Source organism: Microtus oregoni, unplaced genomic scaffold, assembly GCF_018167655.1.
Source record: "Microtus oregoni isolate MIOR12 unplaced genomic scaffold, Mior012 000030F_ref0000283, whole genome shotgun sequence".
Lineage (NCBI taxonomy): Eukaryota > Metazoa > Chordata > Mammalia > Rodentia > Cricetidae > Microtus > Microtus oregoni.
The window spans coordinates 17,668,479-17,740,567 of NW_024543089.1; the positions used below are offsets into that span (position 1 = coordinate 17,668,479).

General features: G+C 35.6%; 1 protein-coding gene and 1 non-coding gene across 2 annotated transcripts; both read right to left on the reverse strand.

The window, feature by feature from the left end:
* Nucleotides 1-33,572: 33,572 nt before the first annotated feature.
* Nucleotides 33,573-33,679, reverse strand: LOC121465437. The gene has a single exon (XR_005976659.1). It is a non-coding gene; the product is annotated as a U6 spliceosomal RNA (small nuclear RNA).
* A 4,522-nt stretch (nt 33,680-38,201) lies between these two features.
* Nucleotides 38,202-38,594, reverse strand: LOC121465421 (60S ribosomal protein L30-like). Its single transcript, XM_041678666.1, has one exon. The coding sequence runs from the start codon at nt 38,575-38,577 to the stop codon at nt 38,230-38,232; it is 348 nt and encodes a 115-aa protein (XP_041534600.1). The 5' UTR covers nt 38,578-38,594; the 3' UTR covers nt 38,202-38,229.
* Between the last annotated feature and the right edge of the window lie 33,495 nt (nt 38,595-72,089).

Below are 72,089 nucleotides of genomic sequence, written 5' to 3' on the forward strand. Positions count from 1 at the left end.
CCGGGCAGTGGTGGCGCACACTTTTGCTACCAGCACTTGGGAGGCAAGGGCAGGCGGATCTCTGTGAGTTTGAGGCCGGCCAGGCAGTGGTAGCACACGCCTTTAATCCCAGCACTTGGGAAGCAGAGGCAGGCGGATCTCTGTGAGTTTGAGGCCTGCCAGGCAGTGGTGGTGCACGCCTTTAATCCCAGCACTCGGGAGGCAGAGACAGGCGGATCTCTGTGAGTTCGAGGCCAGCCTGGTCTACAAGAGCTAGTTCTAGGACAGGCTCCAAAAACACAGAGACCACCACTGACAGGAACCGATCATTGCAGGTAAAAAAATTTTCTTTTATAAATAAAATGTCTGAACACATTACTGTTCAAGAATTTAACAATTTTTTTAATTGTACCATGTGGGAGATTTTACAAGAGGTGTCTATCACCCCACATCTATGGATCCTTCTGGGATTCGTAGTTTTCATTGGCACCAAATGGTTTGATAATAGAAATATGATAAAGTCTTTACGAGACGAATCCAGGATTCTTAAGGTAGAGATTGAACGCTTAAAAACAATTGAGAATGACAACAATCTTCTCAAGAATCAGTTTGAAGTTCTCCAGGCTGATAACAATCTTCTCAAGAATCAGTTTGAAGTTCTCCAGACTGATAACAATCTTTTCGAGAATCAGTTTGAAGTTCTCCAGGCTGATAACAATCTTCTCAAGAATCAGTTTGAAGTTCTCCAGGCTGATGTTAAGGAGAAATTCATTACTATGGAAGAGGGAACAGCTGATCTGGACCATAAGATTCAGTCCCTTTCTGTAGGAAATGAAACATTAACTGAGAGAATCAAAACTGCTGAATGTGACAATCGGATTTTGTCTAAAGCTTATGACAGATTGACGGAAAGATTGTCAATACAAGAAGGCACGGTTTATGCCATAAAAATTATGTCCAAAGATGAGATGTTATCTCTAACGGACAAACTTCATACTTTAGAATCCTCAATGAAGGCTTTGGAACATAATTCTGGACAGGAGATTCAGACATTGCAGAAGGCAATGGTGAATAGATTTGAAAAGATTGAGGAATTTCTAAATTCTGATGAAGAAGAGCAAAGGGTAGAAAGGCAAATTTTAACTACATCTGTGGGTAAGTCTCTCCAGGACAATTTCCACAAAGCTCTACCTACAGCTCTACCTGCCTTTCCAGTAATAACAACAGAGAAGGTGATTGGTTCCAAAAACCCTAGGGTCATCAAGGAGGATACATGGGAGCCTGTCCGTATGAATGATCTCAAGGAAATTAAACAGGCTGTTATGACTTTTGGGATGCAGGCCTCTTTTGTTAAAGAGATGCTAAGATCTTGGGCCATGACAAGCAGAGCAACCCCCTCGGACTGGCTCCAGCTGAGCTCTGCGGTACTCGAGAGTGGACTGCAATTGAAATGGAAATGCTTATTCAGGCAAGAGGCTAGACTCTTAGAACAGCAGGAAAAAGCGAAGGGACAATTAGGAAGCCCCATGCCTACTGTTACAAGCAATAATGATCAGAAAGATAAGTTACGTGTGTTTTGGCAAACTTCTATAAATGATCAAAGACCTAAACTGAGAGTGTGTGTAAATGGCATTTTTATTACTGGCCTGCTGGACACAGGTGCTGATGTAAGTATCATTACCCCAGAATCTTGGCATCCGTATTGGCCTCTTCAGAATGTAAATGTTCAGCTCCTGGGAATTGGAACCCTATCTCGAGTAAGGCAGAGCACAAGATGGGTTGAATGTATAGGGCCAGAGGGACAAATAGGAAAATTAAAGCCATATGTAGCCAATATCGCAATGAATTTATGGGGTCGTGACCTATTACAACAATGGAATACCGAAATTAACATTCCTGCTAAATCTAGAGCCTATATTTCTGAGAATAATATTAAAAGATATTACAAACGGAGAAAACCGGCCATTCGGGCTGTACAAGAACAAGCAATTGATGTCCCTTCAGAGATACCAACAGCCTTGCCTCTAAAATGGTTGACTGAGAAACCAATATGGACAAAGCAATGGCCTTTAGCTGAGGAAAAGTTACAGGCTTTAGAACAGCTGGTACAAGAACAATTAGATGCTGGACATATAGAAGAATCTAGCAGCCCTTGGAATTCTCCTGTATTTGTGGTTAAGAAAAAATCAGGTAAATGCTGAATGGTGACAGATCTCAGGGCCATCAACAAGGTTATTCAACCTATGGGCCCTCTGCAATCTGGAATTCCTTTGCCCTCTTTATTACCAAAAGGATGGCCTCTCATAGTTATTGATTTAAAGGATTGTTTTTTCACTATACCTTTGCAAAAAGAAGATAGAGAAAAATTTGCCTTCACAGTGCCTACTTATAACAATTCTCAACCTTCGAGGAGGTACCACTGGACCGTTCTCCCCCAGGGTATGTTAAATAGCCCCTCCCTGTGCCAATATTTTGTGAATCAACCATTGCAAATAATACGTGAGAAATTTCCCAAATCTATAGTATACCATTACATGGACGACATCTTGTTATCCGATTCAAACATGGATACCTTGAACAGACTGTTTGAAGAAATAAAGATACTTTTACCTAAATGGGGATTGCAAATAGCTCCTGAAAAGATTCAGAAGGGAGATTCTGTTAATTATTTAGGTTATAAAATAGGTTTGCAAAAAATTAAGACACAAAAAGCACAAATTAGGAGAGATCGCCTACGGACCCTTAATGACTTTCAAAGACTGTTAGGAGACATTTCCAGTCTACGACCAGCTATTGGAATAACACCTGATTTAATAATTCATTTGATCAAAACCTTGGATGGTGATAAAGATTTAAACAGTCCCAGAGAATTAACAGCTGAAGCAGAAAAGGAACTGACAATGATTGAGGAAAAATTACAAGAGGCACATGTGGACAGGGTGAATCCAGAGCTCGATTGTATTCTCGTCATACTACCATCAAAAATTTCTCCTACAGGAATTTTAATGCAGAGAGATGATATTATTTTGGAATGGATCTTTTTACCACATAAACCAAATAAGAAACTGAAAACTTATGTGGAAAAAGTCTCTGAGTTAATTATAAAAGGCAAGCTGAGACTTCGTCAACTAGCAGGCATAGATCCAGCAGAAATTATAGTGCCTTTCACTGCTGATGAACTAAAGAAATTATGGGAAGATAATGAACCATGGCAAAGAGCTTGTGCTAATTTTTTGGGAGACATTAATAACAACTATCCAAAAAGCAAGAGGCTTAACTTCATAAAGAGAACTTCTTGGATTCTTCCTCGAATCGTCCGTGATGCTCCAATAACTGGAGCCCATACATTCCATACTGATGCCAATAAATCAGGGAAGGCAGGTTACAAATCAGAAGACTTGGGTAAGGTGGAGCAAAGTCCGTATAATTCTGTCCAGAAGGCGGAATTATATGCCATTCTTATGGTGCTAAGGGATTTTAAAGAACCTATTAATATAGTCACTGATTCACAATACGCAGAAAGAGTTATTTTACATATTGAAACTGCTGAATTTATACCTGATGATACAGAACTAACCTCATTGTTTCTCCAGGTTCAAGATTTGATCAGGAACAGGCTTTGCCCTATGTACATAACACACATCCGATCCCACACGGGTCTGCCAGGTCCTCTAGCACAAGGTAATGCAGAAATTGATCAATTATTGATTGGTAGTGTGCTACAAGCCTCTGAATTTCATAAAAAACATCATGTTAATAGCAAAGGTTTGAAGAAAGAATTTTCAATTACATGGCAACAAGCTAAGGAGATTGTAAAGAAATGCCCTACTTGCTCTTTCTATAACCAAACGCCACTGCCTGCAGGGGCTAATCCAAAGGGCACCCAAAGGAATGAAATCTGGCAGATGGATGTGTTCCACTTTGCAGAATTTGGCAAATTAAAATATGTTCATCACACCAGTGACACTTATTCAGGCTTTCAGTGGCCAATTGCTTTAAGTTCAGAAAAAGCTGATTCAGTAATCACTCATTTATTAGAAGTCATGGCTATCATGGGTATACCTACACAAATAAAGATGGATAATTGTCCTGCTTATGTTTCTAGGAAAATGAAACGGTTTTTTGATTATTACAATATCAAGCATGTTACAGGTATACCACACAATCCTACAGGTCAGGCAGTCATAAAAAGATCAAATCGAACTATAAAGGATATGTTGAACAAACAGAAAGGGGTGGAAAACACCCCCAGAAATAGGTTACATAATGCTTTGTTAACCTTGAATTTTCTCAACGCTAATGAGAAGGGATCAACAGCTGCAGAAAGACATTGGATAATGGAAAAGTCTACTGAACTAAATCAACCAGTTTATTTCAAGGATGTGCTGACCTCACAATGGAAGCCAGGAGATGTGCTACGTTGGGGAAGGGGTTTTGCTCTTATCTCCACAGGTGAGGAAAAATTGTGGATACCGTCAAAATTAATAAAGGTTCGGTTTGAAGAAGTGAAGCCACATGGAAAAGATAAATAACAATTCTTTCATAAGGATGGTGAGCATACTGATGGTAAGAAATACATATAGGTTGGAGGCAGGGTTCTTTTCTTATCTCCACAGGAAAATACTCATCTTCAAAGAAATTAAGGGACCCTGAATATTTAATTACTGATGGATGGACACATTTTGTAAGTATTAATTTATATATATATATATATATATATATATGTCTTATTAAACATTTCTTTATAAATATATAGAGCTGGTTTTGATGTTGGACTCTGGCACAGAGCTGGTTTTGAGGTTGGACGATTGGACTTCTCATTCCTGTTCCATGAGTTTTTTCCTTACAATAAAATAATAACTGGAATCTTTTGGACCTACCTTGGGATTATTCAACTCATATCCTCCCACCTTTTAAGTAACAGAAGGCCATTACTTGAAATTTGTAAGGTCGAATAATATAAATAGATTAGTAGCTGGATAGATTACTCAGAGTTTAAAAGAACACTGGTTTCTAGAGGTCCTGGGTTAATTTTTCCAGTGCTCACAGGGAAGCATGCACCCACCTGTAAGTCAACTTTTAGGGGATCTCACGATCTGTTCTGGCCTCACATATACATATATTTATTCCAAAGATAATCTTGTACTCTATTGTGAAAAATCTATTTATTTATTTTTATTATCAAGAATATCCAAAAGATTGCATCAGTTATTTGTCTTCTGGTTATGATAAAATGTATGACCATGGAGCTATAGGAAGTGGAAGGAGTACTTTCACTCACAGTTTGGAGGTACTGTTCATTATGACTAGGGGTTTTCTGTACAGGAACTTACTGTCATTTTGCATCTGCCATCAAGAAGCAGAGAACAATGAATGTGTATTCTCAGTGGCTTTCTTCTTCTTATTCACCCTAGGAGCTCAGTCCCTGTAATGATAGTGCTTGCATTTAACACGGCTCTTCCCAATTGAATTTACTCATTCTAAATAATCCCTCACAGACTTGTGCATGGACAATTTAGTTTCCATGATGATACTAAATCCCAAAATGTTGAAAAATCAGCCATCAAAAATATATCAATTATTTTATTTCATTACTTAAAACAAACCAATCCAAATTCCCACTCCTTCCCTTTTTTCTACTCCCCTCCCACACCTTCCACACACCCTCACACCCTACCCTCTTCCAATCCTAAGAGAGTGCAATGCACTCCACCCTTTGGAAAGTCTAAGCCCCTTCCTACTACATCTAGGTTGAGCAAGGTATACATCCAAAGAGAATAGGATCCCAAAAATCCAGTACATGCAGTAGAAACAAATCCCAGTGTCACTCTCAGTGGCCCCTCAGTCGGCCCCAACTGTCAATCACATTCAGAGGGACTAGTTTGTTCCCATGCTCATTCACTCCCAGACCAGTTGGAGTTGGTGAGTTCCTATTACCTCAGGCAAACTGTCTCAGTGGATGAACCCCTCATGGTCTTGACTTTCTTGCTTGTACTTTCAGTCCTTCCACTCTTAAACTAGATCTTGGGAGCTCAGTCCAGTGCTCTGATATCGGTCTTTGCCTCTGTTTTTAGACGAAAGTTCTATTTTACAGTTCTAAATGTGCATCTTTTTGGTGTGAAGAACATTCACACTGGCGTATCACCATTCACAAATGCTCAGAATCAGAAATTTATCAACTTAAACTATGTAATAACCATTTATTTTAGGCTGTATAATGATTCAATAGGTAAACATAGTTACTTTTAAGCCTGAAGACCTAAATTCAATCATAGGACACACATGATGAAAAAAGAGGTCTTCAGTCCCCCTAACTGTGTATTTTGACATGCATGAGTACACATGAATACGTGTGTGATTGCACACATACAATAAGATAGATAGATGCAATGAATATTAGACATTAATTGCTTATTATTCCCTCGTTTGATACCAGGCATAATCATATGTATTCTGTTGCTATAAAACTATTCTTTTTAGACACAGTTTTACTGGCATCACCATCTTTTTGATATGTTCAATCCTGTATCTTCAAAATATATCCATGTGACAAAAGTTCATTTTTATGACTCATAATATAGAATTAGGTATTTTTATAATTTTTGTGTACTTTTAAGATGTCCAGTAAGTACTTCTTTTTTCCTGATGTTGACTGTTAATACATGTGCATGAAAACATCTCCACAATATGTTTGAAACTCTACATTCTACACACACACACACACACACACACACACACACACACACACTGAATTATACTATCTAGATCACATGTTAATTCTGTTTTAAGGTTATAAGGAATCATTATGTTGTTTCATAGCAACTATACCTTTATACTTTCACACCAGCATGATATAAATACATTTTACAGCATTCTTTCCAATGTTCATTTCTTTCTATAATTTCAAAAATAGCCATCTCAATACATACAGTATTTTCTCCCCCCTCCCAATCTACTTGCTTATTTTTATACATTGGGTTAACACTGGGGATATCACGGTGAGATGAGATTTTATTAGTGAGTGATAGCTGTCACGTCGGGTCTGAAGCCATAAGACCATTAAGAAATGCTAATTTATATCTTGGTTTTTGAAAACATTGGAAAATATGTCCAAGAGCTTTGTACAAGAGATTAGCTCGTTTTCCTCTTGTTACTCTCTTTTACACAAAGAGAAAATAACTTAGCACATAAGTTACAAGGACCTTGGCCGATATTGACTTTTTTTAAAGATGTTATTCATTTTACATAGCAACCACAGTTGCCCCTCCTTCCCTTCCTCCCTCTTCCCAACCTCCTCCAACCCACCCCATCCACTCCTCTGAAAGTCTCTGATAGATATTACACATTCTCATTATGTCATATATTCATCATCTCATTTCTCACAGTATAATTAGAATGAAAATAGCTTCATCATTATCTAATTTGTTTGTTTTAGAACACTAGTGCTTACCACTCTGGTTAATGTTGTCTCAGAATATTATTTTTCTATTTGTGATTTTCAACATTTGTTTAATAGTAACTGAGAAATTACAAACTAAAAAGTTAAATGGTAGTCTACTTAGTTATACTGCAGATACAAGGCAGTATTTTTCTCAATGATTTTGAGCAAAACTATTATAAATTCTAAAATTGTAAATACTGATTTGCCCATCAATACTGATTAACTATGACCTGATTAGTATGTTGTTTTAAAAAATCTTATTTGTCTAAAGGAATTATGCTTCTGCCCAAAGGTTATTATTAAATTATTTGAAATTTTAATTTAAAATTACCTAACACTCTATGAACTGTGGCAGATACCTCATAGATAATTTACTTAAACAAGCTCAAAAATCTTTAAATTGACTACCTATTACCAGAGTGTTAACTAGTAGATGAGAAACTTAGTTTCAGAGTTCATAAGCAAATCTATTACTATTACAATAAAGTTGATATTTTAAGAATTAATATACTAAAAATATGCATCTACATTTGCTTAGTCTTTGTTGGCATGTAGTAATTTTTAAAAGGTCAAAAATAATTAACATCAAGTATTTGTTTTGCTATTCCATTGACTTAGACCATGTTTTCTCCCAAAATATGATGATAATTGATAGTTATCACATTTTAATTAAACTTATGTTCTTGGCCTTAACTCACATTAGTAAATTTTATCCATTACTGGAAATTTTCAATTCCAGGTTGTGGCCTGCCAGCAGTTTCCACACTTCTATCTCCAGCGGCAGATCCATGGCGTCTCATCTCTGCCTTCCTCCTCCCTGCATTCAGTCCAGTTTTCCCAGCCTAACTAAGTTCTGCCCTATCAATAGGACAAGGCTGTTTCTTTATTCATTAATGGTTATCACAGCACACAGAGGGGACTCCCACATCACCTCCCCTTTTCTGTTCAAATAAAAAGGAAGGCTCTAACTTTAACATAGTAAAATTACATATAACAAAACAGGTATCAAGCAAGAATTACAGTTACAATATTTATATCTACTTTATCTTTTATCATAACTAAGGAAAAACTATAACTATGATTATAAATTCTTCAGCTCTATCAAAGACTCCAGAAAGATAATATATTACCTAAGTAAACAAGAAGTACATTGTAAGCAACTTCCAAAACTCTAGAATTGACAGAGACATTTTACTACCTGGACAGTCACCCAAAGTTCTTTTGTTCCATTGGGTATCCATGTTCAGCCTGCAGGCCCATAGTACCTAACAGACATTTCCATGAAGTAGGAAATTTCAAAGATAGTTCAGCAACTTTCTTCTGTATCCTGCACAATGTTTTGCAGACTCTTTGATGTATCAGGAACCCAAAGGACCATCTCACCTTTAGGCAAGTTCAGCAGTCAATTTCTGCGGGTCCTGCATGTCTAGTCACACAGTCCAGACAAGAGCAGTTTCTTGCCAAATGGCTAACCAACTCCATAAGGAGCCTCTTTGATGCCTATTTTCCTCTTGAAGTAGCTTGGTGCTGCCAGGGGCAGATATGTCTCACTGTCATGAAAAGTATTAAGTTCTTAAACATTTTAAATCTTATTTTCTGAAGGTTTCTGAAAGGTTTGAATAAGACATAAGTAACTGATATATATATATATATATATATATATATATATATATATAATCTAACATGACTACAAACTTGACTATCATAGATGACTATCATTAACCTATATTTCTTAATTATATATTAAATTTCTAAATGAGCTGGACAAACACAATACCTCAATCAAGATCAGAAATACCTATACACAGTATAATAAAATTGACCTTAATTTTGTATCAATAAACCAAGATCCATACCAATGAAAATTACTCATATCTATATCATATCCCCCTTTAAATGTAAACAAACATTTATAGACATTCTTTGGGAATACGGGTGTAGTTCTGTCCATACTGCATCCTGCTGACTTGACCCTCTGTTAATTAGGTCTTTTATGGTGTATCCTGTGTGGTAGGTTCATCTCAGTCAGCAGTTGGGTGATGTAATTTTTTGATGGGTGTTCAAGGAGATCTTTCAGGGGGTCTTATTCAATCAAACCATATTGGTCTAAAAGCAATCTACAGGTTCTCATCTTCTGTGAAAACAAAAGAAGAACCTTTTTTCCAAAGCAATGTATCCTTAGACTCAAATTTTGGAATCAAGTCACCTTTATGTTGGTTTAACTTAGCAGTCCATACAAAGAAATGTCTCTCTGTACTTAGCTCTTTCACAGTCAAAGAATTCAAAGAAGACACATAATATATATATATATATATATATATATATATATATATATATATATATTCCAGACTCTGTGAATTTTCCATATTTACGTGGCTTATATTTCTTTACTCCTTTTAATCTATGACTATATGTACTCTGTCTCTTTAAGGACTTCACCCTTTTTTAAAAGCATTAATTTTTTATGACTCTCTGTACTCTTTTTCTTCTCTCTTCCAAGTGTACGTACATTTATCCAATGCTATGTCTCATCTGGATTTGTCTTTATTGAATATTTGTAATTCTTTAATGTCTTGAAGAACTTTTAAAATGGTAAGCAGCTTAGTTGCACCTGCTCTGGGCTCTGCCTCTCTCCAATTTTAAAATGGTGGAGTTTCTGGGCCTCCAGGTAGGAGCCATGCTCAGCACTTTAACTCTGAGAATGATCATGCATCACATAAACCCTTTTTATCTGAGTAATAGCTAATAGACGTGGCCAAGTTATTTATTATACAAAACTCGAACTCATTAGAATAGAATAATTATTGAATATATTTGTTCTTATTGTATGTAATTTTGTAATAGGTTTAGAAATCTCTTATTTAAACAAAAATTGGAGGTGCTCTAGGAAATCCTACAGCCAGTAACACTTATAACCCACTGGAGAGTGGCCTCTTATACTATTTATGCTGATGTAATGAGTGTGGCTGGCCTCTTTTCCCGCTGCGGGATTCGGTTGCTGTTCTCTATTACAGCAGAGGATATTTATTTGTGCGCCTACTCCTAAATAAATAACCATTTATTATTTTCAATTCTGAGCTAGTGTGGGATTTCTTTTAAGTGTCCTTCTTCAGTTTACTCTTAGTTTTGTTCATGTTTCAAACTTATCAGTCTCACATCTGCCTCAATATTTTCTCTACTCTATAAACAATGTCTTACTGTGTCTGAAAAACATGGGTTTCTTCATCCTCTTACCAAAAATTTCATTTTTGAAGGAGTGCTTATATTCAAGAACTTGTGAAGTATTTTCATTTTTTATTAAAATGGAAATTGTTTTCACTGATTCAGATTATTTCAATATATAAAAAAATTGTTTTCCTGTTAACATCTACTGCATATTCTTATTTTATGATTTTTTAAAACATTTAAAATAGATAAATACAATGTATTCTTATTTCCCTTCCTCCAGCTCCTCCCAGGTCCTTCCCACAACCCATTAGCTCAAATTCACACTCTTTTTTTTCTTTCATAGTTTAAAAGTCATACTTTCTGTGGTGGTTTGAATAAGAATGGGCCCCATTCTCTCTACTCCCTGCCAATTTAGATATAGAATTGCCAGCTTCTTCTCCAGTACGTTGTCTACCTGCATGCTGCCATTCTTACTACTATGATAATAATACATTAAGCCTCTGAAAATGTAAACAAGCTCAAGTTAAATATGTTCTTTTATAAGAGTTGCCTCTATGTGTTTCCCCATCATGATCTTGCTCCTATGATCCCTTCTCTTCCTGTTCATCTAGAGTCCTGTAGCTCAGCCTGGTGCGTGACTGTAGATCTCTGCATCTACTTCTATCAGACTCTGGATGAAGGTTCTTAGATGACAATTAGGTTAGTCGCCAATCTGATTACAGGAGAAAGCCTACAAGAATCTTAGCTCGGAGCATCCTTTTGGATTCCTGGGTGTTTCTCTCACACCAGTTTTCTCCCTAACCCCATTATGACTCCATTTATCAAGTTATCTCTGATGGGGAAACCCACAGAGACAGTTGACACAGGCTAGTGGGAGCTCATGGACTCTGGACTGACATGGGGAGCCTGCATAAGAGCAAACTAGGCCCTCTGAATGTGGGTGACAATTTTGTGGCTTGGTGTGTTTATGGGGAAACTGGCAGTGGGACCAGGAACCAGGATTTATCCCTGTTGCATGAACTAGCTTTTTTTTTAAGCCTGTTTCCTATGGTGAGATACCTTGCTCAGTCTTAATACAGGGGGGAGGAGCTTGGTTCTGACTCAACTTGATATGCTATGGTTTGTTGACTCCCCAGGGGAGGTCTTACCCTCTCTGAGGAGTGGATGGGGGAAGGGGGAGCAGAAGGACGGTAGGGAGGGGGCACTATGGTCAGTATGCAAAATGAATGGAAAACGAAAACAAATAAATAAAAGAATTGCCATGTCTTTACAGCAATAGAATAATGACTAAGACATTTACTCTGGGGGAAAAAGAGGTCCAATAAAGTGATTAAAATTATGTATGTACTTATAATAAATCAGGAGCATAACAATGATGACCTTTTTCAATGTGCTTATAATTATCACGTTTTCTTTCTTCTCTGAAGAAATTTAATAGAAAGGATATTCTGAAGCAAAGTATCATTTTGTGTACCATAAATTTTGAACTAATTTTATGCCTGTATTTCTTAGCCTACTAACATGTTCAATGAGATAGAAATTTTAGCTAACATGAAAGAATACCATACCAGCAAAGGTGGCAAAACCCATTCTCCAAACAAACAAAAAACGCAATAAAAAAGGGACAACAATGGTCATGTGAAGCTATCCAAATTATCACAGTGTAGTGGAAGTTTAAATTGTCAAGAACACCCAGGAAATAACACCTGCACTAAATTGAAGATATGTCTATGCTAGAGCCCCACATTTCTACTCTTACTATATAGAAAGTGTGTGCTAAAATGTGTATCCAAAAAAATGTACTGGTGTGGCAAGTCCTTCTGTTTATGTGTTGCTCTTACTGGTTAATAAAGATCCAGTCTTGGGCCTGGCAGGACAGAATAGAGGTAGGTGAGGGGGACTAAACTGAATGCTGGGAGGAACAAGGCAGAGTCAGGGGAAGGCATGGAACCCCACCAGAGAAAGACAACTGATGGAAACTTGCTGGTAAGCCACAGCCAAGTGACATTATACAGATTAATAGATATGGGTTTAATTAAGATGTAAGAGCTAGCCAATAAGAGGCTAGAGCTAATACGCCAAGCAGTGATTTTATTAATACGGTTTTTCTGTGGCTATTTGGTGGTTTGAGCAGCTGGGAACAAACAAATGGCCCCTTAAAACAATGTACCATAATAGTGTTTATATTAGTCTCAAGTTTAGTAGTTAACAAAATCCAACAACTAAAATTCCCATTGAAATATAAAAATTATATAGTCATAGCATGGTTTATTATACAAAAATGAAAAGGGTAGCTTATGTATGTGAAACAACATTTCCATATTGAATACATAAAAGTATGACATTCACAAAGAGTAATATGATTTAAGATGACAAAATTCACACTACTGTTTATGTGTGGTGTAAGTTACTGAACGAGAGGAGCAGAGGAAGGATCCACACTACGGTTTATATGTGGTGTAAGTTACTGAACGAGAGGAGCAGAGGAAGGATCCACACTACTGTTTATGTGTGGTGTAAGTTACTGAACGAGAGGAGCAGAGGAAGGATCCACACTACTGTTTATGTGTGGTGTAAGTTACTGAACGAGAGGAGCAGAGGAAGGATCCACACTACTGTTTATATGTGGTGTAAGTTACTGAACGAGAGGAGCAGAGGAAGGATCCACACTACTGTTTATGTGTGGTGTAAGTTACTGAACGAGAGGAGCAGAGGAAGGATCCACACTACTGTTTATATGTGGTGTAGTTACTGAATGAGAGGAGCAGAGGAAGGATCCACACTACTGTTTATGTGTGGTGTAAGTTACTGAACGAGAGGAGCAGAGGAAGGATCCACACTACTGTTTATGTGTGGTGTAAGTTACTGAACGAGAGGAGCAGATGAAGGATCCACACTACTGTTTATATGTGGTGTAAGTTACTGAACGAGAGGAGCAGAGGAAGGATCCACACTACTGTTTATGTGTGGTGTAAGTTACTGAACGAGAGGAGCAGAGGAAGGATCCACACTACTGTTTATATGTGGTGTAGTTACTGAATGAGAGGAGCAGAGGAAGGATCCGCACTACTGTTTATGTGTGGTGTAAGTTACTGAACGAGAGGAGCAGAGGAAGGATCTTGGCCTGTTTGTGCTGTTCTCTGTTTCTACCCTTTTACAATAGTTTATTTACTCACACCATTAAATCATATTTCCATTTTGAGCTAAACAAACAAAAACAAAAACAAACAAACAAGTACCCCACAAACTAGTCTCTCATTCCCTCTTCCTCCATGACCTCTGAGCCTTAGAGGCAGGTGTAGATAGATCAGTTCAAGCTGGTACCACATCGTTCCTTATTCTCTGAATTTTGATTCATTGTGATTTTCTATAATGGTCTCTGTCTGTTGTGAAAAGACATGTCTTTGATGACGGTAATATGCACACATATATGCGTGCATATATTATAACTGAATAAGATAGAATATTTACATATATTCTAAATGGATATATATCTCTATATACCTATATACATTTAAAGAAATGTAAGTTATGAACTTGATTGCAAGTAAGGGTGGCTCTGGGGAGTATATGAGAATGACTAAAGGAAACAGAAAAGTAAAAATTACATAATTACATCTTAATTTTAAAAATTAAAAATATTTTAAAATATTTTCTGTGATTTCTCCCCAATCTGGAATTCTGTGTCATTGAAATGATTATTTGTCTTTTTATTCCTTTTAATTTGTCTCTATTGGCAGAGTTTTCCTTGTTTTAATGCTTTGATGCTCAGAGCTTTTCTCCAGTGTGGTACCTCCTTTAGGGGTAGTTTTTGATTTGATATTAACTCTCACAACACTTACTCCAGGAAATCTTTATGATATTCCACTGTCACCATTGTAAGCTGCTTCTTTTCATTGTGCTGAGAGTGTGCAATGGCAGATGTTAATATTACAAACTGAAAATGTATTAGTAAGAACTTTGGATATATTGACTTTAAATCCATTTTTTTGATCATGGTGCATTGACATCTCAGTGTCAATATGGGGAAAATATTACAGCAGATTGCTTTACTTAAAGTTCAATCCATTAAAATCAAAAGTGAATTAAAAATATGAAACAAATTTTTAATAAAAGGAGACTAACACATTTTATTGTCACCTTTTTCTATTTGAGAAAATAACCTTGGAAAAATAATCATTATTTGTTGAAAAGACTTTTTTTTTTCTTTATAAAAACAAAATAAGAAGCTAACATGTACAGCTCAGGATATAAAAGGATAGCTTCCATTTTCTGCAGGAATTTGATACAACACTCATCTTAGATCAATTCTCACACATAGATGTGTGCATTGCATCCCAAGTTATTTGAGGAAAGCAGCTTCCCCATGAGAATTTGATGGTCCATCTAAACTCCAGGGGATTTTATACCTCAGTAAACATCAATACAATGCAAATGATGATTTACTGGTTTCCTTTTATCTGTGATCTTTTATTCATTGCCTCATGTAGAGCAAATGTGAAATCCACTCTTTGTTCCACAAACACACACACACACACACACAGAGAGAGAGAGAGAGAGAGAGAGAGAGAGAGAGAGAGAGAGAAAGAGAGAGAAAGAGAGAGAGAGAGAGAACAGCATTCTTATACCAGTGTTTTATTTATTTTTTAATGAGGTGGTAAGCATTTGGCTTTTTTTTTGTTTGTTTGTTTTTATTTCATGGTAAAAGACTTCTAGTACTCAAAAATTTTATTGTAGAAATTATTTGTCCTTAGGAAAATGGACTTGGTTTTCATTTAAGGATTACATTTAAATATTGTCTTATATAAATATATTTCTAATAAAATTGATGTGATTTTTAAAGATCAAGTTTGAAGCGTTTATGTACACATAAGCTCACTTTAAATTTCCTTCATATGAGCTGTTCTGATGTGATAAGTATCAAAGAAGTTAGGTTTAAAGAAAACAAAACGAGCATTTGTAGTACATGTATGCTGTTGTTACAGATTAGCTATATTAATACCTAACTTTAGTATTTCATTCCATTAGAGGATTCAGACAAATTCTCAGTTGAAGAGAATCCTGCTAATCATAAAACCAATGGACTTTTATTGAATCTGCCTGTCTTATACAGTATTCTAGCAGATTCAACATCTGCAAGAGTCTATCTATACCTAACAGACGTCCTTTCCACTCTTGGAGTACCTGTTTCTTACTTCTTAGGTGTCATGGCCACTGCTTTTTTTTTTAGGTCCATTAATTTATATTTGTGATTTCTGACCATTAATATAATTTTAAGTGTTTCTGAGACATAGTAATATATAAATTCACAGGATTGTACATAAAAGACATGTAGACATCGTGAACATAGAGTCCACCAATCATCTTCATGTTCAGTCTTTCACTACCTTATTTCACTTCCCCTCTCCCTCCCTTCATTCATTTTTTTTTATTTTACTTTTTCTCTTGTCTTGTTGGTAGGAAGTTATTTATAATTCAGGATTACCTTCAGGGAACTTTAAAGTACTACCTATTGTCAGCAAAACAGGTGATTGCAAACCCAAAAATCCATGGCTAGGGTAGGAATGCACACATAGATTATTAGTGCATACAACATGTCAATCATGCTCCATGAACTGACATTATGCTGTTTGTTTCTCTGCTTGTGAAGATAACATGCGGTCCTCGATAGAAATATCTGATATAGTTATCTCAAGACTCCTTGCTGCTAACACAAATGTTTGTTATTTGTGTAAACCATTTGCTAAGTAGTTTGTATAAACTATTTATTAATAACAGTCAGGCAAAAACTTTACAATATGTTCTCTATGTTATTTTTGTCTGTGAAAGTGAAGTGTGGCAGTGTAAGAAAATCATACCTAAGTTGTCTTGCGGCAGTCCATTAGGAATAGCAAGAGTGAACACAACGTTCAGATGTTTAGCAAATAACCTTCAAGTACATGCACAAGAAAGGAGAGTAATTAGAAAAGTGTCAGTCTTTCAATCTCATTCTTGAAGGAAACTTTCTACATGTAAGATGTGACATACATTCTGCTGCTTTGATATGATTAAGTGTCAAAGGAATGATATCTGTGAAGCTTTTCAAGGTGAAATTGCAGTCACTACAAATACAAGTATCAGTGACCAGAACTTAATGTTAAAACATTCATGGCTCTAAATTATTGATAAATTATTGCCTTTCAAACTATACACCAAAGAAAAATACTAAATAAAGATGGAAAATTCAACCTGAAAGGCATATTATATTTTTTATAAATACAATACACATACAAGGGTCCTAAATTGATAATTTTAATGTGATTTTTTTGAATATTTTGCCTCCTTTCAGCATTTAAAGTTAATTATTGTAGGTAAATATTAACATTTTTGCATTATTCTATATGTTCAACAAAATCAAATATACAATATAATTTCTACCCACTCTCTTTGGTTTAATTGAAAACTATTATAAGATTCTAGAAAAATATCTTGTTTCTGAAAGAACATTTTGCCCCATCTTTTCAAAATTAAAAAGAATCAGATATTATGAAACCTGAAATGCACATTTATAGTCATCATCTGAATTTTATTAACTTGTGGTTATATAAAACTAAATTGTTGGTTATTTTTAAAGAAATAGAATATTGCAAAGTTATTTTAAAGATCTACTCATAACTAATTGCATTTTTAAAATGGCATTAAATTGGTTCTGAATTTTTATTTAATATTGCCTAAATACATGAACTTTTCAAAGCAATTTGGACCTAACTATTTTAGAAGACAGAACATGGTAATGTGATATAATTGCAGCCTAAGAAAAAGAGTGAAATCTGAAATAGAGCTAACCTAAGATCACAACAGAGGAGGAAAGGGATAATGACAGCGATTACGAGTGTCACTTAATCTCCATCCATTAATTTATGCATTCATCAAATATTTAACATGTGCCACTATGTTATATGCAATAAGACAGCTGCAGAGAAAAAGAATAAACAAGGTTATTTGCTCTCATAAAACTCATAAACTAGAAGAAGCAGTAACAGGTATGTCATATTAAGTAGCTGTACGTGATAGAGAAAGTAGCTGTACATCCTACAGGGAAAATAGCAGTGTTTGGGGACATAGAATGACAGGACAGCTATTTCAGATATAACTATATAGCTGTCCCAGAGCCTTTAAGGTTATAGGAATGAGGAGAAGGAAGATCCACACAAATCTGGAGTGAAAAGTTTAAGCAGAAAGAACACAAGTGAAAAACTACTGACACTAAAAGGGCTTGATTAATTAGAATCTTGGTCCTGTGTCCCTGGCAATATCAACAAATTGAAGACTGAGCACGCATGCAGGAGCTGGGGCCTATCTCAAAGAAACATGATGGGATAGTGCATAATATGTTGTTAGAGGCTTTGGAATTTACTCTCAAAACTGTGGTAAAATCATTTAAATTTAACATGTGCTTTATTTTGAATCAAAGATTTTAAAAAGCATATTCACGAAAGTACAGTTGATTAAAAGATCCCATGTTTCATTCTTAATGAAGACATTCAGAGGCAAAATAGAAATATTGCTTCATTAAACTTTTTCTGTAATGTAACCTGACCTTTGATCGTGGACAGTAACTCCCTCTCCAATTACCTCTTTGAATGAAAAATCCATCTGCCAAAAGTCTTATTTCAATTAACATTTTTTTCTTGCCATACTCCTTTGCAACTCCAGTAGTTTCTGTTTATTTCTTGATAGCTCAGTTTTGTTGTTTTCACAAGGAGAAATAGAGTTAAACTTCATGGGGGAAATAATTGTCCCTCCTTGTTGGGATCATGTTCAAAAGACAAAATTGATATCCATTAGCTGGTAAATTTCTGAATTAATACTTTACAGTTTGTTTTGGCATTTTTCCAGTTGCTATAAATTAATTTCACTGAAGGCATGGTGTTTTGTAGAAAAAAAGAAATTTATCCCTAATGTTCTGGAATCTTAAAATCATAGAATTCAATAGCTGAATAGTTGAACCAAATTCAACGATTTGATTGCATATGAAAGGTTGAGATGCACACACATGAGGAAGTATAAAAGAGAGGAGAACTTAAAAACAACTTTCACAATGACTAAATGTCTTTGATTTTAAAAACCTAAGTTCTTTAACTCAACATGATGGTAGAGTCCTCAAGATGCCTCTTAACAACCTCACATTCAACACTATCATTTTGGAAATTAAATTTCAATATCAGTTCCTACATTCTGCAGGGGCAATCCAATCTCACCTAAATAGAGGCTATACAAATCTTCAAGAGGATATGGAGAACACTATGTATAAAAAAGAAAGTCTGATACAGCAGTGTATCTATTTGCACAAAAACTGCTGTCCCTAAAGCCGGATAGGATCTAAAATTGTTCCTTTGTGTCAAAAGTACATAGTATAACTTTTAAAGATACATGTTGAATTAGATAGAGTAGAGATTGATTGAACAGAAAAAATCAGAGAATCAGCAAAGATGTGGGGATGCTGAGGAGTCAATGAAATTTGATAAATGCTAAATGCTTCTCACCCTTATTTTAGAGAGTATCAAAGTGTGTAATTTATCTGTAGAAACAAAAATGAATCTATTCCCAAATAAGCATGACATTTTTGATGAAGCACTGACATCAGTTATTACTATGCTTATAGGAGGACTTCTTTACTATTGGCAACATGTGGAAAATATAACTCAGTTTTTCACATTTAATGTATTTACCTACTAGCATGTTTTCCACATTTTTGTGTTGCTTAAATAGGGGAAGCTAAGATTATTTGTATTTCCTTTTAAAGTGCATCAACTTTAAAGGAACAATTAGTTCTATATGGATTCTATCAAGTAAAATATTGTATTATTAATTCAGGGAAACAAAGTTTCTTGTGATTATCAAGGTTGACAAGATTTCATGTCACCAAAGTGTGTGAAATGGGATTTTCATAGTAACTGACTTGACACACAGGCACTAGTATAAAGAAGTGTACACACATGGTAAAGGGTATGCTAGCCATGCTTTCAGAGACTGGAATAAAACTATATGATCAAATGGAATTTTTATTTATTCTTTTAGGTTTTCAAGCAATCATATTATAAAATGTGCTAATTTAAATAAATCTTTAAACAAGGATACATTAAATTAATGATAATTATTAGAAAGAAAGTCTAAATGAAGTACATATTTTCCATCTCCTTTTAATTACAATTAGAAGAAAGCTGTTGAATCTAAAAATAAGCTTTAATACATCCCTACAGTAATTTTTATGCAAAACAGTTTAAATAGTTACTTTATGTAAAGATCACCAGAGGATATATTTCAAATTAACATTTAAGTAAAAATATAAAATTTATATTTAAAGTATTAAGAATATGTCATAGCTTTGACTATTAACACAAGTTAAACCAATAAATAATTTTCAGAGTACTTCACAATTGCTGAGCCCTATGTTGGGATACTATGTGATTTCAATGAATAATAATGGCTTATATTTTTTAATATGTTTTATATTGACAAATAAAATATTTTGAGATATTGGTATTTCCTTTATGACCTTTATTTGGTGCCTTAGCATGAAATATAGCTAATATATCGATTAGTAATGTTTTTGACAAAGTATAATATGAGAAACTGACAAAATATATTAGATTTAGAAATGTGTTTTAGATTTTACTATTACCTTTTATAACTGTGAGTCACTAGGATAAATCTCCAACAGAAGAAAATATTAAATTAATAATTACAGAGTGATTTAAGTGTTGTATGAAAAGCATACATAATTTTGTTCCTTCCAGTTGTTCAGTCCCCTGTTTTCTTAGATCTTCATTGTTTTCCAAGTCATTGTAATTCATTACAGCACCAGCTCAGGACTAGAGCACATGTGTTTAGATTGAAACATGGGATATTTGGGAGAATGGAGAAAATGGTGGGGGGCAATGTAAAATACAAAGAAAACGTTACTCACAAAGAAATCTCTGGGACGGCATATCATCTTTAAAATTCTCTATGGATTTAGCTTTATACATCATCAGATAGTCACAATGGCCTCTAAAATAGTGGAAATTTCCCCAAACACTGGCATCTGAACACAACGCCAGATGTTTTATGTAACACACTCAAAAGCTAAAGCTCAGTTGTGTTGTCATTCATTGCCCTTTTGAGGATTTAAGGAGAAAATGCGTCAACGCAAAAAAGAAAAGAGAGACAGAAAGAATATTTATTTTATTTTAAACATAAGATGGAAATTTATGTTTGAACTACGAAGCTTGCAAAACATTTAGAAAGAAGGGAATGATCATTGCATGTCTTTCAAAACATTTAGAAAGAAGGGAATGATCATTGCATGTCTTTCAAAACATTTAGAAAGAAGGGAATGATCATTGCATGTCTTTCATAGCACTCCTAATTCTGATAATGGTTTTTTGTTTTTTAGGGATTTTTCTTTTTTAAGTAACGGACCACCTAACTGCAGTTCACTGTCATTCTTCTGTCACTCACAGAGATGACGGACCTCGTCCTTTCATTGAATCATCCTGTGTATTAATTACATCAGTGTCACATTTATTCCATCTGTATTTCTCCTGTGGACCTGCACTCACACCCTGTGTTGCCATGAGAAGGAATTGTGGAATTGGTAGACACAGCCACAGGATAAAGAAGCTTAAGGTGTACTGTTGCATACTTAGAATGCCTTCAGGTAGAGGATGCTCACTAGAGTGCCTGGCTTCTGTCTTGCTATGGCTAGCCATATCAAGGATGCTTTACTCTGATTTTGGAAGTTATCAATAAATAAGAAATGCAGTCTTTAAGTGAGAAGTGATATCTATAAGTGGCCTTCTCATTTTTAAGCATCCCTTCAGAAATACAGGATCCATTTGTTTATTTATCTGTAATTTCCTTCTCTGGCCCCCTTCCTCCTCCTATTTCTATCTCTTCCCTCCCTTCCATTGTTCTTCTTTCCTTTATTAGTCTTCCGTTCCTTCTTTTTGCTTGTCCATTTTTATTGTTGTTTTGCAGAATTACAAATCTGTGCAAATTATACTGTTTATAGCAGTGACTATAAAAGAAAATAATTTGGAGCATTTAAGTTTTTCTACTAGCTACAGTTATCTCTAGTTTTTCTTGTCACCATGGTTAACCAAATCACTGATTTATTATTTTTACAATTTTTGTTGTGAGGACACAGTACAAAACAGAAAATGAGGAGAGTGAGAGAGATTCCAATTTCTGTTGAATAGGTAGCAACTGGCCTGAACTTCCATTATTTTAAACAGCAGTCTTTACAACACCCAGGTTCATTTTCAAAGTTGAAGATGCAGATATAATGTGGTGGCAGACAAAATGTGGCAAGCTGCCTCTAGCTCCTGCCCCTAGGACTGCTTTGCCATAATGTCCCATAACTTTGGACTGTGAGCAGTCCAAAAAACCCCACTCTCCCCTAAGTTACTTTTGTCAGAATGTTTTATTACAGCAACAGAATTAGCAATGAAGATAGTACTGAGACATAAACAAACATCATTCATGAATCTCAGAAAGTAATTTTGTGGTTGAAATGGGAGCAGTCTCCGAAGCACCTGATCTGAACAAGGACTATCTACAGCACACAGTAAATTTTTCTTTCGGAGGTGAATCTTTGCCGAACTATTCACAGACAATACATCTCAGGCATTTATACAGAAGTTGATCGTTAAGTGATAAGTTCTCAGATATGATTAGAAAATAACATGTTTCAATTAGGTTTATGCAGTTTTTAGCACTGTAATATGAATCTTGTCTTTGAAAGGAATGAGAACAATCTTCATAGTTTAAATTGAGTAATGTGTGGCCTTGAGGTTTTCATGAGGTTGTTGTGCATGCTGCTTGTACTGCTCCTAAACTGTCTCCAACAGTTCTTGTGAACTTCCTATCATGTGCAGTAAACACATAAAGCCTTAGAGAGACCAAGGAGTTCAGCGAAAAAGAAAAAGAAAAATTACAGCTATGAGCTACAAGAAACAGAAATGGTACAAAGCATAGAACAATACTGCACAGAACACAATATAAGGAGACATGAAGTTGGGTTAAGATGTTAGTTGGAAAATTTAAGAAAGACTTCAGAAAATTGACTTCATCATTAAGTATTTACAAGTAAAACATTATTACTCTTTCTAAATTAAAACATTTGAATTTTCATTCAAGCCAAGAAATATACTTCCAGGACATAAAACAGCATTAGGCTGATGAACAATTTGAAAAACTAAAGTATTTTTGAAAGAATTATACTTTAATTAGCTTCATTACAAAATTACAGAAATTATCAGTATTTTAGGTTATGGAAAAAACCACTGAATACATTATTGTTCCTTATATACAATGAAACTGTAAATCTTCCTGAAATAGAGGTCAGTAAATAAAATGTGTTTATATGTACAAACTAAAATTACAGCTTTAGTCAAATTAGTTGTTTTTAAAAAATTACAATTTAGGCAAAAGAAAATAATTGAGAATTTTGTTAGGATCTTATACAAATAAAAGAGTTCTGCTATCACTAAAAATATTTGCTAATTGATCTCAAGCCATTTTTTAAAATGAACATGATTTTTTTAGCACACTTTCATTATGATATTGCTACAAACTCTTTTCAAGCCAGGATTTCATTTACAGTTTTGATATACATTTTTAATAATTCACCTCAGGACATGGGCTGCACGTGGGGCTGTGGCATTCATTCTTGTATCTCCCTGGTTTCAATTTATTGCTTCTAATCCTGCTATGTCTGTGCCTCCATTATCCCCAATCAAAGAGATTATTATAGTACTGCTTCTTCAATTTCTAGCACTCGAGTTTCCTGCTATCACTTTTATATTTTTAAAGCAAAAACCAAAGTGGAGAGTAGAGAAGTCCTCAAGATAGATTTATGCCCTATGAGAATCATTTCATCTTATCAAAAGCTGAGTCCTTTCCCAATCTCTGACTCTCTCTGAGTATCTCTATTCTATTGATGGATAGCCACTGGGGTGGATTAGAGGCAGCTGGTTATTTAAATGCAATAGCATTTCTCCAATGCCTTCACACTCCTAAGGCACCCTGTAATTTATCTCAAGTCCAGACTTTTTTTCTAAGTTAAGTCAGTGCATGATTCTTTGTTAGCTATATACACCTTTGTCAGCCTAGTCTCAAGGCGCTAACAACAAAGAGAGGATATGAATTTTAGCAAAAAAGAACATGTTTTAATAATTCAAGCATGATTTAATAATAATTTAAGTGTGATAATTTAAGTGCAAATACAGCTGTAATAATAGTAAAATAACGATTGGGTTAATTAACAGAGCTTTGGCTTCAGATGTAGAAGAATCTGTTTCCTTCTAAGGTATTTGTCTATTAGTTTGTTTTTCTTTTTGACTAAATGTTGTGTGAATAAATTGCTTTTTAATTTAATGATGCTACCTGTTACCCAAAAAACATCAGTACCAATGTAATTTAAGAATAAAAGCATGAAGCCTTAACATGCTACTCTGGCACAGACCTTAATTTTAGGCTTAATAGGCTATTCATTACTGAGAGTCAATCTACATTCTGATCCCAAAAGTGTTTGATCCTACTTTTCCACAGAGGTATGGTCTTGTTTCTAAATGAAGGAAGGGGAAGTAAAAGAAAATTAGAAAAGAAAATGTTTTCCCGGGAATGTAAAAATGTAGATATTGTGTTTAAATGAAATAAGAACCACAGGATGCAAAGTTGTTTTTTTTTTATTAAAAGTGTAAGATCATCAGCTTATTCCGTTTATTTTATTAAAATTATAAACATATACCTTGACTTAAGAAACCTTTGCCTTGCAAAATAGACACTAGGTAAACTATCCCTTGTTCAATGTTACCGTTTGCTCAGCACATAGAAGCAATATTTTTCTTACTACCTGTACAATGGTTTTCATACCTAGCATCACATATCCTTAACATAGTTAACTTATACATATGTACATTAAAGATAGAACTGATATGAAATTGTTAGCTAAATGCATATTTCATATTATTCTTACAACTTGTTAAAGATAGCCATTTTACAGTCAAGTTATACCACTCCTGGATAGAGCCAACGGACACTATATCCTCTATATTCTGCCACATGTATTTGCTCATCCATGGTTATTGCAGATCTATTCCCAAAGGCTAATAACTGGATCTGGCTTAGATATCTATCAGTTGATAATTAGATGGTAAAAATGTACTGCAGATTCTCAATAATATTTTATTCAACTGTAAAGAAAAATGAAAATACCATACTTGGTGAGATAATAAAGGCCCAGGAAGTCAAATTTCATATGCTAATTCTCATATGTAGATCCTAATGTAGAATTTTTAGACTCCTGTGTTTGATTTAAAGAACATACAGCTGTCAAGAAAGTAGAAAGCAGAAACTGGACTGTGAGATTCAATACAGGAATGAGGAAAGGACAGTGGAATATAGGTAAAATAAAGGAGATGGTGAACACTGGAAGTAGAAATCTTTGATGTGGGTTGGAGGGCTATGGGAGACAAGAGAATGAAGGTGATAACTAAGCAAAAAGAAGGAAATATGAAAAGTCACATGGAAACCTACTATGTTTAAGTCTATTTAAACTGTAAGTTAAAAAAAAAAAGCATAGTTTGAAAGAAGAAATCTGACATGAGCAGATAAAACCTTTCTTAAAACACACAGGCTAAAAATCCCAGTGCCTTTGTGGGATATTTCCTTCTGAGATGTTGGAGTTCCTCAAAACAGTGCAGGTTATTGTCATTCCACTGATTGTCTTCCTGAAATATAAGACGTGTGTCTGCTCCTGAGCACACTATGAATTTTGGTTGCAAAATATAGAAAAATCAATACAGGAGTTAACTAGAAGCTTTCTCATTGCTGGCAAGTTTTCAGAGTTCCAGGCACTGTTAGGAGCTGGCATGTGAGAAAAGAATCAGCATTCTAACTCAGCTATGAAGCATCTGAACGATCATACAGAGCTTCCAGGCAAAGAGGAAAGCTGAGTTTTGTGGGTTTAAAAAAAATGGCAAGAATGTTATATGAGTAACAGTTGCTACTGTAAGTTTGGTCAAAGATCACAGATGAGAAAGTAATAGACCCTAGAAGAGAACTTCCTATTGTTTGGCTAACTGGATGTACTAAACTACTGCATAAATATTTGTCTTATCTTAATGTTGCTCTCTGGTTTGTTCAAAATATTACTCTTTCCACTAAGTGAAGTTGAATGCACAGACTCAGACATGTAACTGGTCAAAATATTGAGAACAAATTTTTGTCATGCCCTAAATGTGATATCTGTATCAGTTAAGTGCAGGGAATATTCAGAAGATGGGAACAAAAGATAACAACTGTTGGATGTTAGAAGAGAATACAGGAGAATGCAATCTTCGAGACCTAAGACAATTGTTGAACCTATGAATTCACAGTAGCTGTTGAAATCTGCACAAGATGTTCAAGCCTGGCTTCATCAAAATTTCATCATGGAGTCCTCAAGTTCACCTCTCCCAGAAAATTTAATGTGGTTAAAAGTTTTGCAAAGGGAAAACCAGCCTACAAATCACAATCCCAGAGAACTTAGACAACAATGAGGACACTAAGAGAGACTTACATAGATCTAATCTACATGGGAAGTTGAAAAAGACAAGAAATTGGGAGCATGGGGACCTTGGAGGAGAGTTGAAGGGGGTGGGGGGAGAGAGTCAGGAAGGCAGGAAGGGGATCAAAGAAAAATGTAGTGCTCAATTACACACACACACACACACACACACACACACACACATACTGGATATATATGTTAAAAAAGAAAATAAATATTTTATACAGTAAAAAGAGAAAATAGATATTTTATACAATAAAAAAAAACATTTTGCATTAGATTTCTTGCTTGTGTGACTAGTAGTACTTCACTCAGACTGAAGCATATAACCCATCATTCACGTTCACATTGAAGGTCAGGAGCAGAGCTTAGCATTGTGAGCATCTTGGGGCTCTAGCATTGTAATATCTGGAATCTAACTTTTTCTTTCCTACATGGCCATTTTTGCTTTACTGTGGGAACAGAAAAGATGCCCAGAAGCTTTGTTTTCTGTTCATTCCCCCTCTGTCCTAAATACTGCACCTCTAGGGACTGATTGCCTGCTGGGAATTCAATTCCTGACAGGCCTGCTGAATCCCTAAGGCTGCCTGAAGCTAAGGAACTTCCTACTGGTTTAACCTATAGCTGCTTTCAGGTTACTTTTGCAGCTCATATTATCTTCCAACATCCAGGTTTTACTTTGGGTCTTATTATTTTATTATAGCTTAAGTCCCAGAGCTTCATGCCAAAGTTTTTCTAATCTCAAAATATAATGTTGCCACTGATTTGAAATCATCAAAAACTTCCAGTACCCTGTATTTTCATTGTCTGTTTGCTTGTCAGCTTTCTTCAAAATTTCGCTTTCTCTGTGTAACACTTAGCGTAATGGCAGGTCCTAATTACATACTTGGTGGGATGGTAAATGAACTAGTTTAAAAATCTGAATCTTGAATGTATTCTTTCTATAAATATATGCTTCTCTTTTGTAAGTAAGGAATACTAAAAAAGCAGTCGTTGACAACACTGGGAAACAATGGGGAGACAGAGGTCTTCTAGCTTATGTGTTTAAGCATTTTAAGTGCATCTACTGTCTTAATGCAGACACTGAAGTGTGACCCAGTGATTTCCTGTAGGATTTATTAAGCATCTTTGAATTTATTTAAATTTTGGAATGCAACTGTTTTGCACAGTGATAAAATACACCTTTATGTTTTGTTTTTATGTTAAAAATATTGACTAGTACTAATTTTGGGTTAAATGCTTAAAGGCAAAAAAATTCAGTTCTAGAAATGATCCCAGTATGTTCTTTTATACAAGATGAAACTCAAGTGGGTTGGGAAATCAGTAGTGACTTTTTGCAGCAAATGCTAGAATAAATAAAAAAACATGCTGTGCTTGGCTCCAGGTTCAAGTGGCATTTGCATATTTGAAGATATATTAGAAGTTTGTCTTCTATTATGATTAGTGGGGGTGACATATATGCACAAATATATGAAAGAAAAATCTATCCCATAAGGCCATTAATAATTTACACAATATATGCTGAATGTATCACTGTATAACTAACATCACTGAAATTTTTCTCTCCTGATGCAGGGCAGTGGCAATGTGCTAAAACAACAGACACCTTACAGACCCAGATGAACAAACTGTATTTATAATGATCCTTATTAATTTAACTCAACTTTACTTTGTTCATGTAAAAGCAGCATAGCATCTGGAGACTGTGTGCGATCACACAGTCATTCTCTGTAGTAAGTGCTGACTTGCTGCTACTGTTTAATTAACTGTGTGACTCACCTCCATCTATAAGATGTTTAAGTTGAATTCTAATATTATATCTTAAAAAATATTTTTCTCAGTAGTACTTTGCTAGTATGGAGGGAAATCAGTGTAATGTCTTAGCTGGTCCTCCTCCAACAAATTGTGTGTGTATGTGTGCACGCATGTGCATGCATACATGACAACTTAGATGCAGGCTCTGTCTAAAACTGTGAATTTTCAAGTGGCAAAAATGGTAGCCAATTTATATACCCAGCATATTAATGCTAATGGAAATATAAGATGATATGCTTGCTTATTTGCATGAATAAATGGAGAAACAAAATCTTAGCTAATTAATAAATTCCTTATAGTTATGAATTCATGGATTCACATATACAAATTTTAAAATTTGTTTTTAAGGCAAGGAATTTAAGTCTTGGTTGATGTATTCAATGAGGCTAGATCATCAGTCAGCAACCTTGAAGCTGTTCTGGAAGCTGGGTTACCTGTACCATCCCTTTTTATTGGTGTCTGGTCCTCCTTTTCTGAAAATACATAATCTTTAAAAAATAACATACATATCTGTACTAATATAAGAATAGACTGTGCATTCTACAAAAGTCAGCCAAAAATGATTTTTTTTTTGTTTCATGTTGATCTGGTAAAATATGCATTACAGTTCTTACAGTTTTTATGTTTGTAGCCAGGTGTGGCTAGAAGTAGACACTGTCCCAATTCTCCCCCTGGACCTGTTTTGCCCCATCTGCTTGTCCTCAAAGCCACTTATGATATAACCCCTTTGATGCTTAAAATTAATTATATCCTCTTTGGCCTATTAGCTTAGGCTTCTTATTACTAACCCTTACATCTTAAATTAACCCATTTCTGTTATTTTGTATTTAATACAAGACTTATAGTTTATTACTTCACATATTTCTTCCTTGGTGGTGGCTGGCATCTGCCTGACTATGCCTTCTTTCTTTCTGAATTCAGTTTAGATTTTCCACCTAGCTATGTTCAACCCTGCCATAGATCAAAGCTACTTTTTTATTAATTAATGGCAATAAAACAGAGTCACAGCATACAGAGGGTAATTCCATATCAGCCAGTTTTCTTACAGGGGACTTCTTCAAACAAACCTTATTATCTTTAACTCAGAATATATGCGCAGCTTATTTCTTGTGGAAATAAAAGCATAACTTTGCCCCAAAGGTAACACAATCTTTGGCTTAAATTTTGAAGTCAAGTATTTTAAAAATATATGATTTGCTATAATCTAGAACCTTTTATAAGCCAGTGCCTCATAGCAACCAATACAATTAAAGATAAAATAATAACATATAGGATCCAAACTCTGTGTGTGTTTCCCATCTTTATGTGGCTTTTTTGTATTATAGTACTTTACTCCCTTTTTAAGGATTTTATTATTTTAAAACTATATATTTTTATGACTGTATCCTTTTGTAGAATATTATTTTAAGATGATACAATTGTTTATGCTTTGGAACACAAGTTTAATTATACAAAGATGTGTTGCATTATTCTATGCTGCATTTATTTAACTCTAGGAAATTCTGTTACTTTGCCTGTCTAAAATTTATTAGACCTGATTGGTCTAATAAAGAGCTGAATGGCAAATAGCAAAGCAGGAGAAAGGATAGGCAGGACTGGTAAGCAGAGAGAATAGAAAGAGAAAAAGAAAAGGTAAAGAAATGAGAAAAGGAGGAGAGGAGAACTCCAGGGGCTAGCCACTGAGCAGCACAGCTAGACACAGAATACGAAGGAAAGGAAAAAAATGTATGTACAGATATATAGGAAGGTAAAGTGTTGGAGGGAGTGTGCTGCTTGTTGGTTCCTGACTGTTTATCCCCAAAATAATCACACAGAAACTATATTAATTAAATCACTGCTTAGCCCCTTAGCTCAAGCTTCTTATTGGCAAACTCTTACATATTAATTTAACCCATTTCTATTAATCTGTATATCAGTAAGTTCTCAGTGTCAGTCTCAGGTGGAGGATCCAGGACTTCTCTCTGACTCTGCCCTTCTTCCTCCCAGCATTCAGCCTAGTTTCCCTGCCTACCTAAGTTTTTCATTGCTATAGGTCCAAAACAGTTTCTTTATCATTAATGGTAATCATAACACACAGAGGGGACTCACACATCACCTCCCCTTTTCTGTTTAAATTAAAAGAAATGTTTTGACTTTAACATGGTAAAATTACATATAACAAAACAGGTATCAAGCAAGAATTATAGTTACAATATTTATATCTACATTATCTTTTATCATAACTAAAGAAAACTATAACTATAAATATCTATCTATTCTTCAACTTCATTAAAGACTCCAGAAGGATATAATATTACCTAAGTAAACAGGAAGTACTTTATAAGCAACTTTCAAAACTCTAGAATTGACAGAGACAACTCGTTGCCTGGACAGTCACCCAAAATTTTTCTGTACTATTGGAGCATCCATCTTTAGCCTATAGGCCTACAGTATCCAGCAGACTTTTCTATGAAGCAGAAAAATTTAAAGACAGTTTAGTCATTTTCTTCTGTATCATGAAGATTATCTTACAGACTCTTTCATGAAGCAGGATCCCCAAAGGATCATCTCACCTTTAGGCATGTTCAGCAATCATTTCTCTGCAGGTCTTGCATGTCCAGGCAAGGGCAGTTTCTTGCCCAAATGGCTAACCAACTCCATAAGGAGGTTCTTCAATGCCCATCTTCCTCTTGAAGTAGATTGGTGCTGTCAGGAGCAGATGTGTCTCATTGTCATAAAAAGTCCTAAATTCTTAAGATATTTAAATGACATATTCTGTAGATCTCTGAAAGATTTGAAGAATACCTAACTGAAATATATCTCTATACATCTAGAAAATCTAACTAACATGACTACAAACTTGACTATTATAGTTGATTACCTATTAACTATTAAAAATTAATTTCTTAATTATATATAGCATTTTAGAGAACTACCCAATCATAATATGTTAATCAAAAGCAGAAATATACATATAACAAAATTGACCTTAAATTTATATCCATAAACCAAGATACATACCAATGAAAATTATTTATATCTATATCATATCCCCCTTTAAATGTCAAAGAACATTTATATACAATATTTTGGAATATGGGCATAGTTTTGTTCATACTGCTTCCTGCTAATTGGAGGCACTATTAATCAGGTCTTTTAGAGTGTATCTTGTGTGCTAGGTTTATCTCAATCAGCAGTTGGGCAAACTAATTTTTGAGGGTGTTCTTGGCAACCTTTCAAGGGGACATGGTCTATCAAACCATATTGATCTAGAAACAATCCACAGGCTCTCATTTTCTCTGAAAATAAAAGAAAAACCTCTTTTCCAAAGCACCATATCCTTAGATACAAATTTTGAAATGAAGATACCTATATAATATACTTGCTGGTTTAGCTCAGCAGCCCATACAATGAAATGTTTCTCTGTACTTAGCTCATTCGCAGTTAAAAAATTCAAAAAAACACAATAGTATACAGACTATAGACTCTCTGTGAATTTTCCACTTTTACGTGGCTTATTTTTCTTTACTCCTTTTAATCTATGACTATCTGTATTCTGTCTCTTTAAAGACTTTTACCCCCTTTTTAAAAATCATTAACTTTATTTTATGACTCTCTATACTCTTTTTCTTCTTTCTCCTAAGCCTACGTGCATTTATCCAACACTGTGACCCATTTAGAGGTCTTTTGTGTTTGAATCTTTCCTATTGAGAATCTGTAATTCTTTACTGTTTAGGAGCACTTTTTATTTATTTATTTTATTTTATTTTTTTTGGGGGGAAGAACTTTCTTTAATTCAATGATATTTTTAAGCAAATGGGTCACAGGAAGTAAGGATTTTTAAATGATGTTTTATTAAATAAAATATGCCTAGCAATAACAATAAAATGCCCTTTAAAATAGTGTTCAAATATATATTCTCATGCTTACTTGTTTCTGCAAAGTAATTTTTTTTTTTTTTGATTTTTCGAGACAGGGTTTCTCTGTAGCTTTTTGGTTCCTGTCCTGGAACTAGCTCTTGTAGACCAGGCTGGCCTCGAACTCACAGAGATCCGCCTGCCTCTGCCTCCCAAGTGCTGGGATTAAAGGCGTGCGCCACCAGCGCCTGGCTTCTGCAAAGTAATTTAATGTGATAGTTTAGATGTGGGAAGTTTGATCTTTTAATCCCTTTTTCTTGACAGTCCTGTATGATACTGCTAGGCCTTCTCCTGGTCTACGATGTGTTCTTTGTCTTCATAACACCGTTCATCACAAAAGTAGGATCGCCTGTGCATTTTCAGTTCATGAGGAAACAATGCAAAAGATGAAATTCTTTAAAATCCATTTGTTTGCCTTGAGACAAGGTCTCTTCAGTATAGCCCTGGCCAGTAGAGAACTCTCTCTGTACAGCAGGCTGGCCTTGAACACTCGAGATCTGCCTGCCTCTAGATTAAAGGCATTTGTCACTGTAGCCCTCACTGCCACACATAGCTCCTCGCGTTTTTTGAGAGTTTACTTATTTTATGTGTCTTTGTGCCTCGAAAGACCAATTTCAAAGGCAAGTAAATTAAATTAAATTGAATTGAATTAAATTAAATTGAAATTCACTATGAGGCACACAATCTGTAGCACCAACAACGTCTGAAAAGAGTTACAGCTCTCTTCTCGAGGCTGGCGAGACGGCTCAAGGTTGGGAGCACCCACTGCTCCTGCAGAGGACCTGGGTTCCTACACCCACACAGGTGGCTTGCGGAAACCTGGAATTACAGTTCTGGGGAAAAAATGCTCTCTGCTGAGCTCCATGAGCCCCGGGCAAGCATAGGAGCACTTTTTAAAATGCTAAATGTGTCTTAAAAATTTAAGTTGCACCATTAGTAGGGGTAATATGGTACCATCTGTTTGCCTGCTTAGTATAAAACTTAAGCTGTGCTTTTATTATAATAAATACAGTTGTTCCTGCCTGTGGTCTGCACAGTTCAGCATGGTGGAGCCATTTGTGCCTCTGAGCTGCTTGTGCCTCTGAGCAACACACACTGCCCCACTTCTAGGCACACAATGAGTCCACATTTCCATCAAGCAAGCTATAGCACTTTATTCACAAACCCCATCGAAATGCTCTGTCTCCCACAAGAAATAGAGGTCACGGTAGCAGCATAGCCCAGAAAGTTGGCATTTTAAAACTGCCACTATTTTATGCTGTGGCTGCTGAGTCAGGAAAATCTCTCCTAAAGGAGCTGCAGCAAGCTACCAGCAAACATAAACAGCTGTGTTTAACTGTATATTTTTGTGTATAGACTATTTTATAAGCCTTTTTAGGTTTTACATGGATATAGTTGACCACGGTGGAGTGCCAATTGTAGGAGTAGAAGGCTACTTGTTTGTCCTGGCTTCCTGGCTAGCTTACACCAGAAATAACCACGCAGAAACTATAGTAATTAAAACACTGCTTGACCCATTAGTTCTAACTTTTTATTGGCTAACTCTTACATCTCAGTTTAACCCATTTATATTAATCTGTGTATTGCCACATGGCTGTGGCTTACCGGGAAAGATTTGTCTCTGGCAGATCCATGTTTTCTCTCCCTGACTCTGCTTTTCTTCCTCTCAGCATTTATTTATTTATTTATTTATTTAAAAAAAAATATGGAATGCTTCACGAATTTTCTTGTCATCCTTGCGCAGGGGCCATGCTAATCTTCTCTGTATCGTTCCAATTTTAGTATATGTGCTGCCGAAGCGAGCACTCCTCTCAGCATTTAGTTCTGTCTTATCCACCTACATAAGTTCTGCCTTGTCAACTAGGCTGAGGCAGTTTCTTTATTCATTAATCAATGAAAGCAGCATAAAAGACAGAAGGATGTCTTACACTACCTTTAAATATAATAAATATTTACTGACAATATTTGAGAATATGGGTGTAGTTATTCTCCAAACTACTTTCTGATGTTTGGGGGTGCTGTTAAATAGGTTTTTTATGGTATATCCTATGTTATATGTGTTAGGTTCATCTCATTCAGAAGTTGAGCAAAGTAATTTTTTGAGGGGTATTCAAGGTGACCTTCAGGGGCTCTTGATCCATCAAACCATATTAGTCTGGAAACAAACCATAAGTTTTTATCCTCTGTGGAAAGAAAAGAGCAATCTCTTTCCCAAAGCAACATATCTTTAGACTCAAATATTAAATTCAAGATAATATATATATATATATATATATATATATATATATATATATACTTACCTTATCAGTCCCTGGAGTCGAATGTCTCTCTGCAGTCAAAACATTCAAAGAAAATACAATAGTGTACATAATTCAGATGCGCTTTTTATATTCCATCTTTACATGGCTTGTTTTTATTTACTCCTATTAATCTATGACTGTCTATACTCTTTCTCTTTAAAGACTTTTTAAAAAAAACGATTTACTTCTTTAATAATTCTCTATACTTTTTTCTTCTCTCTTCCAAGCCTACATACATTTATCCAATACTGTGACCCATTTAGAGTTTGGTTTTTTTTTTTTTTATGGCTGAATATATCCCTATTGCATTATCTGTAATTCTTTAGTGTCTTGAAGACCTTTTAAAATGGTGATCAGCTTGGTCACAGCTGCTCTAGATGCTGGCTCCACCTCTCTCTAATTTTAAAATAGTGGAGGTTCCATTACTGACAGTTCTGGGGCTGCTAGGTAGGAGCTGCCCCCAGCACTTTAACTCTGAGAATGAGTGTGCAGCACATGGACCCATTTTTATCTGAGTAATAGCTAAATCTGCCATGCAAAACACTGCACTGCCTGGAAATATCTCTGTGTATGGTGGTGAGAATCTACCAATTTCTCCTGCCTGTGCATACCTAGTAGACCTGATCCCACCACCTGCCCAGGCAGGGAGTGCTGAGCTGTAGGCATAGTCTCCTGACCCCAAGTGGACACACAAACACCCAGGCCCACAAATGTCATTCAAATGCCTCATAGCCAGAGTTTGCACTGTCAGCATGACCCAAGAAGCTGCCTTTTAAAAAAGGCGTGGCTTTTTTCTGCTAACAGTAAATCAGGAAAACCTCCATTAAGGGAGCTTCGGCATGCCACCAGTTAAAAAAAAAATAAGGCTTAACTTTATTTTTCTGTGTCTAGAGTTCTTTTTCAAACTTTTTAAAAGGTTTTACATGGATTTAATCCACTGTGTTTGTGCACCAAATTGTAGGAAAGAGTGAGTCACTTATTGGTTCCCAGATGCTGAGCCCCGGAATAATCACACAGAAACTGTGTTGATTAAATAACTGCTTGGCCCATTAGCTCTAGCTTCTTATTGCCTAACTCTTACATATTAATTTAACCCATTTCTACGAATCTGTATAGTGCCTTGTGGCAGTGGCTTACCAGCAATATTTCAGCATTTCTCACTCTGAAAGTGGCTCCGTGGCATCTCTCTGACTCCGCCCTTCTTCTTTCCAGCATACAGCCTAGCTTTCCCTGCCTAGTTCTGTTTCTCCCTGTCATAGGCTCAAAGCAGTTCTTTATTCATTAACCAATAAAAGCAACACATAGACAGAAGGACTTCCCATGCCAGTAAAAGTCACAGGCATAAAGTAGATGAAATAATTTAAAGTTAAAAAAAGTTGGCAAGAAACAAGTCAAGCTAATGCCAGGCATTTATAAGAAAGAATAATTTTGACAGTGGTTTCTGTCCTGCCCAGTCCCAAAGCTATTCAATCCCAAAGAAATATACAAAGGTCTATATTAATTATAAGTTAGTTGCCCTATTACCTTAGGCTTTTTTATTAACTAATTCTTATGTCTTTTATTAGCCCATAATTCTTGTCTGTGTTAGCCACATGGATTGGTACCTTTATCAGTGAGGCATTCTCATCTTGCATCCTCTGTATCTAGGTGATGACTGCAGACTGAGCCTTTCCTCTTCCCAGAATTCTCCTGTTCTTGTCATCCTGTCTATGCTTCCTGTCTGGTCACTGACAAATCCGTGTTTTATTAAAATAATACAAGTGACAAATCTTCATAAAGTATAAGACCCACAGTAGAACAAATCCTTTCATGTGATTTATTTGGAAGTTGGGTTGTGGGCCTTCCAAAATAGCAAAGAGTTAAAACAACCAACAATACCATCTTTCTTTTTTCTTCCAAGACTTTGTACATTTTCAAACACAGGGTATCCTGTTTAGATTTTCTTCCATCTGGATCTGTCTTTACTAAGCATGTGTCACCTTTTCTGTCAGCATAGGAAAAACCCAAAACCCATCATGAAGCATATTGTCGGAGCTGATGGTAGTGGCTCAAGTCTGCAGGCTGAGTCTGGGAGACACCACTGTGAACCACGGCGTGTGGGGCAGACTGGAAGAACTCCAGAAACCTGACATGTGACTTCACTCATGGCATACTGGACTTTTCCAGGAGATGTATCTCTGTACTGCAGCAGATATGAAAAACACAAGACTAGGAAGCTGTATTTGACTACAGTGTGTGTGTGTGTGTGTGTGTGTGTGTGTGTGCATATGTGTGTTTAGAATCCATATTTGACTCCATTTTTAAGTGTTGAGAATTCTTTTTTGAAACTTTTTGAAGTCACAAGCAGAAATTCAGCTCCCATGTTGGAATACCATTTGTAGGTGGTATTTGCTTTCCAACTGCCATTTCCAAGAAACCACACTGAGGCTTATATTAATTATAAATGCTCTGTCGATAGCTAAGGTTTATTACTAACTAGCTCTTAGAACTTATATCAACCCTTTCCTATTAATCTTTGTGGAGCTACATAACTCATGGCTTTACCTGTCCTCCAGCATGTCTTGCTCTCTCTGTGTCTGCTCACCACTTCCCCTTTCTTCCTCTTAGTATTCTTAATTTGTATGCCCTGCTGATACTTCCTGCCTGGCCACCAGCCAGTCTATTATTTATTAACCAATGAGAGCAGTATATATTCACAGTGTACAGAAGGATTATTATACAGCATCCCCTTATCTGGCATCACAAGTGCAAAGCAATATACTCTGCATTTACATGGATTCTGAGATAAAAGTCAATTCTTCATGCTTGCTGTGTAAGCGTTATAACAATTGAAATATCTCCTCAGGAATGATTTATCCTTTTAAATAACAATGTATAAAACTTTCTGTGTTTGTAATTAGCTATACATTACCATAAGTCATACAAATGTACTATGAATCTACCACCACTCTCAAGCCTGAGATATAACCATCACTTCCTAAAGTATTTTCTTTCCCTGGTACTCAGTGGTATTTCTTTATATGATGGTGTCTTTCCTTGACCAGTTGTTTTCTATTACCTATTAAACTGACTAAAATTAAAGGCAGTGATAATTCTAAATACTAGTAAGAAAGTAGTAATAGAATACTTTTTTAAGGATTCTATGATAAACTTTTTGAAAATCACTAATGTGAATTCAAGACTAAATAAAAAATATGTTATAGGAATGTTGGCCAAGCTTGGAGTTCCTTTCATATCAATGAAAGAAAGTATATTCAGCAAGATCTGAAAGTTACTCAGAAAAAGGTGACATGACTGCAATCTAGTCTCACACACAAATTAAAAAAAAACCCTGAAATTCAGATAGTGTTTAAATTACAGACTGTTCGGTGGTACATAGGAATTTACTGATGGCAAGGACTCATACAAAACACTGTTATAATGACTAAATTGATGGCATTGTTAATGTGTACTTTTTCTCACAACTAGTTCATATGATGAAAAGAATTTTTACGGATAGTTTAATTGATCCATAAGATAAGCAAACTCTTTAGGAAGCAATGAAACTATACATTTTTGATGTTTATTTTGAAATATCGACAGAAGGTTAACTTAGTGTTACTTAAAATTTTCATAATCTCAGCATAGATTTATTATCTGTTATGATATAATCACACTTATCCTCTGAAAATTATCTGGGAAAATTATATATAAGTACAGTTTTTGAGGTAATATATACTGAACAAATAAATACATTATTGGTTCTTCTTATAATTTCAACATGCATCAACAACTCTTTTTTAATTAGAGAAGATAACAAAAAGGAAAAAGATTTAAAAGAAAAAAAACATATATTTTGACAATGCTGGCAAAATGACTTTGGGTGTTATCATGGCTTATATTAATTTATAGAGTTAATTTGTAGCAGAATCAATTCATCACTACTCAAAAGATTGCCATAGATTGTTGATAGACATTATTATTTCCAGTCATGTATTTTCACACTTTTACTCTTTTCTTTTCTTTCTTTTTTTTTTTTTTAAGAGCTCTGGTAAAGTTTTATTAAAGGAAAACTTTTTACTTTTCACCAGTCTGTTCTGGCATGCTTCTAATAATGTCAGAATCACCTGGGTCAATGATGGCCAGTGTGCATACTCTGTAGTATTTTCCACACGCTGTGCCCAACTCAATGTTATTGCCACTGTAGTGATGGACACCAGTTTTACCCAACATGGCATAGTATTCTATTTCAGATTTCCTTAAGGCGGGGCAGTTGTTGGCGAGGATCACCAATTTCGTTTTGCCCTGTCTTATCATCTTCAGAGTCTGTTTGTATCCCAGCACGTACTTCCCACTTTTCATAACAAGCTGGAGCCGAGAGTTGATCGACTCCAGAGACTTTTTCATCTTCTTTGCTGCCACCATCTTCCTGCCTTAGGTGCCGGACGGCCCCCAACCAAAACCAGCCGCGAAGATGGCCGGGGAACAAGAAAGCACTTTTACTCTTTTCTGTTTATGTAGTACGCAAACATGTACACAGTCATTACATTCTGATAGTCTTGGAAGTGAGAATATAATACTTGGCTATAAAACTCATTTATAAAATAGCTAGTCCACTCAGTACTCTCCTGATGTTTTCGATTTCCTACCATCAAAATTTCTGTGAAGCCAAGTTTATTACCACTTTATATGTTCTCCTCATTGTTTAGAATTATGCTTATCTGGGGCTGGAGAGATGGTTTAGTGGTTAAGAGCTCTAGCTGCTCTTTAAATGTTCTGAGTTAAAGTACCAGCAACCACATGGTGTTTCACTAGCATCTTTAATTGGATCTGGTGCCCTCTTCTAGCATTCAGGCATACATAATAAATTAACAAATCTTTAAAAAAGCAATTATGCTTATCTGTATTATCTTATTCTATCATTATAAGTTAATATGAGCATTATGTTATTATTCATTCTTATTTACCTTTTCTGTCTCAGTGCCTGGATTTAGATATAGAAAATAAATAATGTGTTTGGAACTGGTATACAAGACTTTCACTACTAAAATCACCAAGTGCACACACATACCCCTAAACAAAACACACAGAGACATATAAGTAGAAAGTGCTTTCACTTGGGATTCTTTGTCTACTGTTGCATTTCTGTGTTTAACTTTGACATGATAATTTTAGTTTTACCTTATTTTATTTTACTTCATCACTTATGGATGTTATCCCTTAGAAGCCTTTTCTTAACTAATAAGAGATATAATGGGAGTGAATCAAAGGGGAAAGAGAGGTGGGAGGAACTGGGAGGAATAGAGGAAAAAGAATCTGTAACTAGAATATATTGTATGAGAAAAGAATCTAACTTTAATAAAATAAAAAAAGAAAGTAATGACAGTAATGTATACATGTAAGAACATATTTTTATTTATTTATTTATTTATTTTTGTCATTAAAAGCGATAGTTTAATGTTTGTTTTGCATGATAATAAGATAATCCATCAGGTAAACAAAATCAAAAATTCCTTAGTGGAAGACATAAAGAAAAAATATGTGTTCTTTTTAATCTTTAAAATATAAGTGATGATAGCAACAACCCACAGATTATAAAAAGACAGCAGATACGATACATGTGGCTGATTCAGTTGAACCTCTTTTTTTATATAATTTTTTTTATTAAGAAAAGAAGAAAAAAAAACATAAACAAAAAACAAGTTTCCACCTCCTCCCAGCCTCCCACTTCCCTCCCCCTCCTCCCACCCTTCTCCCCCTCCCCCCACTCCTCTCCCCCTCCCTCTCCAGTCCACAGAGCAGTCCAGGTTCCCTGCCCTGTGGTAAGTCCTAGGTCCTCCCCCCTCCGTCCATATCTAGGAAGGTGAACATCCAAACTGGCTAGGCTTCCACAGAGCCGGCACATTAAGTAGGATCAAAACCCCGTGCCATTGTCCTTGGCGTCTCATCAGCCCTCATTGTTCGCCATGTTCAGAGAGTCCGGTTTTATCCCATGCTTTTTCGGTCACAGTCCAGCTGGCCTTGGTGAGCTCCCAGTAGATCAGCTCCACTGTCTCAGTGGGTGGGTGCACGCCTCGTGGTCCCGACTTCTTTGCTCATGTTCTCCCTCCTTCTGCTCCTCATTGGGACCTTGGGAGTTCAGTCCAGTGCTCATGTGTGGAGCACGGAACCACAATTCTTAGTTAAGGGAACCACTTTAGGGTGAGCAAGAGATTTGACCCTAGAGGGGCTCCCAAGTGCCCAACATGAGGTTCCCAGTTAGTTCCTTGGGCAGCTGAGGATTGGGAACCTGAAATGACCCTATCCTAGAGCAATACTGACGAATATCTTGCATATCATCATAGAACCTTCATCTGGTGATGGATAGAGATAGAGACAGAGACCCGCACAAGAACATATTTTTAAATGGAACTTCCTAATTCGTTAGATCAAAATGGAATATTAAGAAAAGTTAATTGCCAGAAACACAGAGATGCAGATTCAAATATTAGCATAAGTCAATTTAAGTGTTGATTAAATAACAAGAATAATTTCCATATTTAACCCTCATTTTCCAAATCAGTAAAACTGGCATCATGTCATTTGCTTCACAGTATTGCTTTTTGAATTTAATGAGGTGGAATTTATCATTATTTAAATAATTAGTGTTGGTGTTACCTATGGTGAGTATTACAAAGAACAACAATCAATAAGAGAATGGCTGTTTGCTTATGATGATGTTTATGCTTGATTATTATAGGTGTTTAAAATACTAGTAAATGTTATTTTGAAAATATCATGTTTGTACTGGTGCTTCATTGTATAATTGTTACAAGTAAGATCCATGTTTCAGAGGTGAAGTTAAAGTGTTTTAAATGAACATTATTCAACAATGGAATAATAGGATTAGAGAGAGACAAGACTTTCTTCGACAGAAATGCTATCAAAGTGACAGAGGAGAAAGAACTGTGGAAAGTGTAGAGAATGTCAGAGATAAGGGAGACAGATGGCTTTACTAACTGGAAGAAAAAGCAATGAAAAGTTACTAATAAAAATAATTACTAACAGATTCACTTATTTGAAAAGATTCCTTTACAATTAACTCCTTTTTAGTGAATCAAGCAACTACATTTTCTGTGGAATCTTATCAATGGGCACTTGATTTTAAGAAAGATAATTTTTTTGAAGATGTTAATGATAACTGGGATATATACAACAGAGTCACCTTTGGTTCCTCATTATTCCATTTATTGATGTACAAAATACAATTGAACTACTTGTTGTGAATATTCAATAAGGCCTTCAATGGAAGAACATATTTTTCTTTTCTCATATTCTGGCACCATGGCTGTTTGAAGAAATGTTAGTTCTCACAGAATTATGCTGACAAACTTGTTGTACTGTGAAAACCACTTTCCTTTAAGTAATTTCCATATCATATATGTCATGACATTGGATATCTTATTTCCTGAAAGGCTGAAAATGTACATAAGTTACTTGCCCTCTCCTTTTATATAAATAATGGAGGTCTTTAAAATGTATCCATACACACATAATATAGTTTTATTGTTCTTGAACTACTTGTCAAAAATATAGTATTTCTTCAGTCCTTTCTACCTTTTCAACTTTCCATTGAACATTTTTCTCCAATTCATCTCCACTTCATTAATTGTAGCTACATATATATTTACATATGCACATATATGTATATATAGACATAAATACATAAATACAACGTGATCTGTCCACATAGTATTACATGTATGTATGTTGCCAGTCCTCCTTAGCCTTGTTCCCCAGGGAAAGGTGAATGCATTATCCTCCCTTTCCACAGCCCCATGACGCAGGCCAATCATACACAATAGGGAGTCAAGTAAAAGCAAGAACTCTGTTTATTAAAGTGAATGTCAGCTTATACAGGTTAAGTGATATCATGTGATGCGGGGTACGTTTAGTCAATGAGAGACAGCCAAGCCCTCCCTCTGGCTGGAGGAGTATCTACCTAGTTTTTGTTTTCTCATCCTCACTCAGTAGCTTTGAGAATATCCTTCAAACTCAAGCCAAGCTTTTCTCTGCCCTACAGGCCTCGAGATACAGGCCCTGAGATAATTTTGGCCCAACACCTCTCTTTTTTGTTTTATATCTCACCCTCTACCCGGGTCACCAAGCCAGAATAGGCCACTGGGGAGAGAATATGGGTCAGGGCCACCCCTATCCAGAGTTTCGTCCTGAACACCTCCAAATTAAGAGTTCATCCGTGGGGTGGGATGTATCAACCCTAACATAATGTACTTGAAGGGCCATGAGTTGTACCTGTTGTATCTGTTATGGGGTTGCTTGTTTCAGCCTTTGGAGAACACATGGGCCAAAAAAAAAACAGATCAATAAACAAATAGCCATTGGCCCAATTAGAGAAGAGATGAGTGTGGTAAGCCATGGGGACCAATTAAACCAGGTCCCATAAAAGGCCCTTGATTTAAACAAATCAATATATTTTCTTAACTTATCTAGGGTTTTGTAACTATCCCAAATGGTCCGCATAGAAGCAGCATTCTTCCTAAGTGTCCTGCAAATTCCTCCCTGTTTTGTAAACAGCAATTCCAAGTCTCTCTTATTTTGTAAGGTTACCCTTGGGAAGGAATTCAAAGACTTGTAAACAATATAATGCAATCTCTGTTATTTCTAAGGTCACTGTCAGTTGTGAGCAAATTATTCCCATTTCTTGTTGTAAAATCACTAGGGATGAGATGCCCTGGGCAGTCCCAGCCACCCCTAGCCTCATCAGTGTGGTGATGGCCAGGACCCTTATGGGCTCTCTCTTATGCCGTCAGGCTAGGAATTCTTTTTGCATCTGGTAAAGCACGTGCGGGAAAATGAATGCAAGCAGGCAAGTGTCATTATGGTGAATAATCAGTAGGTCAGACAGGCAGAGAATAACCCCGGTCTCTTGGCAGATCCAAAAATACCCATGATCTTTGGACACCCTCCATGAAGCTATATACCCATTAGCCACATCACGAGTGAGGTTAAGAAGTGGGAGTCTGGTGTTCAAGACACAGTTTTGTTTGACCTCTGCCAAAGGGGGATAGTCAGTTGTGACATCTCCCCTATCTCAGGGTTTTTCCATCTACAACTATCAGCTTTATCTAGTATTTCATATTCATTTCCTCCTGGCAAGGATGAAGATCCCTTATTTGTCCACTTCCCTCTCCCATTTTATCCTTTGCAGGGTGGCTTGGGGCACAGAGAGGTAGCTGCTCCTTGTGATACATCTACTTTCTTTTTTTGTCTTTGCCTCTGCCTGCCTTTTTCCTTCCCCCTGGGTCCACTCTTCAGTGAATTGTGCCCATTTTTGATCTTCCTGCTCATCTGTCTCCTTTTCTCCCCTTCTTTTGGTTAGTTGGTTATTTTTGGATTCTTCAGATCTCTCCCAGTTTCTGGCCTTTTCCTTACCCACCATTGCGGGAGGCAGATCAGCAGGGTGAAAATGTGCCTTAAGGGCCCTGATAGTTGGATAGAATCCCAGTGGTGGGGATATATCAAAGTGTTTTTCCCTTTCTCTGGCCAGAGTCTCCACCCAGTTCCACATGTCCCATGAGGAAGGACACCCAGTGGGTACTGCGGGGTCAGGTTAAGTATGTTCTCCCATGCCTGGATGGCATTGTGGCCTGACAATCCCAGCCCTCAGGGGAGTAGCATATATCTCAGGGCCTTAAGCGTTGGATCAGTTTTGTGTGAAGTTGCTTTACCTATCGTGATGTCCCACTCACCTTGACCGACTGCTTAGCACTGGGACCAGTCGTGCCCCCCATTGAGTGCCAGTTGCCAAGCCTCTTTGCCTTATTCCCCAGGGAAAGGTGAGTGTACTATTCACCTGTTCTGCAGTCCCGCGAAGCAGGTCATTCAGATGCTATAGGGAGTCAAGTCAAAGCCGGAACTCAGTTTATTACTGTGAGCATCAGTTTGTATAGGTTAATCGACATCATGTGATATAGGAGTACCTCCAGCCAATGAGAAATAGCCAAGTCCTCCCTCTGGCTGGAGGGGCATCTACCTAGATTTTGCTGTCTCATTCTCACTTGGTAGCTCTGAGACTATTCTTCAAACTTGAGCCAGGGTTTTCTTTGTTCCACAGGCCTTGAGGTACAAGTTCTGAGAAAATATTGGCCCAACATATGTGATTTCAGGGATGACCACTTGGTAGTGGATAACCAATTTTAGCATGTTTTTCAGTTTTTGAAATAAGACAAATGATTTTAAATGATATCTTAAAAATAATCTTGTTTTACAGTAAGCAACATAAATTGTTAGCTCTAAAGTTTATGTGATAGGAAAATGGGCCATATGCATTCTTTCATGTTTAATCACACATATTATACTACATACATGGAATATGAAACTATTTATATAACTCTAGACAAAATCATTTGCAATTTTCTTTGCCTACATGGAGCTTGGAGCAACACTACACAGCACTTATGAGTATTGAAGATTGTTTTGCTTCCAAATGAAAACGTATTGTAACAACACCTGTCTGACATCCCAAGTATTGAGACCAAAGATTGATTTATATGATCACCTTAAAAAGTTATTGTTAATACTTGGGAGGCAGAGGCATGCAAATCTCTATGAGTCTGAGGCCAGCCTGGTTGACAGAGTGAGTTCCAAGACAACCAGGGCTATACAGAAAAAATTCTGTCTTGAAAAACAAGGCAAAAATGTTATTGTTCATCTTTAAAAATTTATGTATAACATATACAAAACTAAGAGAGACCACATTCACCTGTAAAGGAATAATTATGTAAGTTCTAAATATAATAATTAGAAACATGAAAAAAAATCAGGACTTATTTCCTTCATTAAATGTTTAAAATTAATTAATTTTAAAAGTATAAATTTATGGGAAAAGCTTATTACTTTCAAAGTTTTGAACTTTGAGTTATTTCTTATGATAACATGAATATATTATTGTCATAATTCAGCTGACTTATTTTTTAATATAATGCTGCCGGCACAGTAAATGTCTTAATAATACAATAAATGCAACTTGAAACCTGTTATTTTATCAAATGTCATTCCAGGAATAATGAAAATAAGGTATAATTTTAAGTTCAAGAAGAGCATATATTTTTAATGAAGAGGAAAGATTGTAAATGTACAAATTATGATGCAAATGCAATAGAACTCTGTAAATTACCATAATTAAACTATAGTGGTATTCTATGGGTGCTCAATGAGTGTAATTCATTTACTTTTTAGCATTGTGTCGTAATTCCAAATAAATCTGAGAGCATTTTAGTTTCTACTGTTTCTATATACAAACTAGGTAATGAAAAGTTTTGTTGATTCTTGAGACATTGTGAAAAGTCCTATCTGTTGTGGAAAATTATTTTAAGGCGTGTTGCAGTTGTTTATGATCTGAGACATTTACTTAACAATGTGAAGTTGTGTTGCTTTCGTTTAGGTTGCAATTTGTTTAACTCCACAAAAAAAGCTGTGTTTTTTTGCCAGTCTAAAACACCTGATGGTCTAAGAAAGAGCTGAATGGTCAATAGGGAGGCAGGAGAAAGGATAGGTGGGGCTGGAAGACAAAGAGTATAAATAGAAGGAGAAATCTAAGAAGAAAGAAACAATGAAGGAGCAACAAAAGGAGATGCTAGGAGACAGTCAACCACACAGCAAGTCACAGACTAAGAGTTAAACTAAGATATAAAGAAGTAAGGAAAGGAAAAAGCCTGAGACCAAAGTTAGATGGGAGAACTTAAGATAAGAAAAGCTACCTAGAAACAAGACAAGCTAAGACTCTGTGATTTATTTGGGAGTTGGGTGGTGGGTCCCCCAAAAGAGCAAAAAATTAAAGGAGTAAAAATTTAACATCTGCCTGCATATGTTAAGTTAAAATAACAATGATTTTGAAATAACAATAGTAACATTTACATTACCAATATGTTTGCACGAATTAATTTTAAAAATGACAATAAAAGATATGTAAACTTAGTTATGACCTTTATTATAATGAAGCTTCCTTGGAAAGAGAACACCAAAAACAATATCTAGGAATCAAAATAATGTATCTAATCTTCAGAATAAACAATCATCCTTTCCATATCTATTCAATAATACCAATATATATACAGAGCAAAATATTTCAATTCTTTTTTGTTTCAAATGTGCTGTTTTGCTATTTCACAATAGTTGTTCAACTTGTAGCTTAGTAAGCTTATATTTATACATTTAAATATGTAAAGTATCATGCTGGGTCAGTGTAAAATAATGAATAGAATACGGGTCTTTTCATGAAGAAATTCAGAGGGAGTATGTGAACAGCAACAGCCAGTCCATTACTGGTGTTATTACAGACTGAAAAATGAATGGGCCTTGAGAGCCCAAGTGAGCCAGGTTCAACCACTCTGTAATAGTAAAACCTGGCAACAGAGAGGAGCGAAGGGCAGATCTAAAATCACTCTCTTCCCCTACCCAGGCCTGTCTTCTGCATCCTAACATGAAGGGAAGATTAAAGTAGAGAACCTGAGTTAAGCATTGTGAGGCAGTCGTGCTTGGGTAAGGTGTGGTCTTGCCCATCATTATCTCTGCTCCAGTTTCTCTAGCAGCTTGTTGCCAGCAATGTGAAATCTCTTTCCACAGACAATTACCCTCTCTGGCTGGTTTCAGGTTTTAGCCTTTCCTTTCTCCACATATAATTCCCTGGAGGAAATGTTTCAGTTTCCCATGGTGATTTGTTTCTTAGTGAAGTAGCCAATGACATAAATATCTCTTTAGAATATCCTTATTCCTGCCAGACCAGTTACAATATCAGAAGATATGAGAGAAGGGACAGGCATGAGAAAATCTAAAATAGGGCAAATCTGTCCTTTGTCAGGGTAACTGAGTTCACAGTTCAAATGGAGTAGGCAACTAGGGTGAGTGTTGTAGAATACATATAAGTTCATAAAGGGAAAGAGCACTGGTGGAGAAATGAGGTAGAATGATGATGGAGAGAAAGGCATCAGGAGATCCCACATGAAACAAAAGTGAACCCTTAACTGTAACAGTGAAATGAAGATTCAAGAGAAATCCAGTTTTATAAGGTTCTTGGGCATCTATTCTGAAAGGAATACAAAACCTTAGGAGAATTTCAAAGGGAAATAGCAAATCACCAACAATAAAGAAGTCCAGCATTCAGGCAAGGCAACAAGAGTTTATGTCAGCAGCATTCTTTATTAGGAGTATCATCTTTGTTAACATTAAAAATAATTACACAGATACATACATATCTAAGTATTAAATTAAACTGATGTGTTTTCTATATCCTAGTTAAATACAAGCTTTCTGAGGATGAAAAGCAGGCCTCTTATTTGACTCAGAACATTTTTGCAGGGTGTGGTATCAGCAGCCATGTCTTGGATTGATGGGTTGTTTCAGTCTCGTGGTGTTAGGCGCAGGTTACATTATGGGGTGTATTGTTTAAAGAGAAAATATTCTGGCCAATTTTTGTGGATGTTGCTGCCCTTACCTTCAGAAACAATCAATTTCATTGACTTCTATTTTATTCTTTTTTTTCCTGGAAAAGAAACAAACATTAATTATAGACATCTCAGTCAGATAAGAAGATGAATTGACTTTCTCTGCTTCTACATATCAGCATCTAGGTGGTAAAATAAAGTGTTTTTTCCTCAGTCTCTGTTAAAGGGGATTATTTTGTAGACGTCTAAAGCTACCGAGAAATTGGTAGTGTTTATTGCTTGTCTCTAATGGAAATTACATTTTATGGGGAATTGAGATTGATTACCCTTATCTTGACAAGTGAAGATTGAGGGCATATACTATAGGATAGTGTTGTTTCAGTAGCAACAGGGAAATGTTTAATGCCTCTTTACGAGGGTTTTCAGTCCAGCCTTATAGAAGGAGCTCTTTTTAATACAACCATTTTTTAGTTCTAAAATTGTGTCAAGGTTTTGAAGAATTATTACACTTATATTAATTTATTTTCTAAAGGCAACATAAAACCTCACTGTATTGATTAAAAACTCTAATTTGAGCTCCACTTTCTCTGTCATGAGTATTGAGAAAGAGGAAACATAGACATAGAATGGAATTTTAAGGAACAATTATCATTATATCTTAATTATTTATCTCCCCAGTATCAGCTTTAGGAAAGCAGTGTGGAATTTTATTCACATTAATCACAACTTAATATATTTATTCACTTTAAAATCAAATTCATTGAAATTAGCAATAAAATACCATATTTTAACAAAATATCTTTGCTTTATTGCACATTTCAACTATGAAATTCATATCCAATTAAAATATAACTTAATTGTTTTATAAAACCAAATAAGGGCATATTGAACTAAGTTAGTAATTATCCAAGTACACTATTTTAATTGAATTTGTGTCAACAACCAAGCATAAATGCAATAAACTTATAAAAATTTTAATGTATTCTTAAATTAGAATCTATGTGTCAAAAAGTTGTGTGATTGTATAAATACATAATTAGCATTACAGTTTCTATATCTCAATATATTATCTTGTATCATGGAAAAGATACCTAGTGATTACTTATAAATTTTGAAGAATGTCATTGATACAGTACAAAATATGGTGAGTGAGTGGAATTTCAGTGTAGGTAAAGGGGAAGGTTTATATTTTTAAAGATATTCTCAAACTATTCAAGAGATGTTACAATCAATTGATAAGTTATTTTTAGAAAAAATCATTGTATCAATATGATAAATATACATGGAACAAATAAATATATAATTTTGCAGTCATTGACTAGCTTAATATCATTTCTACTACACTGAATATTCTTAATATCATTTCTACCTGCACTCAGATATAACGAATATTAAATTTTGAAATGTGGGAAAACAGTATGATTGAAGCCTGAAACAAAGAGGTGTCTCCTGGTGGGGCCCCATCAGAAAGAATGCTAGAGTCCTGAGGGAATGAAAACGTAAACCAGTGTTGTCGGTCAAAAGTGCTTTAGGAGAGTGAGAGTCATAATGGCTCCCTCTTCCTAATTTATGATTTCACCCAAAGCAAAGCTCCATCTGAAGAAGCAGAATGCCTGCACTCCAATCGGAGCAAGTTATATGTGGCGTTCAGTTCATTTGCTTTACCTAGGGAACATGGCGGTTCCTTAGTTGGCTATGAATGTATGTGACTACACAAAATGTAACACATAATTCCATAAAGCAAAGTGAACCTGTGGGAAATCATTGGGTTTAGTAGCAATTTATCTGAAAGATCAATGTACAAATCTCCCTGAATTTAAATTATTGACCATCTTTAGGTTATTAAATATTTACACAACATCTGAAGGAGACAATTCACTGACCATTAATATGATTCAAACTTGAGAAAACTTCATTTATCAATATGATATTTTAGGTTTTTAAAGTATTTTTATGTGAAGCAAGTGCATATTTTGAAATAAAAATAATGTTATATGTCATCATAGAAAAGAGATTTAAATAGTAACTTCTTTAGATGTATATTATTAAATAACATTAAAATAAAGTGTGTGATGTAGAGAAGGAACAAGATAACTGTATGGGTGTTGTCTTTCATTTAACTCTAAAGAGAATTTGTGAAATGCTTTTTTGTTTAATTGTAAGTTAAAATAGTAAATACGAACTCTGGCCATAGTTTCCAATAATTATATTATTTTACATTGCCATTTGTAATGTGAAGACTACATTATAAAAACAATGGTATAATTGTTAATTAACTTTATTTTATTTTTTTTTACTTTTTGAGATATAATTGCAACATTTTCCCCACACTTTTCTCCTGTCAATCTCTCCTGTATGCCCCTCCTTACTCTTCCAAATTCAGGATCACAAATTGTTCTTTTATGCATGTATGTGTAAATATACTTAACTTTAACATAAAATGCTATTTCACTGTGAATAGAGAATTACAGAATAAATATTCATTGAATGAAAGAATGCACAATTACTAAATAAAAACATTTAATCTAGTTGTTATTTCATACAAAATATCATTGTTAACTAATAACGTTAAATATGCATAAATTAGAATTATATGATGGAAAATAAAATTGCAATTTGACAAAGAGTGCTAGAGTTTTAGGGTACTGGTCATCTCATCCTTCATTTCTTTCATTCTCATTATAAATGCAGAGTGTGATATCTTCTACCCTATTTTATGAATCTGAATAAATGTAGTATTAACCCTGTAGCTATTGAAGATTTAACAGTATCCATCACCACTGCTAATGATTCTTTTGCTCAGAGGATTAAGCCTATCCTATCAGTGAGCCCTATCCTGTACTTCGTGAATACATTAGCCTCTTTGACCTTTCTTACTGATCCAGGGATACAGTTGTTAAGTTGCAGATTGGGAGCGATTCTTTCTGTCTTTGATGTTTTCAAAGCAATTTAATAATTTCATGCTGAGTCTAAAGTAACTGAAGATAAAACAGTTTCAAGATATGTGAACCAAAAGGTGTGCAAAGAATGACTAATAATTCACACTAACAATGAATTTTATCCCTTCTACTTATAACGAACTATTCTTTCCTAAGAATATTTGCTAATTACAATTTCCTGGAATTTGGAGGATAGATCTCAAACAACATTTTTTAATAAAATTACATAGCTCTAATATACATTAGTGCAATTGCTGCTCATTTTTTCATGCAGAAACATATTTGAAATGAAAGCAAAATTCGTATGAAAGATCTAGTATTTTCTGCAAGTATGGAAATGAATACATTCCTTAAGAGAACCATAAAGAAAGACTTTACTTTTTGACATCAGTTTGTGCAGATATTTACTTATATTTTCAATGTTTTTGTCAAATAATCACACAAAACTCAATACTGTCTTAAACTGTAATCACCTCAGTGTCCACTGATTCCTACACAATGCTTAGCATGTAGTAGGTGTTTCTTAAGACCAATCTTTCCTCTTCTGTTTCAAGTCTGCCCCTTCTACTCTACTTCTCCCTGTTCATAACTTCTGAAATCTATCTTCAGAGCTGGCAATTTATAGTTATTTTCCTTGTTTCCCTGGGATACAGAACATTTACTTTGAAATTAAAATGAGTAGAATATGCACTCTTATTTTTTTACTGTGGTTTCAAAGCAATTTCTAATCAGGAATTATATAGTTTGTCTCAGATTTTGTTGTTTTTAAAAGTATAAATTCTTTTCCACTCTATTTTGTGAAATTTTTCCTAAGGATAGACGAAGAAATATTTACTCACCCCAGATAGGGAATGAACAGAACAATGTAATAATGTCACCAAAGTCTTCCTTGGGCAGCAAATGGGTTGATTGGAGTTACTTACAGAAATATATGTAGTAATAGGGGCGGTGGGGCTTTGTCCCTGGCACCCCAGCCCCCTGCTCGGCTAGCTCATGCCCGAAATAACAACATGAACACTGTATTCTCTTAATCACTGCTTGGCCCATTCTCTTCTATGCTAATTCTCACATATTAATTTAGCCCATTTCTAATCATCTGTGTGTAGCACCCCAAGGTGCGCTTACCAGGAAGATTCTAGCCTATGTCCATCTTGGGTCGGAGCTTCATCCCGGGAGCGGGGCATGGCGTCTCTCTCAGGCGTCTGCTCCCGAGAGGAGAGCTGTTGAGACTGACCTCACTTCCTCCTCCTCCCAGCGTCCTGTTCTGCCTACTCCTCCCACCTATCTTTCAACCAATAAAATGGGCCAAGGCAGTTCCTTTATTAGCCAATGACCTTCCTCCATCAAATATATATTGGTTTTTTGAGACAGGGTTTCGCTGTAGTTTTAGAGCCTGTCACGGAACTAGCTCCTGTAGACCAGGCTGGCCTTGAACTCACAGAGATCTGCCTGTCTTTCCCCCCTCCCCCGAGTGTTGAGATTAAAGGTGTGCGCCAACACCAACTGGCATATAGGAATAGCTGAGGGCTTACATATGGGAGGATGGAAAGTCCTCCACACTATGGCTAAGAACTTGTAAAAGCTGGAACCCTGGAACATTTCAGAGAGGACTTGAAGCAGCTCCAAAATTGAAAGACTTTACCAGTGTCTGTTCCAGGTTCCTTCATCAGTCCTTGCTGCTCATAAAGCCTTGAAGATGGTCCTCAAATTCTGGCCTGTGGAAAGCATTCACATTCTCATGGGTTTTATTTAAATTTCTTTATGAATTTCCCCTTTCTGCTCTTCTTCTAGTCCTTCCACCTACTCCCCTCTCTCCCAGATCCACACTTCCTCCATTTCCTTTAAGAAAAGAACAGGCCTTGTTTTTTTACTGCTGAGTAGTACTCTAATATGTATATACTCCACACTTTTTTCATCCATTCTTCCATTGAAGGACATCTAGGTTGTTTCCAGGTTCTGGCTATTACAAATAATTCTGCTATGAACATAGTTGAGCATATAGTTTTGTTGTATGATAGGGCCTCTCTTGGGTATATTCTCAAGAGTGGTATTGCTGGGTCCAAGGGTAGGTTGATCCCGAATTTCCTGAGAAACCACCACACTGATTTCCAAAGTGGTTGCACAAGTTTGCATCCCACCAGCAATGGATGAGTGTACCCCTTTCTCCACATCCTCTCCAGCAAAGGCTATCATTGGTGTTTTTGATTTTAGCCATTCTGACAGGTGTAAGATGGTATCTCAAAGTTGTTTTGATTTCCATTTCCCTGATCACTAAGGAGGCTGAGCATAACCTTAAGTGTCTTTTGGCCATTTGAACTTATTCTATTGAGAATTCTCTGTTCAGTTCAGTGCCCCATTATTTTTAATTGGGTTAATTAGCATTTTAAAGTCTAGTTTCTTGAGTTCTTTATATATTTCGGAGATCAGACCTTTGTCTGTTGTGGGGTTAGTGAAGATCTTCTCCCAGTAAGTAGGTTGCATTTTTGCCTTAGTGACAGTGTCCTTTGCTTTACAAAATGGATGGAAATAGAAAACACTATCCTGAGTGAGGTAACCCAGACCCAAAAAGATGAACATGGGATGTACTCACTCATAATTGGTTTCTAGCTATAAATAAAGGACATTGAGCCTATAATTTGTGATCCTAAAGAAGCTAAATAAGAAGGTGAACCCAAAGGAAAACATACAGTTATCCTCCTGGATATTGGAAGTAGAAAAGATTGCCGGGAAAATTGGGAACTTGGGAGTAGGGTGGGATGGAGATAAGGGGAATTGGGAAGAGAAAAGTGAGAAGGCGAGGATGGGGAGAGCTTGGGGGAATGGGATGGTAGGGATATAAGAAGGGTGGATAGGGGAGCAGGGAAGTATATATCTTAATTAAGGGAGTAATCTTAGGGTTGGCAAGAGACTGGACACTAGAGGGGCTTCCAGATGTCCAGGGAGATGTCCCCAGTTAGTTCCTTGTGTTGCTGAGAAGAGGGAACCTGAAATGGCCCTATCCTACAGCCACACTGATGAATATCTTGCATATTACCATAGACCCTTCATCTGGCGATGGATGGAGATAGAGACAGAGACCCACATTGGAGCACTGGACTGAGATCTCAAGGTCCAAATGAGGAGCAGAAGGAGGGAGAACATGAGCAAGGAAGTCAGGACTGCGAGGGGTGCTCCTACCCACTGAGACAGAGGGGCTGATCTATTGGGAGCTCACCAAGGCCAGCTGGACTCGGACTGAATAAGCATGGGATAAAAGCAGATTCTCTGAACATGGCAGACAATGAGGGCTGATGAGAGCCAAGGGCAGTGGCACTGGGTTTTGATCCTACTGCATATACTGGCTTTGTGGGAGCCTAGCCAGTTTGGATGTTCACCTTCCTAGACCTGGATGGAGGGGGAAGGACCTTGGACTGCCCACAGGGCAGGGAACCCTGACTGCTCTTTGGACTGGAGAGGAAGGGGGAGAGGAGTGGGGAAAGGGGAGAGGAGTGGGGGTAGGGGGGAGGAGTGGGGGTAAGTGGAGAGGAATGGGGGAAAGGGGAGGGAAGAGGGAGGCGGCGAGGAGGCCGAAATTTTGGCTTCCCACAGGTCAGGGAACCCTGATTTCTCTTTGAGCAGATGAGGGAGGGGGACTTGATCGGGTGAGGGGGAGGGAAATGGGAAGCGGTTGCGGGGAGGAGGCAGAAATCTTTAATAAATAAATAAATTTAAAAAAAAAGAAAAAAAGAGAAAAGAACAGGCCTTCCAGGAATATTAACTAAACAAGGTACATCAAGTTCCAAGTCTAGGTCCATACCCTCATATCAAAGCTGGATGAAATATCCCAGCTCTAGGAAAAGGTCCCAACAGATAATTTCTATAATTCTAATTAGGTTTTTGACTTAACTAATAATATTATTAGGTATAATAAGTGACAATATTATATATGAATAGGTAATAAGAGATATTAACGATCCAGAAATTAATTCACTATTTTTTTCTAGATTTAAGCTTGATTACTTTTGGTGTTTTATGTCTGAGTGCTCATAATGCCAAGAGTATAGATGATGCTGTGTAAATGCTCTTCTCTCCAAAGGAATCTCTGAAATTATAGTATTGTGTACTTTTTCCACATCTACAAACCTACATGGCTTGGATGGAAGCATTAGTAGTTATGCTGAAGCTGAAGAAAAAATGATCTGAGGATGTAAGGCCATAGTAACTATAGACAGAACTGTTACTGTACTGGCATATCTCTGCTGTGTCACCATAATATACAATCTAGTTGTGTATTTCAATACATAAGTGTGTAGGTGTCTGTGTCTATGTGTGAGCCAGTGCACACATATATGTGAGGTATACAGGTAAACACAAGACAAAGCCAGGTTTTTTTATTTAGATGCCATTCACATAATAATATAGCTTATCATCATTATTACTATTATTATTATTTGAGAGACTCTTATTGATTTGGTACTAGGCTAATCTGCCTAGCCATCATATTCCAAGAATCTATCTTATTGTCTTTCACTACCCAGTTTTGGGATCTCAGGTGTTTACTGCTGTGTCTTTATTTTTTAACTTGCGGCTCATAATTCTTGACTGGTTCTTGAGTATAAAGGACTTTCAACCAATAATATTTTTTTTTTGTTTTTGAAACAAAGATGATGTCATCATTATTATCATCATCATTGTGGTTATTAGTCTTTTGAGTCTTACATGAAAGTCTATTTGTTAATGCAGCCTGAGAAATTGCAAGATAAGCACACAGTTTTAGTGACACAATACACCATTTTAGCCTCTTATGTAATTGTGGGAGCTTGAATAATAATGGCCGTCATTGGTCATATGTTTTAATGCTTGGTCCTGATTGGTGAAACTGCTTGGTAAGGATCAAGAAGAACTGACTTGATGGAGGAAGTGTGTCACTGGGGGTGGGATTTTATGTTTCAACAGCCCATACCATTATCAGCTAGTACTCACTCTGGTTCCAGTTTGTACGTCTGGATGTATGTTCTCAGCTACTGCTCCACTGCCAAGCTTGACTGCACGAGACATGTTCCCTGCAGTAATGGTCAGGGACTCACACTGTAAGACTCTAAGCAAGCCACAATTAAATTCTTTCTTTCATAAATTGCCTAGAATATGGTCTTTTGTTATAGCAATGAAAAAGCAACTAAGATAATATTATTCTGACTTGGGATAAAACAACATACTTTATGGAAAGTATTTTATTATTGTTGGATAATGTTTATTATTGTCATTTACAGGTGAAAATTAAACATGAAGAACTTGTATACAGTTTCAGTAACTGATACATAATATTTTCATTTCTAACAAGAAAATATTCTCTTTCTTGTTTTTTTACTGACATAACATCAATGAACTTCCAGATTATTTTGCTACTCTTTTATTGTTGAGTGTTGCACTAGAATTCCTGGATCAAGAAGCCTACTTCAGATTTTTAGAATTATACTGCCAAATTAATTACAAGAATTTTTATACATTTCTTCACAGTAATTATTTTAAGGCACCTTTGGGCTGCATGTCCTACTTTAAATATCTTTAATTATTTGAGCATAAAAATATCTGCATGTTCTTACATATTTCTAGTTATAAACTCTCATCTTATTAACACATTTTTAACATATTTAGATGATTTAAACAAGTCAGTATATATCATCTCCTGTAACATTGCTGTGCTATGTTCCATTGCTGGTAGGAATTCAAACTTGTACAATTACTGTGGAAATTAATGTGATGGTTCCTCAGAAAAATGGACTCAATATACCTCAAGATCTAGCTAAACTACTCTTGGGCATAGACCCAAAAGATGCTTTATCCTACCACAGAAACACTTACTCAAACGTTCACTGTTGCTTGTTCATAATAGTCATAAACTGGAAATGCCCTAGATGTCTTTCAACAGAAGAATTAATAAAATATGGCATATTTTTATAATAGAATATTACTCAGCTATTAAAAAATGAAATAATAAAATCCACAGGTATGTGAATGGAACTAGAAAAAAATCAACCTTAGCAAGGTGACTCAGACATCCCGTAAATCAAATATGGTTGGTATTTGTTTATATATTGACGATTTCTATTTAGCCATTGATAAAGAAGCTACAATCCATATAATCTCATGAGTTGTGTATAGAGTAAGGAGCTATGGTTGAAGAATGGATATCCTTAGGAAGGGTAAATAAAATAGATAGTTATGGATGGAAGCACGGATGGTGAAATTAGGGGATCAAACAAGAACAGAATGAAGGAGGGAATATGGGAAGGACTGCAAAAACTAAGGACCATGTGAGGGGTCTTATAGAAAACCTAATACAGTAGATGTTTCCTAAAATACAAGTTGCTTCTTTAAAATTACACTAAATACAAATAATAAAACTATAGTACCTTATAGATTTTAAGTACACAGTAAGCAGTAATGAATATATTTACACATGGCATAGTTACAATGATTACTTGACTCTAAAGAGAAAGCTAGTCTTTTATAGAATAAAGGATTTAAGCATTGTATTTTTAAAATGCATCTTCCAGGTAATTGCAAGCACTTTTCTTAATTTTTTTTATGATTTGCAACATTTTGATAGTTATTTCAAAGTATTTTATGTTTTAAATTACTTATTTTTAGATTAAATATTCATTATATCTAATTTTATGTAGCATTTATTCATATTTAACACACTTATGTTATATTTACAGTCTTATTTGCATTATTATAAAATTTACATGCATACTAATATATTGGAATATAATATATCACATATATTATTAATTACATATACTATTATAAATATTAATTTTGTGTTTTCGTTTCATACCCTGATATACAGATTTACTACAAATTTACTTTTTGAAATAATTTTACAATATAATCTGAAGAGTTAAATAATTCAACCCTTTGTATCTTTTCTTATTGAACATCATTTTTGATTGTTTGAAAGAGATGCCATTCATAAATCCTAGGCACCAGTTGTTGGAGCAGTTCGGTGACACTTATGCTGTGTGGTTTTTTTCTGAAATAGTAACTGAGTATGAGCTTTAGGTTTCAAAGGAACTCAGGATCTCGAGTTGTGCACCCACACACTGAGACAATGGGGATGTTCTATTGGGAACTCACTAAGGCCAGCTGGCCTGGGTCTGAAAAAGCATGGGATAAAACCGGACTTGCTGAACATAGCGGACAATGAGGACTACTGAGAACCCAAGAACAATGGCAATGTGTTTTTGATCCTACTGCACGTACTGGCTTTGTGGGAGCCTAGGCAGTTTGGATGCTCACCTTACTAGACCTGGATAGAGGTGGGTGGTCCTTGGACTTCCCACAGGGCAGGGAATCCTGATTGCTCTTCGGGCTGGGGGTGGGGACTTAATTGGGGGAGGGGGAGGGAAATGGGAGGCGGTGGCGGGGAAGAGACAGAAATCTTTAATAAATAAATAAATAAATAAAAAATAAATATTAAAATGTAATAGAGTAAAAAAGCCACGTAGAAATGGAAAAAAAAAACAAGTTCAACAATAAGCTTAGTAATTTAAGAGAGTTGTATAAGTGCATTAAATAAAAAAAAAGACAAAAAAGAACAAAATCAAATAAGTTCTTTTATTTCTTTAGGATTAAGGTGTGAGCTCTTAGATTCCATTTATTTCCATCATGTCTTCATTCTGTTGGCTATACCTTTGTGGTCCTTAACCCTCTGGAATCATAATTCCCAAATAAACTGTTTTTTTTCCCCACAGGTTGACTCAATATGGTGTATTATCACATCAATAGAAAAGCAGCAAATAAATCTTCCCGATATAGACTTAAAAAACCAACTGCCATGTTTTGTATTTTAATTAGCTCCATTATAAATAAGTCATATATGTCATATAACTGTGATTAACTCTTATGTGAGGTAAATATTATCCACAGCTGTACACATGTACTAGGTCTTATTTTTCTTAGTGTTTAGAATGTTAACAGAAGCAATTTAAATATTAATTACATTTATATATTAAAAGTGTTACATTTACTTATTTATATGTACTATATATGTACCAATTATCCAATAATACTTGTTTTGATGTTGCAAAATTAGATTATGGGGCCTTGCTGCAGAATCTCTCTTTGCAGATCCTGAGCCACCAGAAACAGCTTGGGAAGAGTCCAAGGTACTTGGCTGCACATTGTCAGAGGGGTTCAGTTGTGGTAACTGAAATTTCTGGGATCATCAATCATAGTCTAATTATCAGAAAGGTTAAGATTCTTGCTATAAAAACCTATATTCTAATCATGGTCTTGGACAGTCTAGAAACTGCAAAGAGTTGTAGGAGGAAGGGTCACTTATTTGTCCCAGCCGCCTGGCTAGCTTACACTCAAAATAATCACACAGAAACTGTATTAATTCAAACACTGCTTTACCCATTAGCTCTAACTTCTTATTGGCTAATTCTTACATCTTAATTTAACCCATCTCTATTAATCTGTACATTACCATGAGGTCATGGCCTACCAGCAAAGTTTGAGCTCATCTATCTTCAGCAGTGGATCCATAGCATTCCTCTGACCTTGCCCTTCTTTCTCCCAGCATTCAGTACAGCTTTCCCTGCCTACCTAAGTTCTGCCTTGCTATTCATGTCCAAAGCAGTTTCTTTATTCATTAAAAGTAACCACAGCACACAAAAAGGACTCCCAAATCAAAGAGTAACTTCAGAGGAGAGCAAAGATGACTCTATATAGCCCTTTATTATGACCTAGATTTCTATTCACATTGAAATACTTGCAAGGAATAACATTTAAAAAATCTCTAGACATATTGAGTATATCATTTTAAATATATAAAAGGATGCTTTATAAGCACTTTTCTTTTTTTGCTTTTTTGATTTTTATTGAGATCTACATGTTTCTCTGCTCCACTCCCTGCCTCCCACCTCCCTGCTTAAACCATCTTCCAAGATCCCCATGCTCCAAATTTGCTCAGGTGATCTTGTCTTTTTCTACTACCTATGTAGATTAGGTCTATGTATGTCTCTCTTAGGATCCTCATTATTGTTTAGGTTCTCTGAGATTGTGATTTGTGGGCTGGTTTTCTTTACTTTATGTTTAAAAACCACCTGAGTGAGTACATGTGATAATTATCTTTCTGTGTCTGGGTTACCTCACTCAAAATAATGTTTTCTAGCTTCCTCCATTTTCCTGCAAAATTCAAGATGTCATCATTTATTTATTTATTTATTTTGCTGTGTAGTACTCCATTGTGTAAATGTATCACTATTTCCTTATCTATTCTTTGGTAGAGGGGCATTTAGGTTGTTCCCAGGTTCTGGCTATGACAAACTAAGCTGCTATGAACATAGCTGAGCACATGTCCTTGTGGCACTATTGAGCATCCTTTGGATATATACCCAACAGTGGTATTACTGGGTCTTGAGAAAGGTTGTTTCCTAATTTTCTGAGACATCGCCACACTGACATCCAAAGGGGCTGTACCAGCTTCCATTCCCACCAGCAACTCAGGAGTGTTCCCTTTTCCCCACAACCTCTCAGCATAGATTGTCAATCAGTGTTTTTTTTTTTTTTATCTTGACCATTCTTACAGGTGTAAGATGGAATCTCAGAGTTTTCTTGATTTGCATTTCTCTGATAACTAAGGATGTTGAACATTTAAACACTTTTCTTGAGGAACATCTTAGTCAGATGTTTACATCAAAGTGTCTAGCTCATGGCTTCTGACAAGTAAATAACTGAATATATTACTTTTCTTGGTTAATGGTTTTGGTTGCTATAGGTCATTTTTGATTCAAAAGCTTGAGTGAATTTCAGTTTTCTGATAAATAAATATCCTTGTGAGTAGTCTGTGAGTGCACTTTCCTAATTGTGTTATTTACCTTTTCCTAGATTAAGAAACAAATATGATATTTATGTGTTCATCAGTCTGCTGCATTATTGTTAATCTGCCCAGATATTTTCTTTAAAATACAGTCCACTTAAAGATTAGACTTAGAGGAAGGTAAAATTCTTTATAGACATTCTTTCTTTTGAGAAAAAATGAAAGATGCTACCCCCTCAAGGCTCATAAACTAGAGCCTAGTGTTTCTCCAAAAAAAAAAAAAAAGAATAGAAAACAGCCATCAGAGAATATATATTCTGAAACTGTAGACACAGGAGTCAGAAATAAATAATAAATATAAAGCTAAAATGTATCAAGTGCTATTTCTAAGTATTAATAGTACTGTATCTTATGATAACAAATATAATAACATTAAAACTCAAGTAAAACATTTATATTTGAAATGAGCAATTGTGGTATTTTAATGGAGAGTAAGAAATGACCAAAGACTAAAATTCATGAACGAAATAATTGTATAATATATAAAAGTTTGAAAGCATAGAATTAATTATGTTCTCGATTAAGTTTCATAAATCTTATTTCTGTAATTTATCTGTATATATTTGCCTTTGTCTTTTTAAATCTTTTCAAATTAAGATAGGGAACATTTTAATTTATTAGAACTATGAGTTCATTTTTCCTATTTTTCCTTGGAGAACTGATTTTGTGCCAGATTATAAACTAAGTTAGAATCATTAGTGCTGACTTTTAAAAAAGTGGCAAGAGATACTGATCAAAAATCACAAGAGCACTTTACAGAAAAATGGACAATGTAAGACTATATATAGATAAAATTTGATTTCGGCTGCACTTTCTGGATGCTGATAATCATTTTCACAAGCGGATCTACTGTTTTTGTATGCTTCATTCACAAGAGAAAAGGCAGCCTGTAGTGACCCAGGCAGGAGATGCAGAGGGCTTTAGTACTGCAAACTGGCAAAATCTGAGGCATTCTTCTGCTTGGATTGTATAAACAGAAAGTAAAGCTTTGCAAAATTCTGGAGCTTACAGCTTTCTTGAAAAGCTGAAACTGCACCCCTTCTGCTTGGGTTAATGGTATCTTCTTTAAGGAGTCAATGATAGTTTGGTCTTAATTAATGGTAAGGATGCTATTTATAGCACATTTGTTGGCGTCAGTCTTATTTGAACGGGCAGGTGCAAATGTTCCCCTAATCTACACTGAGGCAACAGAATATGAGTCTTTGAACACAAACTGTGGCTATTTCTGCCTGTGGACTTTACTCAGTTCATCAGAATTTTCTGAAAAAGAATGCTATCAAACATCTTCGATTGTTGTAGGGTTCCTATACTTGGTCCAGCTGACTCTGACCTATGCTTGCAAGTGCAGAGTTAAAATACAGTTTGTGATCTTGGAGTCCTCAATTTTCTTTAATCGCTTTTACCCAAGTGGTTTTTTTTTCCTGTAACAACTGTCTAAAGGCTTATTTCCTCTTCTATCATTATCATTTTACACAGCTTAACATTCATTGCAGCATTACAGACTGTATATGACAACTGCCTGCAAAACTCACTAGTGTGTCTGCTGATCATCACTTCCTACAGTCTTCAAGGTCTCCTTTGTTCTCTTTAGCCTATATTACAACATGCCTTCTCACGGAAGGAAGAGACATCGACTAACATTTTGTATCGGTATTGATGATATTGAAGGGTTCTTTAAAGCTTTCATTCTAGTTAACCGAGACCAATTTACAGTGCAGGGCATTACATCATCCTTGCTCATCTGCAGTATCTTATTGGCAGACTTGAGTGCTTTGCTCCATAAACTCACTCTTCTGACCATAACAGTTCCCTTCCATTCCAGCACAAGTCAACCACCAGTAGTACTCCTGCTGATATGATGCTTGCCATCTGGAATGAAGTTACAGTTTTTACATTTAGATGCCATAGATAGCTGGTGGTAACATTTTGTAATTAGTGTTAAGATAAAAGAAGCTTCAAATGAAGAAAAAAGGGGTAATGGGAGACAAATGAGACATCAAATCTCTCTCTTATTCTTTGGAGGCACTTATGATTATAGAATAAAAAGTGATGAAAAATGGTTGCAGACGTCTAAAGGAAGTGTGATTACTTTTTCTTCCCTTGCAGAATAGGCAGAGGGTATTTGTGAAAAAATTTCAGGGAAACTCTTGGAAATATTTGCCATCAGTTCAAAGAAGAACATTCAGGATGGGTATGTGGAGAATGGTTAAAGAGCCATAAGGACACATCTCAAATATCACCATATCAAAAAAAAAAAAAAAAAACCCAAAAGGTTCTAACACAATCTTACATAGTTTCTATAAGGCTATAATATCAATGTCTCCTTCTGCTCTCCAGCTTCTAGTAAGTTTAGAAGGTGATTGATGACCAGATGCTCAAAGCCAATTTTATTCTGAAAATCCAGTATGCTCCGAGACTTCTAAGGGAAAGACTTGCACTTCAATAGAAATTGAAGTATTAGGAATGGTACGTCAGTCAGACTTTGAAACAGAGACTTGATTTTGTGATTAAAATAACACTCAGCATCCCATGTTTCAGAGTAAAAGAGAAGTTAAGAAGCTCACCAGAATTATAGTTTCAGACAAGAGAAAAATATTTCTTCAGTTGAATGTCAGTGGAAGACATATTAAAGTCTCAAGTGAATAAAATATTATAGGTTGCACTTGTTCAAGTCTAGAAATGGCATCTTCATAGATAACCACTGAGTAGACGAGGGTTTCTAGCAGTTAATGAATAACACTGGAAAATGCGGAGTATGAAACTGATGTAACTCTATAATTCACAAACTAAGGCACTCTGAGCTGGATGGTGTAGGGTCCAAGTTTAAGAGCAATTAAAATAGAGATTGCTCCAGCTACTGGGGAGAGGTTAGGCAAACTGAGTTTTCTCCAAGAGAGATTTGAAAAAATAAGAAATTTCATGCCATATGCCATCTAGTTTTTGTGACTTCCGTGTCATGTGAATATTAAATATTTCATAAATAATTTAAGATTGTTTTATCTAAATATTTATACAAAAAACTTTCTAATTGAATGTTCAAAAAGTACTTTAGCAAAATTCATGCTGTCAATGTAAGAACATAATTTCCATAAGATATTTCCAGTCAAAATGAATAAGTTCAAAAACACCAACGATAATATACACTGGAGTGGATATGTAGAGTAAGGGGAACACTCCTTCATTGCTCGTGGGAGTACAAACTTATACAGACACTTTGGAAGGCAGCATGGTGGTTTCTCAGAAACCAAGACACAAGGAACCTGCCAGGCTCAGGTAACAATAGCGAAACAGGAGAAACAACAGAGAAGGAAGATAAAAGTGACTGGTGTTTAGAATGTTCTCATTGCAAAAGGGTTGTGACTCCAAATCAGTGAAGTTAGAAACATAAAAAAACTTCAAGAAGCAGAGAACTCTTTCCATCCTCATGTTGTCATTCAATGATTTCTTGTACTTCAAATGGGAAAGCATCATCGTCTTCAAGCTTCCCAATCAGACGAGGCCCAGTTCTACTAAACAGCTTTGAACAGACTGTGACAGCTGAAGTGTTTACCTCAAGTGACACCTCTTACAACCTTTATCTTACAGTGTTGACTTGATCTTTTCTATTCCTAAAGTAACATGCTGTGTGAGTTTTCCTGGGACTTAAACAGAAAGTGTTTCTATTGTGTCTACTAGAGTCTGAAGATACATGTTCTTATTCGAGTCTGACCATTAATCATGCAAAGGTGACCCTGGAAGCCTAACAGTGAAATCTCCTGAGCACTTGGGGTTTTGTTTAGATCTGTTGTGAGCAGAAAAGGAGTCTTTGGAAATCACTAGAAATTGTAGTTTAAAAAGTAGACACACACAAATCCCAACAAATTTAAATATTGTTTGACAAATATACAAATCTAGACAATAAAAGTAAATGTTTCTTAATTTTTACTGTGCAGAACTCTCACCTGAAAGTGATTTTCAAGTGCTAATCTATTAATATTCAGTAACTCAAGGCATATCATTCTTATTTTAGTTTTATGAAGGACAGACAGATTACACAGTACACAGATAGTACTTAAAGACCCAGGATTTATGTTACCTTAGTCTAGATGATGAATTCATATATATATATATATATATATATATATATATATATATATATGTGTGTGTGTGTGTGTGTGGTGTGTGTGTGTGTATATGTATATGTATATATATATTCATATATATATATATGGCATCAGAATTGTTAATTTTTTTTTCTGTGGTGTCCAAAAGAATGTCTGAATGACAGGTTTCAGTTGAAATAAGTGTATGTGTTTAAATGATGTTCATTAAGATTGTGTAGAAAATTATATAAAAGAAGTATATCTAAAGGCAATCTTTTGTAAATGCTGAATTCTTTACCATACTTGATGACTTCTAAATATTTCCAGTTGTTCAGTATCTCATGTTGTATTATGATACATCCAAATCATTTTGAATATATATTTTAATCTAATATTGATTGAAAATATACTTACAAATAATTATGGGAAAGTAATGCTATGATTTAACAATTCAAAAGAGGATGATTAAAGTAGTTCAAGTAATATTCAGCTCCTCATATATTTATTATTTTATTGTGATGAGAAGCTTTGGTATTTACTCTCAGAAATTATGAAATGTAAAATACACTGATTAACAGTATCCACTATGATGTACAATAAATCGTCATTAAAAAAAAAAAAACAACTGACAAACCCTGCTCCAGAGCAGATAGCATTTTCCTCCCTGTTTTCTGAGATTTTATATTTATTGTCTAGCCACCTTTTCCTCAAACCTGCCCGGGGTCTTCTGGTAAACAACATTTGGTCTGCTTCCAGGAGCGTTTTAATTACACATGTAAGTTAACCTACACTGTTGTTTTTCTGTGTCTGGTTTATTAAACCTTTCAGATTGTTGTCCAGTTCTCCAAACGATGATGAAGTGAACAGTAGGTCTTTCAAAGACTGGATTCTTTCTTTTTTCTCACATGCACTAGTTTTCTTTATATTCAAATAATCTCATGGACATTTAGCTTGATGATAGAGCTTGCTTACTATGAATGGTGCTTCAGTGAAGAGCAGCGTGTAAACTGCTCTTCAAAATCAGATTTCAAATTTGTTGAATAAATACACAGAAGGTACTTGCTGGTCATATATTAATCTTACTTTTAGTTTATCATACAATAGTGGTTCTATTTTTAGTGTGTTGTCGTCTCTCTTAACTGGTTGAACTAATTTGCTTTTCTAGTTGTGTACAAAATTCTCACTGGGTTACTTTCAGTGTAACAGGCAAATTGGGAGCTAAGTAAAAAGAGGTCAGCATATGTTCAATGGTCAACATATTGCTAATTTTTATGGTCTAAAGAAATGCTAGGGATTTGGTGGCTATAATTTATTAAGATGGATTTATGCTGAACAATTTACACTCCAAACATAATCACCTTGGAGACTGGGTATGACTCAGTATTTTATAATGCTTACATCTTTCATGTAAGGTAGCCACTGCCTCTAAATCTAGCGCCTGTGGTCCAATGACCTCCATGGACTCCCATATACTTATGGTGCACATAAATTCATACACATACACACACACACACACACACACACACACACACAAATAAATGTAAAAAATATCAATTTGAAAGCAGAAAGTATACAGAGAAGGGTTTGTCAAAGGTAAAATATCTCCAGGTTCTGAAACTGGGTGTTTTTCTGATACTTTTGCAAACGGCATCAATTAAAAGAACACAGCACACTCATGCATTTTAGTGATGCGAAGCTTTATTTTGTTGTTGATAAAAGAAAAAAAATTCAAAGCTGTGTCCTGAGAAGTCAGACTTTAAGTGCCAGTGTTATAATTCTGTAATGTCCGAAGGCTGGAAACTTAACCATGAGAGAGCACATGCGGTATAACTTGCTCTTCCACAACTCCCCTACACACAAGCTGCAAGGAGGGGCGTCTCCTGTCTCATCCTGCACACAGTGTTCTTTTTTTAACATTGTGTCCAGTGCTGTGCTAAGTAGGATATCATTCATTGTGCATGACTCCTTGAAAATTGCTTTTAAAAGTTTGTGCCAAAAAATGTTCATGAAGGGAACAATTTACTGTCCTTTAGCTATTAAGATACTGAGAACTGTCATTTCAGGAAATTGGATGCTGTGCTGTGGAAAACATGCTGCTCAGACACTTTGTTTTAGCAGGTGCAACCTGTCATCCATCAGCCTGTGAGCACTGCTCTTGGTCAATTGTTAAGCTGCACACTGTAAGGACACCCAGTTGTCAGGAAAGAGAGCACCAAGGTCTCATGGAATATATTAGGTCTGGATGAATTGAAAATGCTGCTCTCTGCATTCGTTCTGGAGTTTTATGATTGAGCTGGAGGAATGAATTATCTAGTTCTGCCAACTGGTAGTTTTTCTCCACAGTTTCTACTATGGCTACTATTGTTTAATTGTGGACACTGTTGGGCGTCCCCTGCAAACACTATGAAAAAGTGTAGATTATGACTGGATTTCTTTCTCTTCCCATCAGTATCTGCTTATCAAATTTCTGTTATAAATTCTAGACTGTACTATATTTTTTCATTTCTAGTGAATTCCAATCGTAAATATGAGCTTTAAACCAATAAAATGTATACTTTAACATTTACAATTAGAATTTAGAAGGTTGGACAATATTTTACAATAAAATTCAACTTGCAGAGGTAAATCTAGTTCCTATGTCAACGAGATTCTATATTCCATATTTTTTACCTTGGAGTCACTCCCTCTGTAGACAGAAGTTTCACTATCCAGTTCCACAACCATTCAGTACCAAATAAACACACAGAGACTCATAGTAATTATAAACTGTTTGTTCCACTGCTCAGGCTTACTGCTAACTACTTCTTACAACTTAACCCTTAATTCTTATAATTGTTTAGCCACATGGCTTGGTACCATTTCTCAGTAAGGCATTCTCATCTTGCTTCTTTTACATCTGGTATGTAACTCACTCTCTGCCTTTCCTCTTTCCAGAATTCTCCTAGTCTTGTTGTCCCACCTATATTTCCTGCCTGGCTACTATCCAATTTGCATTTTATTAAATCAGTGTAAGTGACAAATGTTTGCAGGGTACAAGAGCATTATCCCAGAGAACCCCTCTGCTCTAAAATCTTACCTGACAATTAGAAGATTAAAATCACTTGACACCTTATGAATATGATAACAACATTTAATATAATGCTAACATTTTATAATTAAAAATCTATTGTAGCAAGCCTAAAAATTTATATTCCTTTAATCTACTCAGTAATAAACGTGGACTAGAGATTTTTAATACTGAGTCACTTTGTACATATAACAAAAATACACTTGCTTTTTAAATAAAGCTGTGTCCCTTTATCCTGTTCCTGACCCCATTTGCCCCTAGTCTACTCTCAAAAATATTCCAATTCCCCTTTACAGGAGGTCTGTCCAATGCGTTCTCTTTATCTATTCCACAGACAAGCATAAATTATGGCGGAATCTTGCTTCTCATATTTGTAAAATACATATGAAATAATGTCAAATTTGGAAAAACCTGCATACACATTTATACAGAAATATATATATATATATACACAAATATATGTATATATACATATATGTACTGTGTGTTGTGTACCTATATTTAAACATTTAACAATGATAATGTTAGGCCAAAAACAAGTTTTCTAAACTAGAATTTTTTTTTTGTTTTGTTTTCTTTCTAGACAGAGTTTTACTCTGGAAAAGAAAATAAAAGAAAGACAGAAATTGAAGCTCTAAATTGTCTTTAGTAAAGAGCATTGACCATTCAAATTCAGTTTATTAAGTAAAGGAAGCTTGACATATTACTTATGTTTGAATTTGAAATGCCTTTCCCAGGCTTATATTTGAAATGTGTGGTCTCTAGCTTATGGCACTATCTTGAAGGCTGTGAAGCCCATGACAGTGGTTTGGATGATAGTAGGAGTTTTCTTCAGATTAGCATTTGAAAGTTAAATACTCCTCTGTTCTAAACCATATGCTCTGGATCCTAGTTTGTATCACAATATAAAGCCATTTGTATAAAACAAATTACCACTATCACCATGCTTTCCCATACTGAAATGTGTACAAAGCCATTATTAAAATATACCCACCATTTAAAGAAGTTCTTTCTTGTCTGTTTCTAATATTTACTGCTGTCACTCCTCCCTCTGGGGTAATCATGCTTTATTCATCACCACTGATTAATATTTCTTGAACTTGATTGTCTGTAAATGGCATCAGAAAGATTATATTATTGACACCTATCATTTTTGCATAATGTGTCTGAGATTCATCCATCTGTCTGTAATTCATGCTTTGTCTATTGTTGTTCATTCTTTGTGTAAATCTATCACTATGAATCAAACTTGTTTTCATTCCATTTTCTTGAATATTTGAGATTTAAAAATTTTTGACTTCTTTACAACCCTGTCTTGACCTTCCTCAGGTAGTGAAGTGTGTTAGTCAGCCTTGAGTGAACCTTCTCCATTGCTCTTTAGAACTACAGATGAAACTGCAGATTTTACAAATTATGAGTTTTATTAAACTAATTATGATGGTATTCTTGGAAGACTTCTTTAAATAGTCTGCAATAGGTTTTCCCTATGACAATAGGAAATTCAAAGTTTTCCTTTGGAGCTTAATTTTGAACTATCTGATGCTATCTGGTCAGATGCTGATAGAATTAGCTAGAGTAAAGTCTCTTACATTCTGGAGGAGGTAGAGATTTTACATGTGGTATTGCAAGCAGGGTTGCTGTAGCTATTTTTAATTAAGAAATTTTACCAGGACAGATATTGTTTATAACTGATAAACATTTTTATTGCATTAATATTTATTATTTATTCCTTTGTTTATTTATTTATGAATTCCCCAACTTTCACATTATAATCTTGTACTACCTGGAAAAAATGCAAGTCGTCATGATTCATTTTTCATCAACGTTTCTGTTAACCTTTCTCACAAATAATCTGATGTCTCTTCCATTCTCCACACATACTGTTAGAAATCCCACAAGAACACCAAGTCATAAAATCATAATAAATATGCAGAGAACCTAGTTCAGACCCATACAGGCTCTGTAATTGTTACTTCAGTCTTTCTAAGCTCCAAAGAGCCCTGATTAGTTGATCCTGTCGACCATGTGTTTTTATGTCCTTGGCCCCTCTGGCTCCTACAATCTTTCCTCCTCTTAATGATTTTGAAAATTGACTAGGAAATTCAGTGAGTTTAAAATCCTGTATAAACAAGGTTTTGCTTAGCACATTTTTCAATATATAGAAAAAGTGTAAATATAAAATATATGAATATATATACACATATATCATGTAATATATACACATATTATTATAATAATATACATGTATAATTTAATATACACATATATGTATATAGTCCTTCCATTAGTTTAGGAGGATTGGGATTTTCATCTTACTACCAAAGTTAAATTTATTAAAATTAAGTTATGTAAGTATATTATAGTATTATTTTACTATTATGTAAAATACATAGTAATTTTGTCTTAATGGACTTAATTTTGTTTTTAGTAAGTTTATGTGTAGGCTTAAAATTTCAACTAATAAAATATTATATTTACTGTTTCTTCTACTTTTCATATAATAGGTAATGTATCTATCTGTGTGTAATTTGCCCTTTCTCATCACCTTCAAACTAGACATTTCAAACAACTCACTGAGTCTTAAATAGCTGTTTATTCTTCCTTTCTCATGCTTAGTGTGTGTCAAATGTAAGGACTTGTATGTAGGCAAGTACTGTACTGCTGATATGCCCCCTCTGTTGGTGTGCTTCTTCTTCTTCTGCTGTGGGACAATGATCTTTTATCCTGCCACTTGTATTTTAATAAAACACTGATTGGCCACTAGACAGGCAGGAAGTATAGGCAGGGCAACCAGGCAGGAGGTAGAGGTGAGGCACCGAGAACAGGAGAATTCTAGGAAGTGGAAATGGTTAGTCTGCAGTCATCACCCAGACACAGAGGAAGCAAGATGAGAATGCCTTGCTGATGAAAGGTACTAAACTACATGTTAACACAGACACGAATTATGGACTAATATAAGTTATAAGTGTGATAAGAAGCCTGAGCTAATGGCCAACAAGTTTGTAATTAATATAGACCTCTGTGTGATTTCCTTGGGGCTGAATAGCTGTGTGACTCGGCAGAACAGAAACCAATGGCAACATGCTTCTTCTTCTTCTTCTTCTTCTTCTTCTTCTTCTTCTTCTTCTTCTTCTTCTTCTTCTTCTCCTTCTTCTCCTTCTTCTCCTTCTTCTTCTTCTCCTTCTCTTTGTCCTCCTCCTCATCCTTCTCATTTACCTTTAAGGGCATAAAAGTTGCTTTAAGCACTGTTAGGTACTTCTCACACATTTTGAATTATGATTTTGATCCCCTTTTTTCATTTCCCCATACTTGTCACTCCACTACCTGTTTGAAATCATGAGTTCCAAGAACTTATCTCTACTTTTCTTTTGCCTATGTTCTACTATCTTCTCTCTTTAAGTAGATACCAACCAGGCATATTCAATCTCTAGTTTCCTAGATTCTACAAATACTCCAATTTAAACACATGAAGTAATAAAAATATGAATCTATGTCATCTGATAGAGCACATGCACCCTTTGTCTCCTGAATTCTCCCTGACCTTACTTTATATAATGCTTTCTAATTACATTAATTTACTTGAAATTTATATGATTTCTCCATTGTCCTGTGTATAGTACTTTATCATGTTAAAATTCTACATGGTTATAATAATGGCCCACTTGTCAAAAAAGTCCTCTTGTAAACATACCATGGTATTTATGCACTCATAAGTGGATATTAGATATAAAGCAAAGGATAACCAGGCTACAATCCTGAGTCCCAGAAAAGCTAGGAAACAAGGATGATTCTAAGAGGGATGGATCTCCTTGGGAAGAGGAAATAGATGAGATGTATTGCATAAACTCAGAGCGGGGGCATAGAGGGGAGGGAATCGAGGGATGTGAGCATGAGGGATCAGAATGGTTGAGTTGGTGGCCGGATGGAAGTGGAGAGTAATGAAATATATCTTGATAGATGGGGTCATTTTAGGGTTATGGTGAGATCTAATACCAGGGAATCTCCCAGGAACCCATAAGGATGACCCCAGTTAAGACTCCTAACAGTAGTGGAGAGGGTGCCTGAACTGGCCTTTCCCCATAATCAGATTGGTGACACCCTAATTGTCATCTACTAGCTGATAGAAGTGGATGTAGACCCATAGCAGAGCACTGGGCGCATCTCTGGGAGATGAGTCAAAGAGAGAGAGAAGTATTATATGAAAAAGTGGGGTTATGACTGGGAAAATCACAGAGACTGCTACTTTGAGATTGTGGGAGCTCACAAACTCTGGACCAACATCTAGGGAATTAGCTTGGGACCTACAGAGGCCTTCTGCATCTTGGTACAGTTGTGTAACCTTATCTTTTGTGGTACCCTTAAACAGTGGGCCCAGGAATCTGTCCATGTCACATGAGCTGACTCTTTGGAACCTATTTGCTATGGCTTACTCAACCTTGATACAAGGGAGAGGAGCTTAGTCCTGCCTCAACTTGATATGTCATGCTTGATTGACTCCCATGGGAGGCCTTACCACTTCTGGATGGAGACAGGAGTAGG

Bases quoted from the DNA above. Each gene is read 5' to 3' on its own strand.
- LOC121465421 (XM_041678666.1), bottom strand. From the start codon at position 38,577: ATGGTGGCAGCAAAGAAGATGAAAAAGTCTCTGGAGTCGATCAACTCT.